Below are 60,948 nucleotides of genomic sequence, written 5' to 3'. Positions count from 1 at the left end.
TTTTCCTCTGCTTCTCTGACCGCTGACGATGTATGTGTCTAGCAGAGTCGTTGCCACTGCCGGACTCTGAGAGGTGGGGTGGGATGGGATCGGGTGGGAAATGGTTTGATTTAAACAGCAGGAGAGGTGCTCTGTGTGTCCACGGGGAGAAGGTAGCATTAAGGGACCACACCGGACTCATCTGCATCTTTCTCTCTGCATTTCTTTCTTCCCAGACTGCCCTTTAGCCTCATCCACTTCCCATCTCTTACCCGTCCCGCCCTCTGCCGCTCCTCTTTTTCGGCGCCTTTCTATCCGTATTTCTCACTCCCTCCCCATTCCCAGACGCCGCCTCCACCGCTCGCGGGGTAGGGCAGGAGTGGGGGGAAAGGGAGAGCGCTGGCGGGGGCGGCGCCCGAGGTGGGGTGGGACTGGGAGGGTTCCCACCCGGAGCCACCCTCCTGGGCATCCCTCTGCGACTCCGGCGGCCTCCACCTGCAGCGGGGCCGAGGGGCGGGGCGAGGGCGGGGCCGGGGCGCCACCCGTGGGAGCGGAGGCGGGAGCCGGAGTGGACCAGGGGTTGCGGCCGCTGCAGTTGTCCTGGCTGGTGCTGGGGCGGCGGAGCGGCGGGAGAGGGGTGGCGAGGCGGAAGATTGGGAGACCCCCTGAAGGACCAGCGAGACTCGGAGACCAGAGACCCGCCCCGGGAGACCTGGGACTCGGGGGGCGAGCGGATTTCCTTGCGCTCTTCCGGAGCGCGCGCGGGGGTCGCCCCATGGCAGGGACTCCGGGCCGCGATCCATGGGGGGCCCCTGGGATTTGTTACCTTCTTGGCTCCCTGCTTGCCGGACTGCTCTTCCCAGGGGCTGTCGCCTTCAATCTGGACGTGATGGGCGCCCTGCGCAAGGAGGGCGAGCCAGGGAGCCTCTTCGGCTTCTCTGTGGCTCTGCATCGCCAGTTGCAGCCCGGACCCCAAAGCTGGTGAGTCACCACACCCGCGCAGAATCCCCGTGCCCCAGCCACAGGTGCCCCCCCGGCCCGCCCCATCTCTCAATCTTCCAACCCCATCAAGACTAAGGCTGCCTACAGATAACCCACACCCCAGCCTGGAGCCTTGCCTGTCTTGGGTCTGAGACCCAGGATCTTGCTTTGGGGATAAGTTGGAGAACAAGGTTCTTGTCTTGGCTGGGAGCGATCTCCTTTCAACTTTCACCCCAGCTTGCATTCTTGTTCCAGTCCCAGTGCTTGTGGCTCCCCTCCTTCTGGGAGCTGAACTCCCTCAGGAAGGGAGACTGAGCATTTGGCCTCTGCTTAGGTCAGGAGGAGAGGGAAAGGACAGAGAGGCTGAAGGTGCCATGGAAGGGATGGAGGGTAGACTCCAGAAATAACTTTCTGCCCGGGCATTGCCATGGGATGGAAAGAGAGCATCGGGACGCTGGGCTGCCGCTTCTGTGGCTCAGGACCACAGGAAGGCTGGGAGAGGACCTGGGAGGGTCTGGCAGTCTGCACTAGGTGGCTTGGTGATAGAGGGTGGCAGAAAACAGAGCCTCCAAAGTTGTAGCAGCAGCAGCAGTGAGAGAGATCCAGGAAGGATGCTGGCCAGGCTGTTCCCTTTCCTCCTCCTCAGGAAATTTCCAGCTCCAGGAATCTCAGCAGTGGGGAGAGGCAGGGAGAGTGAGGGGCAGAGGACAATTCTGGTTATTTTCTAATCAGTTCGGGACCCGTAGGAGAAAGACACACTTATGGGGCCTGTGACTGTCATGCTTCCTGTACTATTGGCCCCAGCTCCTTATACGATTTTAAAAAGAGAGGCAGGAAGGGGAAGAAAGTGGCCCACCCCTTCCTGCCAGGGGACTTTTCTCTCCTAGGCCAGTGCCTAAGCCACACTAAGTGTCCATTACTGAGATCAGTGCTGTCCACTGGGACTGTCTTCTCCCCACTGCTATTGGCCTGGGGGCAGAGAGTAGGGACAAGAGCTCATTTCTCTTCCCTGCTCAGGCAGGAGGGGCTAGCTCTGATTCTTCTTCTTCCATTATCCCTGTCATCAGGGAGCGGGGTCAAGCGGTCCCCCAAACTTTGGGAGCAATGGAAAGCTACTGACTTCATCTCTTCTTCAGCCTTCTGTCTACTTCCTCCCTCATCTCTGTCTCCCTCCCTCCCCCCTCCCGCCATGTGCTAGAGTTCTAGGACTGGAGGCCTTTTTAGGACATGCTGAGCTCTCTGAGCTATTTCCAGGCAAATTCTAGGTTATTTTTAATAGCTTGGTCTCTTGTCATTTCCCCCTCGTCTCTGATGGTGGCCCCTAAGCCAAATTGGGGGCCTTCCCAGAGGGGCCTGACCCCCTCACCCTGCTCTTGTTCCAGCAGGGGGTGCTCTGCTGTCTCGTGGCCTGTGAGAGGCCAGATACCTGGCTAAGTCCCTGGCTTTGGGGTTGCAGGTCACCTTCCCCAGCACTCGCTGATCGAAAGACCTCACCAATTTTGATGTCTTTCAATCTGGCCCCAGATGAGACTTTGAAGTGTAACCTTCTTTGCTCTGTGGTTTCAGCCTCTTTTATTTCCATCAGCTGTAATACCATCAACTATACTACCATATAGAGTTGTTGTGAGCATTGAAAGAGTTGTTAACACATGTAAAATGCTGAGAATAGTGCAAGGCCCACAGTGGGTGCTATGAAAGTGTTGGTACCTTTTTTCTTGTATGGTGATCCACAGAGCTGGAGCGTAGCTTTAGTGCCTTACAGGGAGCCTGGATCCAAAGGCTTGGCTGGAGCACCCCCCGGGCTGAGCCAACCTTCCAGGCCAAGCACCCTCCCCACAGGGCCACCCAGATTGAGAGAGTCAGAGTGGGCCGGACTTGGATTGGAGCCTGGAGTGAATGGGGAATTGAGAAGTGCAGAGGTACTGGGCTACTCCTTCACCTCCACTTAGCCAGGCTCCCAGGGAGTCCTTTGCTCCTAGCTGCCTTTCTCTCTGCAGTGGCTGCATCTGTGGATACTGTTCTGTCCAGAGGTCTGGGGTGGCTGGGGATCATGGGATGAAGCCAGGAGGGAGTGTGTGGCTGGGGCAGAGGTGGAGGGACTGGAGAGGCTGTGTGTGGGAACTCTTGTTCCAGGTGGGATGGTCTGGTCTGTTCTCCACCAAGTGTGGGGCTGGGCATAGCTATGCACTCAGCTTCTTTCCTCCATATGGACCCCTCCCCTCCTTTCTACTCCCTGCTCATGACCTCCAGGGGAGATGTGAGCATTAAACACGACTGTTAGCTTCTCCTGGTGCTTAGTTATGCGCTGACCAGCTGAGACACTGTGTGTCTCTGTGAGTCTGCATAATGTGTGGGTCCAGCAAACACATATGGACACCTCCTAGGGGGCAAATGCAAAGATGAATGAGGCAGCCCCAGTCCTCCAAGGGCTCCCCATCTCTGTGTTTGGAGGTGGGAGCACCATGGACTTGTCTGAAGGTTGGCCATGCCACCTAGTTTCTTTTTCTGCTTGGGTACCCTCCTCTCCTCATCCCTGTCTTCCTTTTCTGAAGGTGGCCAGTCATTGGGTGGAAAAGGCACAGATATTGGAATTAGGCAGATGTGGGTTTGAATTCCAGCATCCAACTAATGTCTCTGAGTGAGTTTCCTCATCTGAAAGAGAAGCAAAGAATCCTCACATAGGATTGTTGTGCAGGTTAAATGAGATAATGCAGGTAACATGCCTAGCCCGGTGCCCGGCACCTAGTAGAGAGTCATAAACGTTAGTTCCTCATATCCCTGGCATCTAGCCTAGGGCCTGACCCATATTAGGTGCTGAATAAATATTACTTCCTTGTCTCACCAGTGCCTGACACAGGGCTTGGCAGATGATAGGTTCTCAATAAATAGTTGTTAACGAATGCCCAGTGTATGCTCTCTTCCCTTCCACTCCCCACCCCCCTCTCTCGTGACATTGGCTCTGACATGGGGTGACAGCTGCTAAGAGACGAGGAGGAGTTGTGGGAAGGGAGACTGGCTCTGTGCCCCATCAGAACTGGCACAGTGCCCCACAGATGCCTGTCTGCAATATTGCCCCACACAGTTTTGGGCCTCGCGCCCCAGCGAGGGCGATGGAGGAAAAGAGTGGGGGAGAGAGGCCTTGAGGTTTGTCTTGCTGACGCTTTTGAGTCTCCCTCTGCGAAAAGAAGATCCTTGTAGCCAGCTGGGTGCCAATCACCTCACCTCTCTCTCTCCTTCACTCCTGGCCTGGGGGTCCTCCCCAGGGGACCCAGGCAGCCTCCATTCCCAGCACAGTCCTCCCCTGGGGAAGAAGCCTTGGCTGTGATCATGGAAAATTGTCCTGCCAAGAAAGTTGTAGCTGGGAAAGCGTCTGAGGGGGAGGTAGGAGAGAAGGCTGGGTGGGGGTGGGGCGGGGGGCAGAATGGGGAAAATCATGGACGGGGGAGCAGAAGGAAGGATGGGGAAGGGGATTCAGGATGTATGGGGAGAACGGGGCTAGGATTGGAGACAGAAAGAGAAACTTGCCCCTACCTCCATGCCAGCCGGCGTGACTGATAGAATCCTGGGCTGGCACGGTTACTGGGCGGTGGGTCTTTGATGGATCCCCGATGAGAGGGTGAGGGAAGTGGACCCATATCTAGTCTCTTGCTTGGCCCCGCAAAGCTGGTCCCTGGACCACCTCATGGTGCTGTTACTTTTGCTCCCAGCATTTTTGGCATTTCTTGGAAGGTTTCGACTGAACTGGGGTTGGGGAGGAGGGCAGAGCTTGGGGATGGGGCCAGGGAGTGGGGGGTAGGAAGGGCTGGTCAGGAACAGGTGCTGGGAACAGGCGGTTCTTTCAAACCAGCAGTGCTGGCCAGGCTGCTTGGGTGGCGTGAGCGTGTGTGTGTGTGTGTGTGTGTGTGTATCTACTATGTATGTGGTTCTTCATCCAGATAGTATGTGCATGCATAATGTGATGATTGCACGGCCAAGTGTGTTAATTTGCCCGTATCAGGACATGGGAAAACTGGGTTTTGGCCCTTTGCCTTAGTCCTTCAGCACTCTGCCTGGTACCGAGGAGTTGGGCCTGGGCAGCTCTGGGGAGGTGGAGCACTCTGGCCACCAACTCCTGCCCTTGCCCCATCATGCAGGCTGCTGGTGGGCGCTCCCCAGGCTCTGGCCCTGCCTGGGCAGCAGGCGAATCGCACTGGAGGCCTCTTCGCTTGCCCACTGAGCCTGGAAGAGACTGACTGCTACAGAGTGGACATCGACCGGGGAGGTGAGGGCCCTGTGGGGGTGGGGTGGGGGGCACAGGAGGAGGGGAGGGGAGGACTTGGCTTCCTCTTTCCTCCCCTAATTCCCAGTGTCCCGCCTCCAGCTGACGTGCAGAAGGAGAGTAAGGAGAACCAGTGGTTGGGAGTCAGTGTTCGGAGCCAGGGACCTGGGGGCAAGATTGTTGTGAGTACCATATCTTTTTTTTTTTTTTTTGACTTTTAATATTTACTATTTTTATTGAAAAAGGTCATGAAAATTAATTTTTAAAAAGAAGGAAAAACAGTTTGACTCTGTAACAGTAATATAATTGCAATGAGTACCACTTCTTGTCACTTATGCAAGGGTGGTGTGTGTATGTGTGTGTGTGTGTATGGTGTGTGCATATGCACAGATGTGCTTACAGAACTCAGGTTGGCAATATGGTATGATGGTCCGCTTCTGAGGACCTCAGAGAGATACAAAAAGGTATAAGACATGGTCCCTGTCCTTATAAATTTAAAAATGCCTAACCGTTCATCCATCCACTGATTTGTCAAACTCACTGAGAACCTTTTAAACATCAGGCATTGTGCTAGTTACTGAGAGAGGACGTGTAAACTCAGGGAAAAGCCTGGTTCTCAGCTAGCCTCCTGCATAGTTCCAGAGATTCTCATTCTCTCTCTCTGTGTCATCACTAACATGCACAAACAATAATATAAGTCCCTATGGGGCAGAATATGGTTAATGCTAAGTGAGTGGTATGGTCCCCAGTCCATACAAGTTCAAGGGAGGAGTGGAGAGCAAAGACTCCTGCAGGTGGGGTGATTTGAGCCAGGATTTCCAGAATAAGCAACACTTGGAGTGTGGAGAAGGGAGGGAGTTCTTTGCAGACGAGGTGGCAGTGCTTAGAAAGGTTCAGAGGCAGTACCAAGCTGGGCATGTTGGGGATAGTCCCATCTGGTGGGATCGAGGAGACGTGAGTTCTGGGTGCTGGCTTAGTTGTGCTGTGGGTGAAGAAGTGGGTGCAGAGAGGATAGGGCAGGGGATTATATTATATACCTGCCTTACACTGGGCTGGGGGGCGGTGCCCCAGTGATGCTGGCAGATGTGTCTGTGTGTGTGTGCGTGCCTGTACGCACTCGCGCGCGTGCACCCGTGTGCAAGTGAACCAGTGTCTGCCAAATGTCTGCACATGGGCAGCGTGGCTCAAGCAGGGTCCTGGCCCTCACAGTGGAATGAGCCCCTCTCCTTTGCTCCCACAGACTTGTGCGCACCGATACGAGGCGCGGCAGCGTGTGGACCAGATCCTGGAGACGAGGGACGTGATTGGTCGCTGCTTTGTGCTAAGCCAGGACCTGGCCATCCGCGATGAGCTGGATGGCGGGGAGTGGAAGTTCTGTGAGGGACGCCCCCAGGGCCACGAACAATTTGGGTTCTGCCAGCAGGGCACGGCCGCCGCCTTCTCCCCCGACAGCCACTACCTCCTCTTTGGGGCCCCGGGAACCTATAACTGGAAGGGTGAGTGACTCCCTGGGGAGGGGAGAAGGGAACCAAAATGTCCAGTACCTCAGAGAGGGGGTTGGGGGCAGCATGTGGCCAAGCACGCCCACATGTTCACTGCCGTGGAGCCCTGGGGCCCTGCCACGCTTCTCACCACAGCCATGCCAGCACGCACACGAACGGGGCCATCGCCTCTCCTCCGCATGGCTGAGAGTTCCGCAGCATGCTGGCATGAGCTCCCACATGCCCAGCCGGGGCCCGCATGCTCCAACACACCAGCCCACACCTCATCACTCCCATTCCCATCTCCGCACGCTGCCACTGGCCGGGCTGACACTCGGTGAGTGTGATGCCAAGTCTGGGGGACCCCAGGCAGCTTGGGCCGGGAGGGGGTGGAGATAGGGCTGGAAAGGAGAGGAGGGGCTTCCCTGGGTGCCTGTCTAACTAGCGCCCGGCCTGCGGGTGCTCCTTGCTCCCTGCCCTGGGCACTAACAGGTCTGTCCTTGCAGGCACGGCCAGGGTGGAGCTCTGTGTGCAGGGCTCAGCGGACCTGGCACATCTGGACGACGGGCCCTACGAGGCGGGGGGTGAGAAGGAGCAGGACCCCCGCCTCATCCCGGTCCCTGCCAACAGCTACTTTGGTAGGGACCCCTCCCTGGCCCGGAGCTGCTCTAACCCTCTGCTCCTCTCTTTTCCTCTCTCTCCATGCTCCCGTCCTTCCGTCTCTGTCTCTGTCCCTCACTCTGTCTCTGTCTCTGATTCTTATCTCTCTGGTCTGTTTGTCTCTCTCGTATTCTTTCTCCACGCCTTCCTCTTTCTGTCTGCCTCTGTCTCCCCACTCTGTGGCCCCTCCTCTGGATGTCCCTTCCCTGGTGTCTCCCCCGCCCCGCCCCCCGCAGGGTTGCTCTTTGTGACCAACATTGATAGCTCAGACCCTGACCAGCTGGTGTATAAAACTTTGGACCCTGCTGACCGGCTCCCAGGACCAGCCGGAGACTTGGCCCTGAATAGCTACTTAGGTTTGTAAGCTCCCCTCCACGTCCTCCTGGGCCCTGGGGGCTTGGTCTGGCCTCCCCACCTCTCCTGCCCTGCCCCCCAACACGTACCCAGAGAAACACCCACTGGGCCCAGATTACAGACAAGAGCTGAGCCCAGTAACCAGGCCCAAGGAGAAGAGGCCCAGGGGTGAAGCCTCGGGGCTGTGAACGGGGGTCTCCATGGAGGACGATCCAGGTGGGCTGAGGCTGTACTGGGAAGGAAGGAGGCTAGACCTCTGGGGGACTTTCTCTGAGGGATGGATGGTGGGCATGTGCGGAGAAAGGTCCAGCTGTGTTGGTAAGTCCCTCTCCTTTCTCATCCGCATCCTTCCGCAGAAGAGGAGGAAACGAGGCCTGGGAGAAGCTTGCGTGAATCAAGCTCTTCCCCATTTCCCCCGTTTCCTCCTCTCCCGTCCATGTGAAGTCTTCCTCTTCCTGCCAGGATGGTGGGAGTAGGGGGCAAAGAAGGTGCATTGGATGGGATGGGGGCCTCCTGGGTGTGCAGAGAGGAGAGCAGTTCCAGGGAATCATATGGGGGTGCCCTGGCCCAGCTCCTGCCGGCGCCTCGGCCCCCAGCCCAGCGGCCTGGCCTTCTCAGCCATTGCCTTTCTCCTTCCTCCCCAGTCCCTGAGGCCGACCTCATCGCACTTCTTGTGCCAGACCTTAGTCTCTGGGTGGGGAGGGCTTCCGGGCCTCTGGAGGGGAGGAGGAGTGGTCCAGCTGTGGTGGTGATACCTCAGAGGGCACCTCTAACTTTTAGGGAGGGGCAGGGTGGGAGGAGCTGTGACCTACCCTGGCTGGGAGTCTGGTGGGGAGAGCTCACTGGTGAGTTGCCCCCATCCAGGTTTCTCCATCGACTCGGGGAAGAGTCTGGTGCGAGCAGAGGAGCTGAGCTTTGTGGCAGGGGCCCCCCGTGCCAACCACAAGGGTGCTGTGGTCATTCTGCGTAAAGACAGCGCCAGTCGCCTGGTGCCTGAAGTTATGCTGTCCGGGGAGCGCCTGACCTCTGGCTTTGGCTACTCGCTGGCGGTGGCTGATCTTAACAATGATGGGTGAGAGTGGGCCGAGGCGGGTGGAGCCTGGGGGAGGCTGGGTCTAGGAGGGGTAAGGGGCCTCTGGCCTTTCCTCCTGACTCCACTGGCTGTCTCCCTCTCTCCATAGCTGGACAGATCTGGTAGTGGGTGCCCCCTACTACTTTGAGCGCCAAGAAGAACTGGGGGGTGCCGTGTATGTGTACATGAACCAGGGGGGTCACTGGGCTGGGGTCTCCCCTCTCCGGCTCTGCGGCTCTCCTGACTCCATGTTCGGGATCAGTCTGGCTGTCCTGGGAGACCTCAACCAAGATGGCTTCCCAGGTATGAATGGGGACAGGGAAGGCTGGGGAAGGGGGGGAGGGAGGGGGGAGGGGCAGGGGTGCGGAAGTGCCTCTGAGGTCAAGGGGAAGGTCTTCTGAGGGCTCAGGGAGAGGAGCAACCTGGGCTCCTGTCTGAGCTTTACCATTTACCAGCTTTGTGACCTTGGGCAGGTCCCCTTTCTGAGCCAGTGATACCTGCGGAGAGTAGCTGAAAGGATTAAAAATGACATGTGTAAGGTGCCCAGGACTTAGTAGCCTCTCAATAAAATAGAAAACACAGGGTATGGAACTGAGTGACTGAGGGAAAGTAGGGGCCTGGACCTCATGCCTCCCACCCGCAGCCCCCAGGTCTGATTGCCTTTCTCCCACTCCTGCAGACCTTGCCGTAGGGGCTCCCTTCGATGGGGATGGGAAAGTCTTTATCTACCACGGGAGCAGCCTGGGGGTTGTCGTCAAACCTTCCCAGGTGAGGGGAGTGGTGGGGATGAGGGAATGGGTGTCTGGGGGACCTGGGGGCAAAGCAGCAGAGGGCGGGGGAGGCAGAGGCTGGGGGGTGATGGGTGGGGAGGCTGATGGTCTGGTCCCGCAGGTGCTGGAGGGCGAGGCTGTGGGCATTAAGAGCTTTGGCTATTCTCTGTCGGGCGGCCTGGATGTGGATGGGAACCGCTACCCGGACCTGCTGGTGGGCTCCCTGGCCGACACTGCCGTGCTCTTCAGGTGAGCCCTCCCTCTCTGCTGGCCTCCCCCTCCCCAAGGCCGGAGCCGCTCTGCAGTGCCAGATCTGTCGCCTCCCCTCTTTCCCAGCCTCATGTTCTCATGTTTCCTGTGCCCTGGACTCCCCCTTCCCCAGGGCCAGGCCCGTCCTCCACGTCTCCCACGAGGTCTCTATTCTTCCAAGAAACATCGACCTAGAACAGCCCAACTGCGCCAGTGGCCACTCGGTCTGGTGAGGCGGGGTCCGAGGGGAGGGTGGAGGGGAGCCTCCAGGGTCCAGTTCTCCCCTGTCTGCCCAGTTTGGGGCTGGGGCAGGAGTGGGCAGGGTTGGGGTGTGGCCCGGGCCTGTCAGCCTTGCCTTTGTCCCCGCAGCATGGACCTCAGGGTCTGTTTCAGCTACATTGCATCGCCCAGCAGCTACAGCCCCGTTGTGGGTGAGTGAGGCCCCTCCACGCCCGCCCCGTTGGGTGTCAGGGTGGGTCACTCTGGGGTGCAGAGAAGGGCCCATTGGAGCTGCTCTGCAGCTCACCGGCCCCTCCTCTCCCACCTGCCACAGCCCTGGATTACACGTTAGATGGGGACACAGACCGGAGGCTCCGGGGCCAGGTGCCCCGTGTGACCTTCCTGAGCCGTGGCCCGGATGACCCCAAGCACCAGGCCTCAGGCACCGTGTGGCTGAAACACCAGCATGACCGAGTCTGTGGAGACACTATGCTTCAGCTTCAGGTGGACGCTGACCCCTTGGCCTCTGAGGGTCATTGTCATCGCATCTTCTCTTTTCCTGGATTCCGCTCATCTTCTTCCCAAACACACTCACACCTCAGTCTAAGATCTCGACTTTTGGGAAGGCTCCCTTTTGGGCCTCTCTTTTACCTGCTGTTTTCTTGCATCTCCTGTCAAGTTCTATACGCCCTGGAGATGGCCATGGCAGGTTCCATCTTCTCGTCTGGTCCCCGAAGCCCTAAATCCTGGCCGTCCTCCCTTCTCCACCCCAGTTGCTCTCCCCCCGCTAGCCCAGTTCTCCACCTCTCTCCTTCGTCTCCCTGAGCCTCCTTCCGGGTTTCAGGACCTGTCCTAGGTCTGGCTGGGGGCTTTGGGCAGGGCTGGGGTCTGGGGGTTGTTCTTGTATCCACGTCTATCTTTTCCCTTCCCCAGGAGAATGTCAAAGACAAGCTTCGGGCCATCGTGGTGACTCTGTCCTATAGTCTCCAGAACCCTCGGCTCCGGCGACAGGCTCCTGGCCAGGGGCTGCCCCCCGTGGCCCCCATCCTCAATGCCCACCAGCCCAGCACCCAGCGGACAGAGGTGAGCATGCGTTCTGGTTTAGCCCAGGAGAAGAAGCTGGGAGGAACAGGGATCATGACTCCCTCGCCAGTGACATTCACAGCTTGCAAAATTCTTTCATGTTACCCCAGTGGTTCCTCATATCTCTAGATGCTGTAACAGGTGGACCGCAGATGTAAAATGGCCCAAATTATCATGTGTTCCTAGTCAGAGGGGACAGGCAGGCATTCAGGGGCCCAGGGTGGTGGGGGTCTGCCATGTTCAAATGTGGCCTCCAAGGTCCTCAGGTCACCTCTATCCCCATCAGTTGGAGGGGGGCGGGGAGTTCCTTGTGTGGTTCTTATGGCCAGTCCGGAAGTGATGCCCTTTACTTCTCTTCACGTTCTAAGTCTGGGACTTAGTTACATGCAAGAAAGGCCGAGGAAATGCGGCCTCGCTGTGGACTAGCCTGCTGGTGTCTACCACGGCATCGTAATACTCCCATCATTTTACTGATGAGGACACAGCTCAGAGTGGTTAGGTGACCAGCTGGGTATCACACAGCTAGGAAGCAGCAGATCTGCGGGTTGAACTCAGGTTGTTTACTCCCGTGATCCTCTACCCCGCCATATGCCTTGGCGATACATTCACCCCCTGGGAATGACCCCCTCTTCAAATCTCTCCCCAGATCCACTTTCTGAAGCAAGGCTGTGGTGAAGACAAGGTGTGTCAGAGCAATCTGCAGCTGGTCCACGCCCGGTTCTGCGCCCGTGTCAGCGACACGGAGTTTCAGCCTCTGCCCATGTGAGGGGGAGCGAGGGAGCAGGTGGGGTGGGAAGGCAAGAGATCAAGGGACGGAAGGAAGTCCCCTTGGAAGGGCCAGCAGGAGCGGGGGCTGAGCCTGCAGGGAGAGGGTGGAAGGTGGAAGGTGGGGAGGACCTGCTGAGAGCTCAGAAGTTTGCAGGATGAGGGCAGTGAGGGGCCCACAGGGGCTCCTCTGGCAGAGAGTGACAATCCTTCACCATATAAAAAAAATTATACAGTTCACATACATCTCACTGTTAAGTCTTCACAACCCCATGAAGCAGGAAATATTACTAGTCCCACTTTAGAGATGGAGAACGGAGGCCTAGAGAGGTTAAATTACTTGCCCAGGGTCAGTAAGTGCTGGAGCTGGGGCCAGAAACAAAGGTCCCCTGACTCCCAGTCTTGACTCTCTTGAGTCTGAGGCTTGGACCGGTGTGTGCGGAGATTTGGGAGAGCCAGGGTGGGAGGAGAGGTTCAGGGAGTGGGGGCAGGCAGCGTGCACTGGCGGGGGGAGGAGGAAGGGAGGGAGAGGCGGGGGCAGGTGTTCAGGTCTTAGAGTGAGTGGGATCTGACCCCCCAGGGATGCGGATGGGACGACAGCCCTGTTTGCACTGAGTGGGCAGCCAGTCATCGGCCTGGAGCTGAAGGTCACCAATCTGCCTTCGGACCCAGCCCAGCCCCAGGCTGATGGGGATGACGCCCATGAAGCCCAGCTCCTGGTCACCCTCCCTGCCTCTCTGCACTATTCAGGAGTCCGGGCCCTGGACCCTGCGGTGAGGACCCGGGGCAGGGCAGGGATGGGGTCTTGGGGGCTCCAGTAACCCAAGCTGATCTCTCCTTCTGTCCCCAATCCAGGAGAAGCCGCTGTGCCTGTCCAATGAGAACGCCTCCCATGTCGAGTGTGAGCTGGGGAACCCCATGAAGAGAGGTGCCCAGGTCGGCATACCTGCCCTTCTCCCTATCCGAGCGGCTCTCTCACCCCTGACCCCTCCTCAAGCCCCTCGCCCTCCCGGACTCTAACCTTGCTCACGCTTTGCCTAGGTCACCTTCTACCTCATCCTTAGCACCTCAGGGATCACCATTGAGACCACAGAGCTGGAGGTGGAGCTGCTGTTGGCCACGTAAGGCTGGCGGGGCAGGGTGGGTGAGGGTGGGGGCAGTGGCTTGAAGTCCACCTGGAAAGGGCTCTGCTGTCCTCACCTGGTCCCTTGGGGCGGGGCCTGTGCCCGCCGCCCACACCTGCCCCTGCCACACGCCAGGATCAGCGAGCAGGAGCTGCAGCCGGTCTCTGCCCGAGCCCGTGTCTTCATCGAGCTACCACTGTCCATCACAGGGTAAGCCCTGTCCAGGTGGGCACCTCCGCCAGAGGGGTGGGCATCGTTAACCCCAAACCCAGGCCTGGGCTCTGCCTCACCTGGCCTGGCCCTCCATCAGGCCCCAGGCCTCCTCAGCCCCTGTTTTGACCCCTCCTCACCAGGGTGGCCATTCCCCAGCAGCTCTTCTTCTCCGGCGTGGTGCGGGGCGAGAGTGCCATGCAATCTGAGCGAGATGTGGGCAGCAAGGTCAAGTATGAGGTTACGGTAAGTGGCCTGGTGAGGTCCCTCCCTTCTTGGCACAGAGGGGAAGCTGAGACATGTTCCAAGGGCTGTGGCTTTTCTCCCATCTGGCGCCTGGTGGTCCGGCGAGTTCGAGGCCTCTCCCAGTTCCTGGGCCTTGGCTGTGTGCAGGTGTTTGTGTTGAGGCCTCAGTTGACCATTTCCTGCTCATACCTGACTGGACATCCCACCTGCTGGTCTGGGGAGGCCATGAGGGCCCAGGGGCCTCCGCTGGGGGATGGGGACATGGGGGGAGGGCTGATGTCTCTCCCCAGAGCCCTGCCCTTGCTTGGCTGGGGCCTCCCCGCATTTCCCGGTGACATCTCCGGGTTTTCCTGGGTTTGGGGTGGGCAGAGAATGGTGCCTGGATCTCGGATCCTGAGTCTTTGTTGAAGCTATGCTTCCCCGCAGCCCTGTCCCCTCCATCTCTGGGGATTTAGAACCTGTCCTTCGCACTCTCTTGTGCCCACAGGTCTCCAACCAAGGCCAGTCACTCAATACCCTGGGCTCGGCCTTCCTCAACATCATGTGGCCCCACGAGATTGCCAACGGGAAGTGGCTGCTGTACCCTATGCGGGTGGAGCTGGAGGGCGGGCAGGGGCCGGGGCAGAGGGGACTCTGTTCCCCCAGGCCCAACATCCTCCACCTGGTGAGGCTTAGGCGGGGTGGGTGGGGCGGCGGAAGCAGGGTGGGGCGTGGTCAGACTTTGGGAAGGATGCCATGGGGCTGGGGGTCTGTGGCTGGTCGGGGGGCCAGGAGGAGGGTGCTGCGGAGGAGGAGCCACCTGTCCTTGCTGCGTTTGGAGGGACCCTCACTGGGCCCCCTCCCCACCTCAGGATGTGGACAGCAGGGACAGGAGGCGGCGGGAGCTGGGGCAGCCGGAGCTGCAGGAGCCTCATGAGCAGCCGGAGCCCAGCACGTCCTGGTGGCCAGTGTCCTCTGCTGAGAAGAAGAAAAACGTCACCCTGGTGAGGGCGGGGCAGACGTGGCCCAGGCAGGATGGGGTGGGGCACGGGGTATGACAGAGGATGGCGGGGAGAGGGGAGGGCAGGGAGCTTCAGGGTGCTGGGTGGCCTGTCAACAACTGTGATGGTCACGGACACCGGGGGCAAGGTGACAGGGCACTTCACATCACACCTGTGCAGCAGCTGCCGCCGCCGCAGCTCCCCCGTGCCCACCAGGTGTTCACTCCAGAGCAGGGCACTTACCATAGCCCGTTGCCCACGCAGTTGATTCTCCCTGCGTTTGTATGAAAGGTCACATTTTATAGGGGGGTGGTTTTAGCCATCTCTGAGATCTGTTTGTTATCCTTTTGAATTCTTTTAGGACAGAAAGTCAGTTTGCATAAGGAAACCTGCTTGATTTTCACAATGTCAAAAAACACTTGAAGGTTTTAAAAGTTCTAATAATTAAATCGATCGTATATTTATGTGATTCATTAAGCCTATCCTTTTCGAGCCCTTTTGCCTCCCCGTTTCCTCCTTGTTTCACACGGTTTTGTTCCTGAGGGGGCTCACTGAGCAGATTAGCGCAGACTCTGTATACTGGTCCCTTTTAGGATGGCGCTGGCAGTGAGAGTGGGAGGGGGGACACAGATCGGGGGGTGCTTGGCCTGGTGGCAGAAGGTGAATCCCAGGTGTGGAAAGGATGGGCAATAGAGGCAAAAAGAGGCAAAGAGACCTTGGCAGGGGGAGGGCAGCAGTTGGGTCAGCTCTGGTAGCATCTGTCTGGGAGGAAGTTCCGCTGCCACAGCCCATCCTTCCTGGGGGCCCTCGGCTTCCCTGTCCCCCTGAGAGCATGGTGGAAAGCAAATGAAGGCACCTCAGGGGTGGTATGAGCTTGTGTAACTGCTGTTTCCCTGTTACATGGATAGTCCTGCTTTCTCCAGGTGACTGATTTCTTCTGAAAGGCCACCCTTTTTGATAAGAACTTTGAAATGGATTCTTTTACTTAAAATGACTTTTAGACAAATTGACCAAGGATTCTTGAATTGCTCGAAAGTGGCCATTCTTCTGTATAGGCAGCGTGATGAATAGAACATTAATTTTTAGGCAAATGGGCCATTAGGTAGGATTGGGCCAAATGGATTTAGGGCAGGCTTGGAAGGAGAAGGGCCTAAGTCCCCTGTCCCCCCAGCAGCTCCTGGGGCATCCTCCTCCTTCAGTGAGTTTGGGTTTCGCAAAGGAGGGCAGCTTTGCCCACCCTGGACCTGGGTTCAAGTATCTGCTCCACCTCTTTCCAGCTTTGCTAGCTGTGTGACCTGAGGCAGGTCACCTGGCCTCTTTGAACTTTAATTTCCTAGTTTGAAAAATGGGGATGATAATAATATGCACCTTGCAGGACAGTTGTGAATTTAAGTGAGATAAGTACCTTGCAGATAGATGCTCAATATATGGGACTGTCATTAGGTAACATAAGCATCTACTGGGGAAGATACTCTGCCTGCCGCTGTCAAGAGACCTCCTCCCTGCTCCCCATGCATTTCAAAGCCAAATAGCCCAGATTTGGGCTAGGCTGCTATTTTGGACCACAGGGTTAGTTTGGGAAGACTTCTTGGAGGAGGGGAGTTTGAAGCCAGGTAAGGAAAATGGGAGAGATATTGAACGAAGAGCCAGGGGAAAATGGGGGCTCATGGAGGGATGGAGGGAAGGCTCTGGGTAGACGGTGTCTGTGTGACCACGTTTGTGAGGGTGCTGGGCCCTGGGCAGCTCAGTGGGCTGGGGCCAAGCAGCTCAGAGCCCTGCCTGTCCTGGTCCCCAGGACTGCACCCGGGGCACGGCCAGCTGTGTGGTGTTCAGCTGCCCTCTCTACAGCTTTGACCGTGCAGCTGTGCTGCATGTCTGGGGCCGCCTCTGGAACAGCACCTTCCTGGAGGTGAGAGTCAGGCTGGGGCGCTGGGCTGGGCATCCTCTTCCCCAACACCTGCCCTGGGGCTCAGTTCTCCTTCTTCCTCCTTCCTGTCCAAATGCAGCACACTCTCAACCCAAGACAGGCAGAAACACCCTCCGTGTTGGGCACCATTCCGTTTACAAACTTCAGGAGCTGGGGGGAGGTGGGGGCGTGGGGGCATTTAGGAGGAGGGTCTCCTTCCTTGCTCCCTTAGGAGTACTCGGCTGTGAAGTCCCTGGAAGTGATTGTCCAAGCCAACATCACCGTGAAGTCCTCCATCAAGAACTTGCTGCTCAGAGATGCCTCCACAGTGGTGAGCTGCCGGGCTGGGGAGGTGGAGCAGGGGAAGCTCTTCTGTCCTGTTGCTCCAGCCCTTGTTCCCTTAACCCCTTGCTCCCCAGATCCCAGTGATGGTATACCTGGACCCCGTGGCTGTGGTGGCAGAAGGAGTCCCCTGGTGGGTCATCCTTCTGGCTGTACTGGCCGGGCTGCTGGTGCTGGCGCTGCTGGTGCTGCTCATGTGGAAGGTGAGCCTTGGGGAGGGTGACGCCAGTGGGCGCAGGGCTCCCTTGTCAGGCAGGTGGCCTTTCATGATGTGGTTCTCTCACCCAGTCTCCCATTTATTCAGCAAATCTGCATTGAGCACTTACCCTGCGTGTACCAGGGTCTCTATCAGGCCCTGGATGTTTCAGAGATAAGTCAGATGTAGATCTTGTTCTCAGGGATTTTATAGTCTAGTTGGGGAGGGGAGTAGTCAAGGACGAGGCAGTGGACTAAGTCAAGAAAGTGCAGTGGGAATTCAGGCGAGGGCAAGCTTGAGAGCTGGTGGCCCTGGAGCTGCGCCTTAGAAGGTGGAGTGGTAGGATCTGGATGTGGGGAGAGGGATGGGTGGGTCTGGGCCTTTCAGAAGGACTATGAGAGGCAAAGTCATGGAGGCAGGGAAGTGGGGTCTGAATTAACTAGAGCATGGCGGGTAAGGCTGGGAAGGAAACTGTGGCCAAGAAAGCCAACCAGTGTGGAGAACTGCCTGCAGGGAACTGTTGCCAGGACTGAACTCGGAACCTCCACATACCAGGCTCTACATGGAACCTTTCTCATACACACAGAGTGTAGCCAGAATCACGTGTGCGTCTGGGGCTCCACATTAAAAGCCCGTTCATGCGCGTGTCAGTACAGAGAATCACATCCATCACCAGCGGTCATCCCCTGAACCACATGCCACATCTGGGCTATGTGGAGCCATGCATGCCCTTGGGGCCCTATGGAGAACTGCCCCCCCTCCCCAGGACCAAGCACACCCTCTGGCAAATGTGAGCCATCAGTGGACCAGGCCTCTGGGCATCCAGACTGTTGGGAACCTTGCCATTCTTAGTGGAGATTGGTGCCTCCGAGAAACTGGCTCCAGAATCTCTGCTTCCTGCTCCCATGGAAGGGGGACAAGGCAGAGGTAGAGGCCCCCATCCCTCCTCAGTCTTCCCATCCTCCACCTCTTCTGCTCCCTTCCTCCCTTCCGTCCCAGTGTGGCTTCTTCCATCGGAACAGCCAGAGCTCATCTTTCCCCACCAACTATCACCGGGCCCGGCTGGCCGTGCAGCCCTCAGCTGCGGAAGCTGGGGGTCCAGGGACCGTGGGGTAATTGTTGTGTGTGAGCATGTGTGTGCGCGCGTGTGCGCGCGTGTGTGGGTATGTATGTGAGCGTAGGTCGAGCTCCCAGCATTCAGGGGACCAGGAATGTGCAGGGTGTAGAAAGGAGATTTCATGAGGGTGGTGTGAGTTCCAGGAACTGAGGGGAGGTGGTTGTCAGGGTGAGGTCATAAGGATGAGTGTGCACAGCCTGGGGCATGCACAAGGGTTGGGTGGGCTCCTGGAGTTGTGAGCATGTGGGGAGTGCAGGGAGGTGCCGTGCATGTCTTTTCTGTGGGCATGAGTGTGCAGAGACATATGTGCAAGGAGGTGCCGTGCAGTCCAGCATGTAGGAGTCCTGCGAAGTCCTGAGTGTGAGTGTGCAAGGGGCACATTTCTGTCTTGGTAGGTAAGGGCCAGCATGTTCATGACTTAGGGAGGGGCCAGGCTACCATATTCACAGAGGAGAGGGCCCGCCCTAAGGGCCACGCTGCTCAGTACACAGGGGTTGTGCGTAGGAGGCTTGAGAGGAATCATTCTGGAGTTTGCAGGGCTCTAGGAAGCCATGTTTTTCCTCTGCTCTTGTTTGTGTTCTAGGGGATGCTACTGGGTCTCTTAAAAATCTTGGGGGTGTGGAAAACTTTGGGGTCAGCAGTCCTGATGTTCTACCTTCAACCCCCTCTTTCAGGCACCAAGGGAGATGTCCTTGGTCCTGCACCTCAGGCCCCTCCTGGTCTTTCTCTTGCTGCCCATGAGAACCTGGGGACCCAGCACTGACGGTGGCACCTGTGAGGGCTGCTTACTGCACGAGCTGCTGCCCAGCCAGCCCCTTTCTGCTGCTGTTGGTTCTTTCTGTCCCAGGGACGGTGGAGGCAAGAGGCTGGGCTGTGCTGGGCATCTGCTCCAGGGACCTCAGCCCCGCAGCCTCCTCGTGTCTGGCCTGCTGTTCTTCCAGATGGGATTCTTCAAGCGAGCGCGGTACCCCGAAGCCACTGTGCCCCAGTACCACGCGGTGAAGATCCCACGGGAAGACCGGCAGCAGTTCAAGGAGGAGAAGACGGGCACCATCCTGAGGAACAACTGGGGCAGCCCCCGGCGGGAGGGCCCCGATGCACACCCCATCCTGGCTGGGGATGGGCACCCGGAGCTGGGCTCCGATGGGCACCCTGTGCCAGGCACTGCCTAGCCTCCTCCTTCCCAGCCTGGCCCATGGGTCCCCTGCACCCCTTCCCCAGAGATGGCTCCTGGGGATGAAGAGGGCAGGCTGGGTTGCTGGTGTCCCATCAGGATTTGGCAGGATCTGTTTCCTCAGGGGCGCAGACCTCTCTCCCCGTGAGGACCACACCCCCCCACCCCCAAACCTCCCCTTAGGATGCTGTGAGATGAGAGGGGGTAAATCAGGGATGGGTCGTGGGGGAGGGTGAGGAGGGCAGTGGTGTCCTGGTGCAAAAGTGGGGAGAAGGGACCCTAATCCCTCCCTCTCCCATTCACCCTGTATAATGAGACCCCAAGGACCTATCTCCCTGAAAGTGCCTTAAGCCCAGAGGGTGGGGAGGAGGTTATGTCGCTGACTCAGGGGCTCTTCCCTCCCTAGCTTCCCCTCGCCTCTGACCTTAGTTTGCCGCATCAATCGGTGGATTCTATTTATTAAAAACTATTTGAGGACAAAACCTCTGGCTTCTTTGCTGAGTCCTGCTCCCTCGTGCCCAGGGTCTCCAGAGAGGACTGGTTCTCTCTGCATCCCCACAGCCCAGGACAAAGGTGGTGGCTGGAGGGAGCCCGGGGGGCCTGGCAGGGATACTGGTGACTTTTGTGACCAGGTCCTGGGGGCACGTGGGTGTGGTCTCAGAAGTGGGGGGAACACGGGGAAGGGACGGGGAGCTGTCCTAGGGGTAGTGGGCAAAAATTGGGAGACCCAGTCCAGGAATTTGCAGTTAAGGATATGACAGGGTATAACTGTTTTCTCCCCGTAGTCAGGATGGGAATAGAGCTTTTTCACTGCACAAGGAAGGGTTGAAGTTAGAGGTTCCCCCCGCAGAGGTGGGAGAAGGAGGGGTTTATTTCACCGCCTTTCCCATGATATGGGGCCCAACAGGTAACCACTTGATGGGAGGGGGTTGTTGTTCCATCTGGAGTTCAGAGAACTGGGCATTCTCCAGATCTTTCCAGGTCTCTCTGGTGAGGCAGCAGCCGTCCCCAATGTGTTTCCAGGTGGGCTCTAAAACCTGCTGCCACAGGAAGGCCCAGCTTCCACGCGGCTCAGCCACGTGCTCCCAGAAAAAAAACATTCCTCCCTGGGAGAGAAGAGAGAGCGTCACTTACCTGCTCCATTCCGCAACCTTCCTCTACTCTCACCTCCATCCCGCTGACCAAGCCTGGTCAAAACCTCTTGGTGGAGTGGGAGGTGCTGGCCTGCGAGTTTAGGGCGATCATCCTGCTCTGTGACTTTCTCTGCATGCCCTGGCTCTTACCCCCCCAACTCAAAGCGAGTGTGAAGAGCCTCCTGTGACCTAGGGGCGATGACTGGTGAGACATTTTTAAACAATGACCTGAAGGACAGCGTAGCCGAGGGCAGACAGATGGGGAGGTGGAGAACCAGGAGCAGAGATCTCATTGGATACAGAGATGCTCACTTTGAGCCCTCTCCCGAGACCAAGACGCATGCGTCCCGGACTTCTCAGCCAGCATCCCAGGGAAAGCTTGCACTGGGCTCCTGAGTAAGCTGGGTTTCCTCCAGCTCTCCCCTCCTCACTGTACCCTCCCTAGGTGATCTCATGCACCCCTGTGCTTGGAATTTACCAGCTACAAGCTGGTGACTTCCAAATCTAAATCTCCAGGCTACATCTTTTTCTGACCTCCAGATCTGGACTTCCAAGTGCCCCTGGGTTTTCTGCCTGGCCGTCTCCATGGCACCACAGACCTAACAAGTCCAAAACAGGTTTCTCCTATCTTGCAAATGGCACTTCTCTCTACCCTCCCTCACTCGCTCCACCTGTCGCTCACGCCAGAAACCTGGAAATCCTCCTAAACTCCTTTCTGTCCACACCCAGTTCCAAACTTTATGGATTCTACTACCCCTAATACCTCTACTTAGAACACTCTTTTGTTTCCGCCACTCCCTCCACCCCCTGCTTAATCCCTCAGATCTCAATTTAAACACCACATCCCTAGGTGTCCTTCACCTCTCTTTCCCCCTTTGTTAGGTGGATCACCTGTGTGCTTCCACAGCGCCCTATTCTGCCCCATCCAGGCCCTGGTCATATCTCCTGTTCACCAGCAGGTGGGGGTGGGCAGGTGTCTAATGCACTAGTGCCTGAGATTCTCCATCCTGGGTGCCCTGGATGCCGGGGTGCCTGATGCTATGTTTGTTGCCCCGTCCCATACACTTCCCATTCTGCTCACCGGCCTCAGTACTCTCCGAACTTCCTGCAGGACCCTCTTTGGGCTCTGCACCGAGCACAGCACCAAGGTGCTGACCACCACGTCCATGGAGCCATTGGCCAGCTGTCTCATGTCCTCTCCGAAAGCCACCACAAACCGTTCGTATTCAAGATGCCTATTATTGGCCATACTCTTTGTCAGGAACTTCTCAAAGTGGGGGTTCGGGTCCAGGCAGGTGATCCTGCAGCCGGATGGGTAGAACTGGAAGTTGGCGCCAGTGCCACAGCCCAGCTCCAGCAGGGCCACCTTCCCCGAGGCTCCTGCCAGCCCCTTTATCTGGCTGAAGAGCTCCTGTTTCTTGCCGTCCATCTTGCGGTTGCACTTGACTGTCAGCATGGCCATCAGGTAGGGGAAATAGGTCTTGCACAGGGGCTCCCAGAAGCCCAGCAGAGCCATGAGGTGCAGGGGCAGGGTCAGGAGCAGCACCAGCAGCTGCAGGAGTCGGACCAGGGTGTCCATGGTAGCCTGGCTCTGAGCGGAGCTTCCCCTGGGTGACTGGCCTGTCTCTCTGCTCCGCCGCTGCAGACTCGAGTCTCCTTTCGCCCCGTGATAGGACTTTGTTCCCTGTCTCCCACTTGGCAGTTTCCTCTTTGCCGGGGTGGAGTTGATGTATGAAATCTCTCCAGAGGGCACTGGTCCCAAAAATCCCGTAGGCTCTTCAACCAATTTTATTACGTGGGGGCGAAGAAACAGGTGGTGCCAGTGTGTCCTGAGTTCTGGGGCGCTGTGCCCAGTTGAAGAGGCTGGTGTGTGCTGATCGTCTCAGAGAGACGCGGGAAGGGGGAGGGGAGCTACGTCTCAGATCACAGCTTCATGGGGGCCAAATGCCCGGGCAGAGCGGACTCCTGCGGCATGTCCCGGCCTCATTCTGGGCTCAGGTTCTGCTCAGTTTATGCAAACTGGAAATTCTGGTTGGGTGCCCCTGGAACACCCCCAGGGCTTTGTAAACTGTAACATGCCTCTGCCCCAGATAGAAGCCAAACACAGAGAAGAATGTGTCAACCCTGGGGTGGTGGGGGGGGAGGTCACAAAACTTCTCTGCTGGGCAGCAGCACAGGGGCTGCCCCGGCTCCAGCAGCGCCGTGTGGGAGACACTTTCCTGAGATAGTTCATCCCTGCCTGACTCAGGAATTGTCCCCAGACCTTATCCCTCAGCCCCGCGCTGGCCGGGGCACAGTGGGTTTGACTGGCAGGACAGAGGCAGTGGACTTGGACAGAGCACCCGCCCCAACCAGGAACTTTGTTTAAAGTCATCCTCCCCCAGAGGCCACCAATGGCCCTGGAAAATGCTCCTCGTGAGACCTGAGGCTATTGGACTTTCCCTCTTGTAGAGTGCCCATGCATAGTGGCTGAAGGAAGTTTTGTTTAGAGAAAAGAAAATCAACATTCATTTTATTGTTGAGTGGTATTCCATTTTATGGAGTTACCATAAATTATTTATCCATCCAGCTGTTGACGGACATTTGGATTGTGTCCAGTTTTTGTCTATTACAAATAGAACTGCTATGAACTTTTATGTCCATGTCTTTGTGTGGATATATGCTTGTATTTCCTGTGTGTAAATACCTGCATGTGGAATGGCTATTTATTCATTTATTTAAAATGTGTAATTATTCTTTTGTTTTGGCGGTATCATTTAATTTTTTTCTTTCTTCTTTTTTGTTTTTTCGGTTGTAGTAAAATACACATAACAAAACTTCACCATTTTAAGTGTACAATTCAGTGGTATTAAATATATTCACACTGTTGTGGACCCATCACCGCCATCCACCCCCATAATTCTTTTTATCTTGTAAAATTGAAACTCTGTATCCATTAAACAGTAACTTTCCATTCTCTCCTCCCCCCACAAGCCCCTGGCAACCACCATTATACTTTCTGTCTTTGTGATTCTATGTGACTGCTCTAAGTACCTCATGTAAGTGAAGTCGTACGGTATTTATCTTCCTGTGACTCGCTTATTTCACTTAGCATAATGTCCTCAAGCTTATCCATGTTGTAGCATATTGAAGAACTTCTTCCTTTTTAAGGCTGAATAATATTTTGTTATATGTATACACCACATTTGCTTATCCATTCATCTATCAATGGACACTTGGGTTTCTTCCATGTTTTAGCTACTGTCAATAATGCTGCTATGGGGGACTTCCCTGGTGGTCCAGTGGTTAAGACTCCGTGCTTCCAATGCAGGGGTTGGGGGTTTGATCCCTGGTTGGGGAACTAAGATCCCACATATGGTGCAGCCAGAAGACAAAAAAAGCGGGTGTACAAATATCCCTTTGGGACCCTCCCTGCTTTCAATTCTTTTAAAGGGTATATACCCAGAAGTGGAATTGCTGATCGTATGATAGTCTATCTTTGATTTTTTGAGGAACCACCATGCTGTTTTCCACAGCAGCTGTACCATTTTATATTCCCACCAACAGTGTTCTGTTTACTCCACATCTTCGCCAACAATTGTTGTTTGCTGGGTTTTGTTTTGTTTTGTTTTTGATGGTAGCCGTCTTAATGGGTTTGAGGGACTATCTCATTGTAGTTTTGATTTGCATTTCCCTAGTGATTAGTGATGTTGAGCATCTTTTCATGTGCTTATTGGCCATTCATATATCTTCTCTGGAGAAATGTCTATTCAGGTCTTTTGCCTATTTTTGAATTGGGTTGTTTGTTTTTGTTGTTGTTGAGTTTTAGGAGTTTTCTATTCTGAATAATAATCTGGTATCATATATGATTTGCAAATGTTTTCCCCCATTCGGTGGGTTGCCTTTTTACTTTGGGGATAGTGTCGTTTGATGTACAAAATTAAAAACATTTCACAAAGTCCAATTTGTCTATTTTTTCTTTGTTACCTGTGCCTTTGCTGTCTTACCCAAGAAATCATTGCCAAATCCAATGCTGTGAGGTTTTCCCTGTTTTCTTCTAAGAGGTTTTTTGATTTAGGTTTTACATTTAGGTCCTTAATCCATTTTGAGTTAATCTGTGTGTGTGTGTGTGTGTATGTGTGTGTGTGTAGTGTTCGATAAGGGCTTAACTTCATTCTTTTGCATGTGGATATCCAATTTCCCCAGCACCATTTGTTGAAAAGACTTCCATTTCCCCCATTGAGTGGTCTTGGCACCCTTGTCAAAAATCATTTAACCATGTAACCGAGGGTTTATTTTTGGACTCTATTCTATTCTATTGCTCTATATGTCTGTCTTTACTCCAATACCATACTGTTTTTTGTTTTTGGCCACGCAGCATGCGGGATCTTAGTTCCCCGACCAGGGATTGAACCCATGGCCCTTGCAGTGGAAGTGCAGTGTCTTAACCACTGGACCACCAGGGAATTCCCTATCTAATACCATACTGTTTTTTTTTTTTTTTAATGTAGATTTATTTATTTATTTGGTTGCACCGGGTCTTAGTTGTAGCAGGCATGCTCCTTAGTTGTGGCTCATGGGCTCCTTAGTTGTGGATTACTGGCTCCTTAGTTGTGGCATGCAAACTCTTAGTTGGGGCATGCATGTAGGATCTAGTTCCCTGACCAGGGATCAAACCCAGGCCCCCTGCATTGGGAGCATGGAGTCTTTTTTTTTTTTAATGATTTGCTTATTTATTTATTTATTTAATTTTTATGGCTGTGTTGGGTCTTCGTTGCTGCACACGGACTTTCTGTAGTTGTGGCGAGTGGGGGCTACTCTTTGTTGCAGTGTGTGGGCTTCTCATTGCGGTGGCTTCTCTTGTGGAGCACGGGCTCTAGGCACGTGGGCTTCAGTAGTTGGGGCACACAGGCTCAGTAGTTGGGGCTCACGGGCTCTAGAGCACAGGCTCAGTAGTTGTGGTACACGGGCTTAGTTGCTCTGTGGCATGTGGGATCTTCCCGGACCAGGGCTTGAACCCGTGTCCCCTGCATTGGCAGGCGGATTCTTAACCACTGTGCCACCAGGGAAGTCCCACCAATGTGGATACTTTTAAATTAATATTTCTTGCCTAATTGCTCTGGCTAGAACTTCTAATGCTATGTTGAATAGAAGTGGTGAAAGCGGTCATCCTTTTTTTGTTCCTTATCTTCAAGGAGATTTCAGTCTTTTACTATTGAGTATGATGTTTGCTGTGGGCATTTTATTAGGATTGTATTAAAGATATTTTAGAGAGAACTGACATGTCTTTTTATCCAAGAGTATGCTATGTCTTCTCAATTATTCACATCTTCTTTTGTCCCCTCAGCAGTATTTCAAAGATATTGAACATTTCTATTGTCTAGTTATTTTACTTTTTTGGTTAATATAAGAGGGAGTCTGTTCTTCATTGTATCTTCTAATTGGTTGCCATTTGCATATATATATCATCTTTTTTGATTTATGTTTGTTCATTTTCCACCTAGTCATCTTACTAAATTCTCTCATTGTTTATAATAATTGTTTCTATTTAATTATTTGGACTTATTGGGTATAAAATGATCTGTGTAAATAATAATAATTTTACTTCTTTCTTTCCATCCTTCCCAATTTTTATACCTTTTCTTTCTCTTGCTTACTTGTTTTCACTAATGCCTTCAGAACAATGTTAAATAGTAGTATGTACACTAAATTCCTTTCCTTGTTCTTGAAATTAATGGGAATACATCTAATGCTTTCCCACAGGTTATACCTATTTTCTCTCAGGCTTTCACCCACCCTTTTATACTATGCTCTATATTGCTGGGATGAAGAGTCTGCAGACTACAGTTACCTGGCTCCCGTGCTTGTGGGTTCTGCCAATAGTAAGCATTCGAGGGAGGTCAGACTGTGGGAGGAAGGGAGCATCCTCCTGCTTTCAGCTGGACAGGATGGCTGTTGTGGGCAGAGGTGGTTGTGTAGCAGCAGTGGAGATGGGTGATTCAAGGCTCCATCAGCCTGAGCCAAAGGCTGCACTTTTTCAGCAATTCCAGTTCTGCCTTCTTTGGCAAATGGAGAACATGTTGTGACAATGTCCACAGCAGACACAGCAGGGGTTTGTGGGATCCAGCCCAAGGGTGCTCTCAGCTTATGATCTCTGGGTATCACCCCTTCTTCCTTCCACTCGTCCAACCTTTCTAACTTCTCCCTTTAAACCAGTTCTCCACCTTACACTGCTTCTGTTGGAAACTGCTAGAGTGAAACTGCCTGACTGTACCTTGGCTAAGGTACCCATTAAGAATGATGTGGGGCACTTCCCTGGTGGCTCAGTGGTTAAGAATCCGCCTGCCAATGCAGGGGACACGGGTTCGAGCCCTGGTCTGGGAAGATCCTACATGCTGTGGAGCAACTAAGCCCGTGCACCACAACTACTGAGCCTGCGCTCTAGAGCCCGCAAGCCACAACTACTGAGCTTGCATGCCACAACTGCTGAAGCCCACGCGCTTAGAGCCTGTGCTCTACAACAAGAGAAGCCACTACAGTGAGAAGCCTGTGCACTGCAATGAAGAGTAGCCCCTGCTCGGTGCAACTAGAGAAAGCCTGCACGCAGCAACGAAGACCCAATGCAGCCAAAAATAAATAAATTAATTAATTAAAATTAAAAAAAAAATAGAATGATGTGGACTTTGGGGTTGAGATAAAAATACTTAATTGTGTTAAATAAGTATTGAGATGAATGTTTCATACCAAATCCTCTGTCCTCAAACCTATTATAACCTCTTTTCTACCCTTACTCTTAATTGATTAATTTATCTCATCTTTTATGATAGAAACTATCAGATGTAAACTTCTTTCTTTTCTATCACAAGACCTACAGATTATCTGAATCTTCTCCCATCCTTCCTGCTTTATTATAATGGAGGCTGTGTTGTTACTCCTGTCCAGGGTTAATCTCTCTATTTAGGTCTCTATTTTTTTTTAATTAATTAATTAATTAATTAATTAATTAATTAATTTATGGCTGTGTTGGGTCTTCGTTTCTGTGCGAGGGCTTTCTCCAGTTGCGGCAAGTGGGGGCCACTCTTCATGGCGGTGCGCGGGCCTCTCATTATCGCAGCCTCTCTTGTTGCGGAGCGCAGGCTCCAGACGCGCAGGCTCAGTAATTGTGGCTCACGGGCCCAGCCACTCTGCGGCATGTGGGATCTTCCCAGACCAGGGCTCAAACCCGTGTCCCCTGCATTCACAGGCAGATTCTCAACCACTGCGCCACCAGGGAAGCCCTATTTAGGTCTCTATTATAGCCCAACCTTTTTTATTACTCATATAACATAACAACTTTATTGAGCTATTGAGATAATTCACAATTCACATTCTATAAAATTTGTCCGTTTAAATTATGCAATTCAGTGGTTTTAGTATATTTAGAGTTGGGCAACCATCACAACAGTCAATTTTAGAATATTTTCATCACCCCCAAAAGAAACTCTGTGCTTATTAGCAGTCACTCTCTGTTTCTTCCAACTTTCCCATTACCACCAATCTGCCTTCTGTCTCTATGGATTTACCTATTCTGGACATTTCATATAAATGGAGTCATTCTATATGTGGCCTTCCGTGACGGGCTTCTTTCACTTAGCATCATGTTTTCAAGGTTCACCCATGTTGTAGCATGTATCAATGCTTCATCCTTTTTATGTCCAAATAACATTCCATTGTATGATATACTATAGTTTGTTTATGCATTCATCAGTTGATGTTCGTTTGGGTTGTTTCCACTTTATTGGGTATTATGAACAATGCTGCTATGGATTCTAATCTTAGTTTTATCTCCTCTTTCTCCTGAATCATTTATCTCTACCCCTTCTTGCATCTTTCAACATACTAATGTACTCTAATACGTGTCAGGTTAATAAAACTCAGCTCTCTCTTGACTCCACATCTCCCTTTAGCTAACCTCATTTTATAGATCGACTTCACAGTCATGCTTCTTGAGTCACCTGCTCGTGTTATCTAAATTTCCTCACCTTTCATTAGCTCTTCCACCCCTTCCAACCCATTGCTCTAATAAAAACTGTTCTTATCAAGGCTGTCAATGACCTCCACATTGCCAGATCCAGTGGCTAGTCTCTGCTGTTACCCTTTTATTTTTTTTAACATCTTTATTGGAGTATAATTGCTTTACAATGGTGTGTTAGTTTCTGCTGTATAACAAAGTGAATCAGCTATGTGTATACATATATCCCCATATCCCCTCCCTCTTGCCTCTCCCTCCCACCCTTCCCTCTAGGCGGACACAAAGCACCGAGCTGATCTCCCTGTGCTATGAGGCTGCTTCCCACTAGCTATCTATTTTACATTTGGTAGTGTATGTATGTCCATGCCACTCTCTCACTTCGTCCCAGCTTCCACTTCCCCCTCCCCGTGTCCTTAAGTCCATTCTCTACATCTGCGTCTTATTCCTGTCCTGCTCCTAGGTTCTTCAGAATCATTTTTTTTTCTTTTTTTTTAAGATTCCATATATATGTGTTAGCATATGGTATTTGCTTTTCTCTTTCTGACCCTGTTCTTACCTTATCTGACCCCTTAACAGCTTCAGTTGGCTACTACTTCCTCCTTGAAATATTATCTCCTTTAGGCTGTCCCAACAACAGTCTTCCTTTTTCCATACCATTCCCCGGGTGTTACTTCTCAGACTCCTTTCTCATTTACTCAACCCTCTAAATTTTGTTTCTTTGGATTTGGTCTTGGATCTCCCTTTGTCTACATTCTCTCATTAAGTAATTCCATCCATTTTCATGGTTTTAAACACCATGTATATGCTAATTATTCACATATTTATCTCTTTTGTGCAGATTTTTCCTCTGAGTTTCATTCAGATTTGCATATCCAGTTGTCTACATGACATCTTCCTCAGCATGCCTCCTGGATGTGTCCAACTTAAAGTGTCCAAAATGGGACTTACGATACTCCTTAAATCTCGTGTTCCACTCTGCCCATTCTCTTCATCAGCTCAGTAAATGGCACCATCAGCTGCTCAAGCGAAAACCTAGGACTTAATTTATTCTCCTTCTCCCTTTCAATCTCCCCTCCCCCTCTCCTCTTCTTCCTCCTCCTTCTTCCATCTTATCGTTCTCTCTGAAAACTTTGTATAATGGAAAATTTTGAATACATACAAAAGTTAACAGAATAGTACAATGCACCCATGTATACGTCATCCACCTCAACAACTTTTTTTTTCTTTTTGAAACCTTCTGGAATTTTTTCCTAAATTTTAAAAATATTAATTAATTAATTAATTTGGCTGCGCTGGGTCTTAGTTGCGGCGTGTGGGATCGAACCTGGGCCCCCTGCAATGGGAGGGTGGATGGTCCTGGACCACCAGTGCGGTCCCCAGCCCTAACAAACGTTGACCCTTGGTTAGTCCTGCTCTGCCCACGTCTTCATCCACTTTCCCCTCCCACCCCCGAGTATTGTTTTGAAGCAAATCTTTTCAGTTCATCTCTAAATATTTTAGTCTACACCTTTAAAAGATACAAAACAAAAAAATATAACTACAATATTATCACACCTGAAAAAGTATAACGTAATTTTCAGACTCATTTCTTTTTTTTAAAAGGTTTTCAAATTTATTTTAAATAAATAGGTTACAAAGAATAGTAATTATATTTAGAGAACATTTTATAAACAAACACAGACACAAACAAACAACCAGTCATGATACACAGTTACAACACCAGCCAAAAGTTCTTCATCAAACATGTTTAAAAGCTGGACTCATTTTTGATTTTTCTTTTTCCCTCATTCCCACATCTAAGCCATCTCCAAATCCTTTCAGCTCTACGTCTCGATTCATCTCAATCTCATGTGCTTCCATCATCTTGACTGGCACAACCCCAGAGCAGGCCACAGCCCTCCTCTGCCTGCCGCACTGCAACAGCCTCGTAATTGGTCTCCCCACTTCCACCCTCTGCTTAAAATCCTTCAGTGAATTCCCATTATCTTTAACATGAAATTCAAACTCCTTAGTGTGGCCCAGAGGCCCTGCCTGCTCTGGCCTCTGCCCACCTCTCTACTCTCCCTGCCCCCAGGCTTCAGCCATACCGTCTTCTTCACACAGTTCCTCCTGTGCTCACTCCTTTTTGCTTCAGGGCCTTTGAGCTGGTCATTTCCTTTGCCTCTTTTTTTTTTTTTTTTAAATTATTTATTTATTTATTTATTTTTGGCTGTGTTGGGTCTTCGTCTCTGTGCAAGGGCTCTCTCCAGTTGCGGCAAGCGGGGGCCACTCTTCATCGCGGTGCGCGGGCCTCTCACTATCGCGGCCTCTCCTGTTGCGGAGAACAGGCTCCAGACGCGCAGGCTCAGTAGTTGTGGCTCACGGGCCCAGCCGCTCTGCGGCATGTGGAATCCTCCCAGATCGGGGCTCGAACCCGTGTCCCCTGCATCGGCAGGCAGACTCTCAACCACTGCGCCACCAGGGAAGCCCTCCTTTGCCTCTTATGCTTTCTCTTCAGCAGTCCCCTCCTCCCTCCAGCCTAGTTACCTTTTACTCACCTTTGAGATCTTAGATCAAGCATCGCTTTCTTTCCCCCATCTAGGGCAACAGTCCTTAGCTTAGCTTGTAATTAGTGTTTATTGCTGTTGCTATCTAATTAGTGTCTGTTAATACATTCCATAAGAGCAAGGATTGTGTCTTTTTTCCTTATCACCACATGTCCAGTACCTAGCACGGTACCTGGCAAGTAGTAAACACTGAAAACGTGTGTGTCAAAAAAACGACCAGTAGGGAATTCCCTGGTGGTCCAGTGGTTAGGACTCTGTGCTTCCACTGCAGGGGGCACAGGGGGCACGGGTTCCATCCCTGGTCGGCTGGTCAGGGAACTAAGATCCCACATGCCGAGCCCAAAACAACAACAGCAACGACAAACAAAACTCATGACCAATAGATTCATCACAATTTGTAATTTAAAAAATTGGTCTATATTTTAAAAACTGCTGTTTTCTCTAGTAAGTTAGCTCTACAGTGCCAGACAGCATATTTTCCTCTTCACTGCCATGCCCTAGGGGTCATTTCCAGGGCATGTCTCAGGGACCATTCAACACGTATCTATTGGATGGATGAATAAAAGGTCCAGATCATTGAGAAAAGGGTCCACATCATTGAGGGCCTTCTATGCCAACCTAAGGGGTTTGGATCTTATCCTACAGGGAATGGGAAGCAGTCATATGGTTTGATTGGCTTGTTGGAAGCATCTCTCTGATGATTGATTTGAGGAAAAAAGACTGGAGGCTGGGAGACCAGTTGAGAGAAGATTTGCAGTGGTCAAAGGGATAATGACATTTGGAACAACCAAGGTGGGGACAGAGAGGAGGAGATTTATGCAGGAAATTTATAAGAAGGTAGCACTAATAATCCCTTTTTTTCATTAAAAATTTTTTGGTAAAATATGCATAACACAAAAGTAACTGTTTAAACCATTAAAAAAAAGTATTTCATTTATTTATTTATTTATTTTTGGCTGCGCTGGGTCTTCGGCGCTGCACGCGGGCCCTCTCTAGCTGCGGTGAGCGGGGGCCACTACTCGTCGCGGTGCGAGGGCCTCTCATAGCGGCAGCCTCCCCCGTTGCAGAGCACAGGCTCCAGGCGCGCGGGCCCCAGCCGTCGTGGCACACGGGCTCAGCAGCTGTGGTTCGTGGGCTCTTGAGCACAGGTTCAGTAGTTGTGGCGCATGGACTTAGTTGCTCCGCGGCATGTGGGATCTTCCCGGACCAGGGCTCGAACCCGTGCCCCCTGCACTGGCAGACGGACTCTCAACCACTGCACCACCAGGGAAGCCCTACACCATTTTTAAGTGTATAGTTCAGTGGCATTAAGTTCATCCCATTATTTATTTATTTATTTTTATTTTAAATTTAATTTTAAATTTAAAAATTTTAAAAATATTTATTTATTTATTTATTTTATTGGCGTATAGTTGCTTTACAATATTGTGTTAGTTTATACTGTACAGCAAAGTGAATCACCTATACGTATACATATAGCCCCTCTTTTTTGGATTTCCTTCTCATTTAGGTTACCACAGAGCACTGAGTAGAGTTCCCTGTGCTATACAGTAGGTTCTCATTAGTTATCTATTTTATACATAGTATCGATAGTGTATATATGTCAGTTCCAATCTCCCAATTCATCCCACCCTCCCCTTTCCCCCTTGGTATCCATACGTTTGTTCTCTACATCTGTGTCTCTATTTCTGCTTCGCAAATAAGATCTTCTATACCAATTTTTTCAGATTCCACATATATGCGTTAATATACGATATGTGTTTTTCTCTTTCTGACTTACTTCACTCTGTATGACAGTCTCTAGGTCTATTTATTTATTTATTAAAAAAATTTTATTTATTTATTCATTGGGCTGCGCTGGGTCTTAGTTGCGGGATATGGGATCTAGTTCCCTGACCAGGGATGGAACCCGGACCCCCTGCATTGGGAGCACAGAGTCTTAACCGCTGGACCACCAGGGAAGTCCCTCATTCCCATTATTGTACAACTATCACCGTCATCCATCTCCAGAACTTTCCGATCTTCCTAACTAAAATTCTGTACCCATTAAACATTAACTCCCCTAGAGCTCTTGGCAGCCGCTAAGCATTTATAATTCTTAGCAGGTTACTTTGATGCTTCTGATTCTGGTCATTAGATTAAATTTACCAGAATAAGGAGATTTCTTCTTTTGAAAGATGGTGAATTTGGTTTTAGCATGCTGATTTTGAGGTGATACGTTCAGGGAACAGTTAAATGGTGAATCTAGAGCTCTGAAGAACATTTTAGGCTGGAGATAAATATTTGAGACCTATTAGCATAGAGCTTGGATCTGGTCCTGAACTCCAGACAAGCAAGCCTTCTTGTCCTCTCTGATTTGGTTGGCTACATCGAAATTGACCCAAGCCAAGCACTGGGAGCCGTTCTTCACCCTCCAGTTCTCTGTCTCCATCCCCATTCAATAAATCACTAAATCTTGCCATGTAGCTCCAAATACCTTCTAAACATATCTTGAATCTGTCTCCTCTTTCTTATCCAAACCACCAGTGCTTTAGTTCAGGCACAAATCATTGGTTTCTGGACCATGAAAACGGTTTCCTAATGGGTACCCCCTGTTTTTAGTTTGGTACCTTCAAATCCATTCTCCACACAGTCACCAAATATGCTTTACCAAAAACACAAACATGACCATGTCACACGCTTATTTAAAAATCTGACTTGTTTCCTCATTGTCTGCAGGAAAAAGTCCAAGCCCCTTGATGTGGTAGGCAAGGCCCTCTGTGATCGACCCCTGATGGAAAGAAACCCCAGCCTCTTTTCTGAGGCTTCATCCCTTGCCAACTGTGGTCCCACAAGCTGGAGTGTGTGCATGTGCAGCCCCTCCTCCCCGGCTGTTTTTTTTTTTTTTTTTTTTAAATAATTATTTATTTATTTATTTATTTATGGCTGTGTTGGGTCTTAGTTTCTGTGCGAGGGTTTTCTCCAGTTGCGGCAAGCGGGGGCCACTCTTCATCGCGGTGCGCGGGCCTCTCACTATCGCGGCCTCTCTTGTTGCGGAGCACAGGCTCCAGACGCACAGGCTCAGTAGTTGTGGCTCATGGGCCTAGTTGCTCCACGGCATGTGGGATCTTCCCAGACCAGGGCTCGAACCCGTGTCCCCTGCACTGGCAGGCAGATTCTCAACCACTGAGCCACCAGGGGAGCCCTCCCTGGCTGTTTCGTGCTCTGCCTGGCAGGTCCCCTGCACCTAGCTCGGCTCACTCCTCTCTATTAGATTCACTTCAGGCTCTTCGTTGCCCAGAATGGCTTTCCTGATGAGTCCCTGACGTGATGGGGTTCTAGGCCTCTTTTCCCTCACATTATTTACAGATACTATTATTGTGCTCATCACATTGTGCCGAAGATACCGGTTTACAGATCTGTCTCCCTGTTGAGCCTGTTGAGCACAGGGACGGTCTGATAACTTCCGCTATAGCACCAACACAGTAAAGATCAATAAGGTTTGCAGAATGGATGAGTGCTGTAAAGGAACCAATGCACGAGTAGTAAACAAAACACACCTATAACAAACTGTTAAGTGAAATGCAAAGCAGTGCTGCATGTGATTAGTGCAAAATATGCAGCAACAGACTCTAGATTCTGTGGGCTGGAGCATTCTGTGAGGGAGTAACTTCTCTTCCCTTGGTGGAGATTAGGGCCATTGTTACTGGAACTGTGTGTGTGTTTTTTTTTTTTTTTAAATTTTGCAGAACCACAGTAATTAGTATTCTAGAACCCTGGTCCTCAAAGTGTGTTCCCTGGACCAACGATATTGGCTTCACCGGGGCATTTGTTAGAAATGCAGAGTCTTGGGTTCCACCCCAGACCTGCTGAATCTGAATCTGCATTTTGAACAAGGTCCCCCAGGTCATTCATATGAATATCTACGTTTTTTTTTTTTGGAATTTTTGAATTTTATTTTATTTATTTTTTTATACAGCGGGTTCTTATACATCTACGTTTGAGAAGCTCTGTCTTAAGAAACCACTTTATTGGCTGAAAAGGGGGATGGAGCTTGTGATTTCAGGGTCCTTGGTCCCTCTGGTTCCTCCAAGAGGCAGTGCTCTGTGGGGCTGCCTGGGCATTCCAGAGCTTGACTTCAGGAACGGGTGGTGGCAAAGGCCTCAGTCTAAGCTGTGCCCACATGGGCAGATCTACAGACTCAGTGCCTCACAGGCAGGGTCAGACAGGAGCTGCCTGGGGCCTGGGACTGGGCTTGGCTAAGCAAGCCCAAATGGAGTCCAGCCAGGATCAGGCCGGGGCGGGGTGAGGCAGGAGGTAGACTTGGATGGAACTGGTAGGGGAGACAGGCAGAGGCTTAGTCAGTGAGCATTGGTCAAGGCCAGAGGATCAGATGAGACAGTTCCTGGGATTGGGGCAGGGACCGGGGCTGAGTCCTCAGCTTCGGGAATGAGGAGAGGCTCAGGGTTGGAGTAGGGGTCAGAATGTCTAGTGTAAACATTATTCTCGGCAATCCTAAGCAATATTTTCACCTTCTGAAGGGGTGGCTGTGCTAGAATGCCCTGCTTTATAGTGCAGTTGGCAGACTTTCATCTTAGATATCCTCTGTTCACAAGGACAGTTCACAAGGAGCACGAGCAGAGTGGCAAGAAGAGTGTGTGCCCTCCAGCAACCCAGGGTGCTCTTCTTGTTACATATATTTGTTGTGTAACTTCTGCATGCAGCCTCTTATGTTCCCATATAATGCTTTGGTATTTCACAGCAAAAATAATGGAAGCCATCGGATATGAGTTAACATGCCAACTATGATGTTTGTTAAGAAGTACTGAGCTCTCCTTTTTTTCTGTTGTTGTTGTCCTCATCTTGAAATAATATCATTTATTGGATTTTTTACAACTTGCATAAGAAGATGAAGGTACATATCCAAAAGACATGACAATATTAAAGAAGTTAACACTCTATAAACAATGATATGCTATATAAAAAGCCCTGAACTGTGAGTCAGAAATTTTGCACTTAGTTCCCATTCTACCATTTGCACGAATGGAAATTCTGCACTTAGTTCCCGTTCTAGCCTGTCATTTATCTGAGCCTTAGTTTCTTCCTTTGTTCCATGGGAAAAATATGTTGTGCCTACCTCTCAGATGAGGCTCAAATGAAATAATGCAAGTGAGAGTGCTTTGTAAACCACTTGCATCATCCAGAGATAAGATATCACTGTATGGTTATTATTATTTTGCCTAGTAAACATCAAGATGTGGAAGATCAGAGCAAAGCTTCAATCAAAGCCAGATAGCTGCTTTTACTGAGCTCTCCTTTTTTCTTCTCTCAGGGGAGAGTGTTGTGGATGGGAACTTGAAGTTTGCACCTGACCTGGGAGGGGATGTGTGACCTAGCAGAGCTAATGCAGGCTTGGGAAGAAGTCACGTGTTCCCTAGCATAGGTTGTCATTTTGTAAGGAATAGAATCCAAATCTTAACATGAGGGGCAATATATTCTTTTTTTTTTTGGCAATATATTCTTAATGTGAAACCAGATTTTCCTGGCTAGAGAAAAATTAATCCTTGCTATGGTGAGGTGTGCTTGCTTTTTAGATAACTTGTGAGGAAATTGGCTACCGCACACAAACCTACTCCATTCATGGAATCAGAGAGTTCCTCCCCACTTTGGATCTGGTAAAATCTGGACAGAGGAAAACTTCTATCAGCATTTGGCTAAAATCTGAAGCTTGAACATGGGTTGAGAAAGAGGAAGAAGAAACCTTTTTCTTCTTAAGTCCTGGGTCTTTAAGGACTCCTTTGCTGTGTGATACAGGGATGAGTTAAATAAAGCAGCAGTCTCGTCCTTTTATTCTGGACTGCTCTGTCCAGAGTTCCCTGGCCAGACAGGAAAGAAATGGTGTAAATCTCCATTATAGCACTGGGAGTGATTTTTTTTCACTTGGGGAAGCCTGGAGAGGCAGGAGGATGCTGCCAGAGGCTGCGGTATGGCCATGGATGGGGGAGGATGAACTTCTCCCCACCTCCTTGGGTTTGCTGGGAGGAGGCATCACTTTGACCTACTGAGCTACAGGTGCTCTCCTGGTAAGAGAGAACTTGAGGTTGACTTATCTGAATTCTCACTCCCTTCCTCCGATGGGGAGCAGAGAAATTCCCATTAGGACAGAAAGGAAGGCTCTTGTTATCACGCAGGGAACCAGGAGAGCTTTTTGGCCTGGGCCTTGTATTCATGAAGGCCCTCAAGTATAGATTTTGCTATTATTGCCAATAAGGTCACATTGTCTTTGCATTTATTGATTGTATTTGAAGTTTTGGTTGGTTAAAAATAAACATAAAAAATATACCAATGTTTTATATATACACTACCAAATGTAAAGTAGATAGCTAGTGGGAAGCAGCCCCAAAGCACAGGGAGATCAGCTCAGTGCTTTGTGTCCACCTAGAGGGGTGGGATAGGGAGGGTGGGAGGGAGATGCAAGAGGGAAGAGATATGGGGATATATGTATATGTATAGCTGATTCACTTTGCTATACAGCAGGAACTAACACAACATTGTAAAGCAATTATACTCCAATAAAGATGTTAAAAAAAAAACCCCGATGTTTTAGTAACTCTGTTCTGGCACTTATTCATTTTCTAATATACCCACAGTCTGAAAAATGGAAGAAGACTAGCCCTCTCTCATTCTTTGGGTGGCCTTGCCTGCCACATGCAGTTTGTAGATAGAATGTGAAATCAGTTATGACAGTTGTAGAAAGTTAACTCATGGTTTCGTATGTTCTGAAACAGTGTGAAAACTGCATTTCCCCTTTCAAGAAAGGCACTAAAAACAATGGAAAACCGTGAGTGCCAGTCTTATGGACCAACTTATTAATATCACAGAAAGCTGTGACCTCACTCCACACCCAAGCAACTCCAGCCCTGCCGGGCTCCTGAAGCACTCCCCAAAGAGCAGAACCCCAGAGGATTGTCACTGTTTGACCTTTCTGGAAGATCCCTGGAAAAGCCCCACTCACAGGCCTTGTCTTTATCTGGTCAGTGAGGAAAGCCCTATCATCAGGGCATTGGTCAAATAATCAGTGACAATATTTTAAGATTGAAGCTGCCCAGCGTGGATGGACCTAGAGACTATCATACTAAGTGAAGTCAGACAGAGAAAGGCAAATATCATATGATATCACCTGTGTGTGGAATCTAAAACATGAGTATAAATAAATACATCTTTCTTTTATTTTATTTTATTTTTTAAAAATTTTATTTATTTATTTATTTATTTATTTATTTATTTATTTATTTATTTATTTATTTATGGCTGTGTTGGGTCTTCGTTTCTGTGCCAGGGCTTTCTCTAGTTGCGGCAAGTGGGGGCCACTCTTCATCGCGGTGCGCGGGCTTCTCATTATCGTGGCCTCTCTTGTTGCGGAGCACAGGCTCCAGACGCGCAGGCTCAGTAATTGTGGCTCATGGGCCTAGTTGCTCTGCAGCATGTGGGATCTTCCCAGACCAGGGCTCGAACCCGTGTCCCCTGCATTGGCAGGCAGATTCTCAACCACTGCGCCACCAGGGAAGCCCCATCTTCCTTTTAAAACTACAGCAACAACACAACATAGAGCTCATACCAACAATTCCATTCCTAGGTATATACCAAAGAGAACTGAAAACATATTCACTCAAAAATTTGTACGTGGGCTTCCCTGCTGGCGCAGTGGTTAAGAATCCGCCTGCCAATGCAGGGGACATGGGTTCGAGCCCTGGTCCGAGAAGATCCCACATGCTGTGGAGTAACTAAGCCTGCGAGCCACAACTACTGAGCCTGAGCGCCACAACTACTGAAGCCCACGTGCCTAGAGCCCATGCTCTGCAACAAGAGAAGCCACCACAATGAGAAGCCCATGCAAGGAAGAGTAGGCCCTGCTTGCTGCAGCTAGAGAAAGCCCACGCACAGCGACAAAGACCCAACGCAGACAAAAATAAATTAAAAAAAAAAAATTTGTACGTGTGGGAACTATACTCATTATTTTGTAATAACCTATAAGGGAAAAGAATCTGAAAAAAAAGATATATATGCATGTTTAACTGAATCACTTTGCTGTACGCCTGAAACTAACACAACGTAAATCAACTATAATTCAAAAAAAAATTGTGAGAGTTTGTTGCAGAGTTATTCATAGTAGCCCCAAAGTGTAAACAACCGAAGTGCCCTTAAACTGATGCGTGGATAAATAAAATATGATATATCCATATAATAGAATATTATTTGGCAAAAAAAGGATATAAACTGATACATGCTACAACATGGACGAACCTTGGAAATGTTACGCAAAGAGAAAGAGGCCTGATACGAAACTCCACATGTTGCATGATTCTATTTATATGAAATATCCAGAAGAAGCAAATCCATTTGAGAGACACTGGGGGGAGGGATGAATGGGAAGTGACCGCTAAGGGGTACAGAGTAACTTTTTGAAGTGATGAAAATGTTCTAAAATTAGGTAGTGGTGGTGGTTACACAACCCTGTGAACATACTAAAACCCACTGAACTGTGCACTTATTTTTTTTTAAACTATATATTTTAAAATTATTTATTTATTTGGCTGTGCCACGCGGCATGCAGGATCTTAGTTCCCTGACTAGGCATCGAACCCGGGCCCCAGCAGTGAAAGCGCCGAGTCCTAACCACTGGACCACCAGGGAATTCCCAAGAATTGCGTACTTTAAATGAGTGGATTTTGTATTATGTAAATTAGACCTCAATAAAGCTGTCAAAAATAATAAAAATAAAACCAGATTCCTTTTGTCTCTCCACATTAAAAAGAAAATAGAAGCAATGATTTCTACCCTTGGGTCAGTAGTTCTCAACCGGGGGCGGTCTTGTCCCGGAAGGGATATTTGACTAGGTCTGGAGACACTTTGTCACAACTGGGGAAAAGGGTGTTACTGGCATCTAGTGGACAGAGGCCAAGGGTGCTGCTACCCGTCCTACAAGGCAAGAACAGTCAGTCCCTCACAACCAAGAACGACCTGGCCGCAAATGTCAATCATACCAAGATTGAGAAATCCTGCCCTAGATCAAGGTCCATGAGGACAGAGCTGGGTACATGGTGCACCCGGTCCCTCCCACAGCTGCCAAGGTCCTTTGGTGCAACGGCATCGCCTGTGTTGAGGGCAGATGTTAGAATCCATCCCAAGAAACTCCCTTTTAAAGCAATGGTAAGGACGTGAACCACAGTCATCTCTCTAGGGGTGTCCTTGGGAGAGACTTCTGTCTGGTCTTAGTTCCAAGAACAGTTATACTGCCCTGAGTAGTCTATCTCTGTTTTATCTCATGGACACTGTGAACTCTGGAACTGACTGCACTTTCCTTTCTGGGTTGGCTGCTAAACAGTTTTGAGCCAAACTTGTGGCCCAACCTTAGGAAGGGCATAGGTCTTATATTTTGTATTTTAAAGTTTCATTCTTGGCTCTATTTTATATCCCTAACTTTCTTTTTCTTTTTTAAACATTTATTTTCTTTCTCTTTATTTCCTTTGCTCCTACTTTCCCCCTTTTTTTGGTGTGTTTGTTATGTCTTTGTAAGCTATTTATGCTGGGCAACAAGAAACGAAACACCAAATTAACAAATATAAACAGCGAGTCTCCCCTTAGCTCTGGGATGGAAGTTCATAGGGCAGAGTGGTGGGTAGGTTACAGAAGCATCATGAGGACTGTGGGCAGGGGCCAATGACCTCCCCAAAGGATGCCCTCTTCCTTGCTCCAGAAGCCTGGCTGGATGGTGAGGGGGCAGGATGTGAGAAAGTAGGGGGATTCTTAGAGGAGGTCAGCTGTTCCTGGGTTGCCGTATAAGACATTGTGGCCTCTTGATGTTGGAAGGAGCTGGGCTTTCAGAGGACAAGTCACAGATGTGGGGACAGAGCTGGTAAGGGAGGGATTCCCAGCTGGGCAGGACTGGGTGGTGTATTAGGGTGTCTTGGACCAGGAGCCAGAGATCTGGCTTCTAGGTTTCAAGTCCCAGCTCCACCCTCGTTGGCCAAGTGACTTTGCAGTCACGTCGTAGCTCCTTAGTTTTCCGTTTTTACTAAAACATGGTAGTAATACCTGCTAGGCCTGTCTCTACGGTTGATGCGAGGACCAAATGAGATCATGAAATTGCTGAAGTGCTCTATTCATTGCTAGGTTGCAAACTTTTTCTTTTTATTTATTTATTTACTTATAAAAATTGAAGTATAGTTGATTTACAGTATCATGTTAGTTTCAGGTGTACAGCACAGTCATTCAGTTACATACACACACACATATATAACTGAGTATATATATATATATATTCTTTTTCAGATTCTCTTCCCTTATAGGTTATTACAAAATATTGGGTATAGTTCCCTGTGTTCTTTTTTCTTTCTGTCTTCTTTTTTTTTTAATGTTGAGGGACAAAATCAATTGTTCAGTTATTGTGGCTGTGATTACCATTGTACTTGTGGAGATGTTCTCATTTGAGGTCATTACTGTTGCCAAGGCTCTGGGGTCTGCGGGGCTGGGGGGCAGACCTGAGGGAGACTTGGCTGACCCCGAGGAATTAGTTAAAACTTTCACAGCAACCCAGGGAGAAAGTATTTGTTAATCATTAAGTTGCACGTGGATGTACGTAAAACACTCCTTAGACTTTCAGAGCTAAAAGGATCTCAGGGGGTTGGAAAGCCAGTCTCCTGCCCCAAGCTCACTCTCTCAGGAGCTCTTAGCACCTGTGAGATCTTTGCTTATCCATTTTCCCCACGAAGTGAAAGCTCAGCCCAGGAGAGTCAGGAAGGTCTGGGGTTCAGGATACATGGATTTCCTAGACTTACGTGTGTCTTCATCATCTCTAGGGTGGAGGCCACTATAGTTCTAGTTCCCTGGGTCTAACCTGATGTTTTCAGCTGCAACTTGAGACCCGTTTCATCTTCTAATCTTTGTGGGCTTGGCTGACAGCCAAAGATCCCATTTCTCTTTTTATTATTCTTCAGTTCTTTTTCCCTCTCCTTGTCTCCCCTCATGTCCACCCATCAACCCACACCCCAGATACTGCAGCCAACCAATTTCTATTTTCATCTGAATAAAAATGTTGTTATGAGAAAGGTCACAGGATATGATGAAGAAAGCCCTCTCCTTGCCCTAGAGGCTGGGAGCGGAGGGCCTCCTAAAGCTCCTCTCTACTCAAAGTAGTAACTTTCAAGGTACTTTTCCTTCAATCCCATACTTTCTTCAACCTTGGTATCCTTTGGGTAGCTTTTTTTCTGGTTTTGAAATTTTATTGCCTTCCCAGACCAGGGTGGAAATGGACATGGTGAACTCACCTCCTCCCTCTCCCCTGATTCATGTGACAGAATGTTGATTTTTATTATATACCAGACACTGTGCTAAGTGCTTTTCATACATTATGTTATTTAATTCCTACAACAACCCTATGAGGTAGGAATTATCTTTGCTTTACAGATGAGAAAACCGAGTCTCTGAGAGGTCAGAGTCACACAGCTTGGTGGTGCAACCAGGAGTCTAACCTGGAGAGTGACCAGTGGCAAGCAGCTGAGGTAGAAAGGGCATTGGACTTGGGGTCAGAGGCTTGGGTTTGGATCCTGGCTCGATTACTGACTAATGGGACTTGGGCAAGCCACACCTATCACATGTCCCGGCCTCAGCCTTCTCATCTGCAAAGAGATAATAATAACGCCTGGTTCACTAGGCAGATGATGGGATTTAACTAAAGTGATTATTCAACTAGGGCTAGACTCAGCAGAGTGGCTCGGGCAATGTCCACTGTAGCAGAGCTGCACACGTGTGGCAGGCAGCCCCGCAGCTGGCCCCCAGCCACTCCACCTCCTGGCGCTCAGGCCCTCATGTAATCCCCTGCCCTTGAGTAAACGGACACACCAGGTCCTTGCCACGTTGGGGCTCACAACGTGGCAGATGCCTTTCCTCTGAGCGAGTGAGGGAGCGTGAGAGAGAGTGAGCAAGATCACAGGCACGGTCTTTTGTAACCTGGACCTTTTGGGGCTAAAATTAGGGAGTTACTTCTAACTGATTGTGCACAGCAAAAGTAATGGGCTGTTGGGCTTCCCTGGTGGTCCAGTGGTTAAGACTCCACGCTTCCACTGCAGGAGGCTCGGGTTCGATCCCTGGGTGGGGAAGTTCCACCTGTTGCAAGGTGCGGCCAAAAAGAAAAAAAAAAAAAAGTAATGGGCTGTCACTTTTGAGATTGGGTTCCAAAAAGCCTCTGACTTCCACCTTGTTGGCTCACGCTCTCACTCTCTCCCTCACTCACTCACTCGGAGAGAAGGTAGCTGTGCCGCGGTATGAGCTGGAACTGATGGCAAGGAATGGGTGTCCCCAGCCAGGGAGCGCCTGAGACCTGCCAGCAGCCCCGGGGGGTGAGCCTTGGAAGCAGCCCCTCTCCCAGGGGAGCCTTGGGATAAGGGCAGCCTGGTTGCCATCTTGACCGCAGTCTTATGAGAGCCACAGGCACCCAGCTAAGTCACACTCGGATTTTTCTTTTTTTTAAATGTTTTTACTTTGCAGTTGTCAACCTTCAGATATATATTTTTTTAAATTTATTTTATTTATTTATTTATCTGGCTGCCGTTGGGTCTTCATCTTTGCGTGCGGGCTTTCTCTAGTTGCAGCAAGCAGGGGCTACTCTTTGTTGCAGTGCTCAGGCTTCTCATTGCAGTGGTTTCTCTTGCTGTGGAGCACGGGATCTAGGCGCGCAGGCTTCATTAGTTGCAGCACGCAGGCTCAGTAGTTGTGGCACGTGGGCTCTAGAGCACAGGCTCAGTAGTTGTGGCGCACGGGCTTAGTTGCTCCATGGCATGTGGGATCTTCCCAGACCAGGGCTCGAACCCATGTCCCCTGCATTGGCAGGCGGATTCTTAACCACTGTGCCACCAGGGAAGCCCCCCACACTCGGATTTTTGACTCAGAAACATTGAGTTTATAAATGCTTGTTGTTCTAAGTTACTAAGTTTTGAAATGATACAGCATGGAAGGCTGTGGAGGGGATGTGGTTTTTCTGGGAGAAGCAGAGGAGACTTCTTAGAGGGGGTGTGTCCGTGCTTGGCCTGGAAAGGTGGGCAGGACGCAAACTTGAGGAGAAGAGGAGAAAGGTGCTCAGGCAGGGGAACGGCAAGCAGGTGTATTCCAGGAATGTGAAATCTGGTTTGGCGGAAATCACCTCACCTACCTATGGACCTGATGGAAACATCATACCTGAGGCGAGAGTGGGCTCTTCCCTGTCAGGCGTGCTTGGCTCCGCCCTTAATTCACTGAATGATCCAGGATGAACCAGATGAGCTTTTCCAGATCTCAGTTTCCTCCTCTGTAGACTGGAGTCTGGACAAGTAGATCCTTAAAGTCCCCTTCCTTTTACCATCTCTTCACCCACAGCTCAGAGAGAGGGGATGACCTGGAACGTGGCTACTCAGAGATTCACCACACGGGGGCGATGTGATACCATTTTGAATACCTCCAGATTTACACTGCTCTTACGGAAAAAAAGTCTGCCTTTTTGGGTCCATTACCCGGATTCTCTACCACCTCCTTCCTGTTTTTTATTTATAACTATTTTATTTTATTCAAATACTATCTTTTATTTCACTTAAAAATTTTAAAGTGGTAGAGCAAAAATACCTAAGGCAGCCAGGACTTTGGTGTTAAATGAGATTTTTAAAGAAGTTCTTAATCTACCTAAAATCTAGTTTCTGAGAATGAAGCAATGCATTCCGTGGTTAAGACTGATTGCAGAAATTTTGCTTCAATCAAGAGAACTTAAAATTTTACAGAACTTTACAGGAACTTGCAGAAATGCTCAACATCGTAAATCTGGAAACAACCTAAGTGTTCTTCTCAGAGCCTTTCTATGACGCATATGTCTGAAAAATGTGCACTGACAATCGGAAACATTCACTATTCACCAAATTGCAAAATTAAACTATTGATAAAAACATTTCCAAAGGCACAAGTAGGCATAATTGGTTGAAAGTAAATCAGATATTTAAAAATACCAAAATATGTTAAAACAAATTCCATCTTTTTCTTTTAATGTTTCATTATGATTTTTTCTTATTGTGTGATCAACGGATCAAAAACACACTTAAAAAACCCACAAAGCAAAGATATCATAGTAGACACTCCAAGTGCATTCCATCCAGAGCGTATTATTGTTAATACTTCGGTGTATATCTGTCTTAACTACCTATGCATCTGTTTATTCATCTAAATATATATTTTATATTGAGAATTTACTGTTTTCTACCTTGCTTTTTATCACTTAATAATACATTGTGAACATCTTTCCATGTAAATAAATTCACTTTTAAAAATAAACATTTTCTTTTAGAGAAAGCCCTCGCACGGAAACGAAGACCCAACACAGCTAAAAATAAATAAATAAATTAAAAAAAAATAGAATAGTTTTAGATTGACAGAAAAATTGCAAAGATAATACACATAGCTCTCATATACCCCACCTCTGGTTTCCTTTATTAGTAACATCTTGAATTAGTATGATACATTTGTCACAATTAGTGAACCAATACTGATACATTATTATTACCTAAGATCCATACTTTATTCAGATTTCTTTAGTTTTTGCCTAATGTCCTTTTTCTCTTCCAGGATACCGGTACATTTAGTTGTTATGTCTCCTTAGTTTCTGAGATGTTCCTTGTTTTGGATGACCTTGAAAGTCTGAGGAGTACTGGTCAGATATTTTGTAGCCTGTTCCTGTACTGGAATTTTCTGATGTTTTTCTTATGATGAGACTGGAATTAGGGGTTTTAGGAGGGAAGCCACAGAGGTGATGTTCTGTTCTCATCACATCAGATCAAAGGTAATACACTATCACCTGATTTGACACTGCTGACATTGACCTTGATCACCTGGTTGAAGTGGTATTTGTCAGGTTACTCCTCTGTAAAGTTACTCTTTTTTCCCCCTTCTTTCCAGAAAGTTCTATGTATAGCCCACACTTAAGGAGTGGGGAATTATGCTTCCCTCCATGAGGGTAGACTATCTACATAAGTTGTTTGAAACTTTTAATAAATAAATATATAACAACCTAAAATAGAAAATGACCCAAATAAACAAGAGACTGCCTTGAATTAGGAGGATCTCATAGAACTCCAAACAGTAGGTGAACCTGTGGCAAAGAAGGCTTCTTTCCTGGCTAAGTGGTACGCATCTTTCTAAGGACTAGAATTTCTCTCTGGTTCTTATACTTTGAGCCACTGGGACTTGAGGCGTCCTCTCTGGTCACCTCTGTCACCCCCTGCTGTCGGGGACGTCATTTACCCCAGCTGAGATCTGTTTCCTATTTCTAACATCTCCCTCAGCAGCTGGGGAGTGGGTTGAACCCCCGGGCTGGGTTGGGAAGTTCTAACGGAAGTCAGAAGTTGCTGTCTCAGCAATTTCTTTTCTCTGAGTATTAGCACTGTTTTACGAAAGGATTTTGAAAAAGTGCTTCCCTTGCTTTCGAGGCGCTGAAAGGAGAAGCCTAGGGACTAATTCTGGGAGCGGGCCACCGGCAGAGGGCAGCCCCTGGGGCAGTGGGCTGAACAGTTCAGCAGGTAGATGTTGGCCAGGGAGCAGGAACACTTGGTTTCTGGGCCCAGCTTACTCAGGCCTTGCTGAGGGACCCTGGATACACCCCAGACTCATCTACATTGTGGTCTCTTGTTGTCCTCGGGGTGCGGACTCCAGACCCCAGGCCTGACAGCAGTGAGTTAGAGAGGCTTAGGTGCTGCTTCCTTCTGCCCCATCACCAGGCAGAACTCTCTTCCTCTGACTACTTCAGCTTCCCCGCCTCTGCTCTGGGAATCAGGCTCTGGGGGGAGTGAGCTTCCCTCATGTGCTGCCAGGAGGGCCATCCTGGGGGCCATGGGGACCTACATGCAGGTAGAAGCCCCACCTGCCTTCTCTCCGAAGCCTTTGATCCCGTGTGTTCTCTTTCTCCCGCGCTTGCTCTCACTCCAGCTCTGCCCCTGCCTCATGCTGGATCCATTTTTCTTCCAGTCTCCTTCTGCCAGCTTTATTTATTCTGACTGCACAACCCACCTTTCTGCCCATATCCTCCACCACTTTCTCAAAGGGGAGCTATTCTATCTGTCCCAGCGCTTTGCTCCCAGAACCCAGAACTCTGGTGAGTGAAGCCAACCATCCCCGTGTCTTTCAAGTTCCAGCCTCAAGGAGGGCCTGCTGTCCCGCTCTGCTCCCCTGGTTTCCCTTCTTTCTGTCCTGAGGCGTTTTCTGGGAGGGAAGTGCCAGCAGCCCGGGTGCTGACCCATCTCACTCCTGATCCCTGGGATGTTCTTGTGGACCGTTTCATGCCTTTCCTGTTGCTGCTGGAGCCTCTGTTTTTGCCCAGCTGCCTTCAGTGCTGCCTGAGCTCCCTCCTGGCTCCTTCTTCCAGTCTGGCCTTGGGGACATGGCAGGTGGCAATGTCACAGCAGTAACTGAGTTTGTTTTGCTGGGGCTCTCAGGTTCTGGTTCCCTCCGGGCCCTCTGTTCTGGGGGGTGCTTCTGGTCTACCGGGTCACCTTGCTGGGCAACTCGCTGATCACCCTCCTCACACGGGCAGACGCTGCCCTGCACTTGCCCATGCACTTCTTCCTGCGCCACTTCTCTGCGGCGGAGCGCCTCTACACCAAGACCATCGTGCCCAGGATGCTGGCCGACCTCCTCTCCTCCGGCCCCACCATCCCACCCACCGGCTGCTTCACCCAGCTGTACTTCTCGCTCTCTGTCATCGCTGAATGAGGGCTGCTCACGGCCGTGGCCAATGACCGCTGTGCCGCCATCTGCCGGCAGCTGTGTCACTCCACCCTGATGAACCAGGGAGCGTGTGTGCGCATGGTGGGCACCTCCTACCACGTGGGCATCATCACCGGCACCACTCACTCCATCTTCATCTTCACTTTGCCTTTCCCTGGTGCCAACACCAACCATCACTTCCTGTGTGACTTCCCGCCTGTGCTGAGGCTGGCCAGCGTGAGCACCTTCTGGGGTGAAGTGGGCAATCCTGCCCTCATGAGAGCCTTTATCCTGACCCCCTTCTCCCTGACTGTAGCCTCCTATGCCCGTATCCTTGCCATCATCCTTGGGGTCGCGACATCCCAGGGACGTCGAAAAATCTTCTCTACCTGTTCCTCCCACCTACTTGTGGTCATGCTCCTTTTTGGGATGGGGACTGTTGCCTACATGAGGCCATGGGCAGGCTCCTCCCAGGACGGGGGCCAGGTCCTTGCCCTCTTCTACACAGCTGTCACTCCCATGTTCAACCCTTTGGTCTACACTCTGAGAAACAAGGAGGTCACAGGGGCAATGAGGCGGCTCGTGAAGAGATACGTCTGGAGCCCTTGACCCCCTCAAGTTCTTGGAGATAAGGGCCTGATCCTTGGAGATTTTCAAGGAGGAGGGTGCAGCTGGAGTCCCTGGGTGGTGTGGGTGCCAGCTCGAGGGCCCAGGGCTCCGACCTGCTGCTCAGAGCTCGGCTTCTGGGGCCTGTTCTTATGGCCTTGACCTGACTTGTTTGTAGGTACAAAGCTGGAGAGACATGCACTTGGGGGAGGTTGAGGAGGTGCCCGTTTTGTGCGATGATTGAACAATTCTGGTCTTTCGTGAGGCTCAGGGCGCCTTCCTGGGGCTACGATTCCTGTAGACAGTGCTTCTCCCCCTTCTCCCAGACTCCTCACTGCAAGCCTTTCTCTTTCCCATCAGTCACCTCCGCTACCACATGAGCTCCTTTACTTCAGGTGTGAGGTCTGACCTGGGGTAGGAACAGGGCAGGGAATAGTTGACCTGGCTTTGGCGGTTCAGGTGCCGAGTCTTACCTGGTGCTGCTTTAGGTCTGGAAGCGTCTGTCTAGTTACTTTGTTGTGACTTACAGGTTCTCTCCCGGGATCCCTGAGATGTTGATATTCTCTACTTAGCTTCTTTCTCATCCATGGACTGACTTCCTCTTCATCTCCTCTGATCCTAGGGTAGAAATGCACATACATCTCTAGACTCTGACTCTAATCAGAAGGTCTGGTCTGGCTCCTGGACTCCCACGATGATGCTTTTGTTTCTTGTAAACTGTCCACTATTTCTGCTTGAAGCCACCTTAATTTGCCTGCCAGGAGGATCTAGCACCATTTTACTTTTCTTGGGCAGCCCATTCTTGCTTGTTTATAAACTCTCCTTTATCAGTAAACTGCAAGAGGGACAGTGTAATATAAGCAGGAAAATCACTCTCAAGGCACAGTACATGAGGGCCTTTAAAATAGCATTGATTTTCATTTCCAATTTACAAAAGTAACACTGTTAATTGCAGGGAATTTTGCATCCAGAAGAAAAGACAGTAACTATTAATACTTTGGTGTTAATAAAGCCCTTGGGAAATTATTGTGGTCTGGTTTCCCTCTGTATATGTATATATACATATTATTAAGAATTAAAAAAATGGGATTATATTGTGTGAATTGCTCACAACTTTTGTTTTCCACTTTATCAAACTATATTGTAACGTTTTACCATATAAGTAGGCTTCTAAAGCATTATTTTAATACCTATATAGTTGGATACTAAAATTTAAAGCAATCTTCTATTATTGGAATTAAATATTTTTGTTATTGCTTTTGTTGAGATAGATACCATTGCAGTTATACCTTTGTATACTTATGCTTTTCAGAGCACAAACTTCTAGAAATGGAATTGCTGAGTCAAAACATATGCACAATTTTAGAGCTTTTGAAACATATTGCCAAATTGCCCTCCAAAAGAATTTTTGTTGTTTTACAGTCCAACTGAGGGCAGTCCAATTTTCAGGGCAAGGAAATGGACTAAGAGTCAGGAAGGGTTAGATAGCCCGGGGAAGAACAGGGTGGGGAAGGAATGGATGTCTAGGATCTTGCAATGCAGAAAAGAGCTGATGAGAAGGGCATGAACTCACTTTCCCTCAGTCTATCAAGGACTGGCTGAGACATACTTGGACTGAGAGTGCAACATGAGGCATCAAAGTTAGACTCAAGGAATGACTTCCTGATAGAGTTGGTATCTGAACAAGACAAGGGGAGAGACTTTTTCCTCATGTTCTGAGCTAAGGGTGGAGGCAAGAGGAGGAGGATGTGTTGAAATTGGACTGGCTCAGCCCTAAGTGGCTTCATGCTTCTTTCACCTGAGGTGGTGACCATCAGCTCTGGAGGCTGAGGTCCCCCTATTTTCAGGGACCCCAGACAGAGTTGCCAAAAAAATACTGGATGTTCAGTTAAATTTGAATTTCGGATGAACAACAAGTAATTTTTTGGAATAAGTGTGTCCTGTGAAATATTTGGCCAGAAGGATTTAGCACCATTTTATCTTTCTCGAGAAAGCAATATTTGGGACATGCGTACGTTAAAAAATTATTCTTTGTTCATCAGAAAATCAAATTTGATTAGATGTCTTATATTTTTATTTGCTACATCTGGCAACTCTATCCCCAGGTGCTATTCAAGCAGGGCTGGAACTGCAGTTGGAGGTGAGGATCTAAGTAGAAAGCTCTGATCATCTCCATTTAGGAAGAAGGAAGCCACTTGGGAAATAGAGTAATTTCCTCTGACGTGAGTCCTTTGTTTGAGCAGAAACTCACTCTTAGTACTTGTGTGAATGCTGGTCTTCCTGTAAGTGCAAAAGAGGATATGGAAGGCTGGGGATGGAGGAATCCGTGTCTGTCCTTGGGAATAAGGGGCATTAAAGAGTGGAATAGGGTTCCTTAATATATTAGAAAGTCTAGGAGTGGAGAATATGGAGCTGGCTAAGGAAGGTTTACCAGAAGGCTGGTTATAGATAGCACTATGGCACAATGGTTTAGAGCTTGGCTTTGGTGCTAGAAAGCTCCAAGATCCAATCCTGACTGCCATTTACTATCTGTGAGATCTTGGGAGGTTTCTTAACATTTTTATGCCTTAATTTTTCCTAATGTGTAAAACAATGATTTCCATCGTTTCTGTGCTTCTCAGGATGGTCGTGAGGATAAAATGTAGCCTTCCCCGTCATTCTTTGCTATATGGTCACTTAGCATCATCTGAAATCAACTTATTAGTTTATGGTTTCTCTCCTTTCACTCAAATACTTGTCCTATAAAGGCAGGGATGCTGCCTGTCTTGTTCACTAGTGTATTCCTAGTGCCTAGAATAGTGCCTGGCACATGGTAGATGTTCAAGAAATGTTTGTTGAATAGATAAATAAATATTAAAAAAACTGCTCAGCACAGTGCATGGCAAATAGTAAAGTGTTAAATAGTTTATTTTGATTACTAGTATGATTGGTACTGCTATCATTTGCGTTTCTGTGAACTTCAGTGAAAACTTTCATTGAGGTTTTTAGACATCTTAAAAATTTGGGAACTTTCTTCATTAAGAGAATTTCACTAAAGTTGCTGGAAAATCTAAAATGTATGTTGAAGAGAGGTAAGGGAGAAGCTGTCTGTGGGATTTTGAAGAGAGGGGATTTGGAAATGAGGAAATCCTCATACAAGCTGTGAGTGGGGATAACTCAGAAGGGATCAGATGAGCCATTCCCTATGGGCCTTAGGAGAGAAGGAAAGTGGTAGCAAGTGAACAGTTCTGGGGCGGAGAAAAACTGCCTCTGGTGGCTCACAGTGTTGGTAGGAATCCTGGAGAACCAGGCTTAGAAAATCATCAAGAACCAAGAGAAACTCAGAGATCAGAACCACGGTCAAGGTTATACCACAGGGGTGGTCTGGCTAGGATGCTGTTGGCACTGCCACCATTGGTTATTGGTGACTTCTCTGGCACCGTGTGATGCGGCTGCCTCTGGGTCCTGGATGCCACCATTGCCATCACCAAAATGAATTGTAAACTTTACTCTGCATCACTTGCACCTGATTTAAAGTCTTAGGCAGGGGACTTCCCTGGTGGCGTAGTGGTTAAGAATATTCCTGCCAATGCAGGGGACACAGGTTCGAGCTCTGGTCCGGGAAGATCTCACATACCACGGAGCACTAAGCCCGTGAGCCACAACTACTGAGCCTGAATTCTAGAGCCTGCGTGCCACAACTACTGAAGCCCGCGTGCCACAACTACTGAGTCTGTGCGCCTAGAGCCCGTGCTCCACAACAAGAGAAGCCACTGCAATGAGAAGCCCGTGCACCGCAACGAAGAGTAGCCCCCACTCGCTGCAACTAGAGAAAGCCCGTGCACAGCAACAAAGACCCAATGCAGCCAAAAATAAATTAAAAAAAAAAAGAAGTCTTAGGCAGATACATCCACCGGGACTAGCTAAGGTCACAGACCTGTGTCTTGGCTGCCAAGAGTTTAGGGAAAGCCAGTATTTTGGCCTTATTGGCTTCTGTAGAGGAGGGTGGAGTTCTGTTTCCCACAAAGCTCTTAACCACCAAATCAAAGTAAATGGCAAGTGAATTCTCAGCAGTGGGGATAAGTGGGTCGGCTGGTAAAGAGAAGCCCCTTTTGTTGAGTTCATACATGGCCTCCTTTCCTGCCATTATGGCTATTCTATTCACAGCCCCATTAAGAATGAACTGGGTGTGATTTGCTGAGGAAAGGGGTAGATGCAAGGTGTCTTCAGGGTGTGCTTGGGCCCCATCTAAATTTAGCACTTCTGCTTGTTGATGAAGTGCTACTAGAAATATCTAATTTTCGGCTGATGGATCAGTTACATCCAATCTATGGTGAGCAGTACAGTTCAATAGTCACCTGGTGTTCAGTGGTCAGGTGTTCAGTATATACTGTTGCCTACAAGGAACCCGAGAACAGTTTCACAATAAGATATAATTGTTTGCCCCAAAGGGAAGGCCTTGGCTCTCAAAACCTGGGTTTGGTTCCCAAACCTGGGCTTGCCTCTTGGACTTAACACAGATTTCAGTGCCACTGGCACTGAACATCTTAGGGTCTTCTGGGTGGTTCAGAAGGCCCAGATGGCAGAACTGTAGCCTGAACCAGCTAGAGAGCCTTTTCTTGCTCTGGCTTGTAAGACACCTGCTAAGTAGTTTGAAGCAGTACATCCATATGGGCTATGTGTTGTTTCCCAAATCCAGAGACCCATAGGAGGTCTTTTTCTTACCGTAGAGAGAAAAAGGTGAGGCAACTTGTCCTTAACATTTGAGGAGATGTCTTGACATCCCCAGAAAATCTTCACTGAGGTGACAGGTCCCTAAATTTGGTGGGACTTATCTCCTACTCTCTGGTATGAACGTGCATCTAGAGTGCCTGCCATTTGCTTCTCTCCAGGTGCTGTCAGCATAGTCTCATCAATATAATGGGCCATGAGGTGTCCTACAGGATGGTGAGATGATCAAGATGCCTGTGGATTAGATGATGCCATAGAGCTAGAGCTGGTGTAACTCTGAGGCAAGTCGAGAAAGGTGAACTTCTGTCCCTTCCAGGAGAAAGCATACTGATTCTGGACTGTTTTCCACGTAATAAGACAGGGGAAAATGCATTTTCTTATTCAATATTTGCATACCTAGCCCAGGTGAGAAGAAGTGGCTTTCTGGCGGTCCAGGCTGTCCCGCTTCTCCTCATCTGTGCCACTAACCTTTTTCCACCTTTCGCTCTGTTTATTTTCCTTAGCTCCTTGTCTGCGCTCATCTTCCCACTTTCTCTAAACTCACATTATCAGAGGGAGAATTAATGGTGTAGAGAGTTAAAGTGTGGGCTCTAGGGTTGGAAACTCAAGTCTGTTATTTCCTAGCTGTGTTACCTAGGGAAAGTTGTTCAACGTCTCTGAGCCTTGGTTTCCTCATCTTGTTGCAACTGATATAATAAGAGTCTACTTAGAGGTAGATTTACTGTGAAGCTTAAACTTTTGGGGCTCTTCACTTGCATGGGCTCCTTAAAAGGGCCAGGAAGTTCTAGCAATTGTGGTCCTATGTTCATATATTTTTATAAAAATTGCAAAGTGATATATTTTAACTGCAGTCTGTTGTAACTTCTGTCTCTCTCCTTTATGACTTCCTCTGCCCAATTTCCCCTTGTGATGGGTGCTGTTGAAGTGGCCATGGCAGTTTTTGGATCTAAGGCAAAGTTGAGTTGGGGATAAATAAAGTTTGAGTTTGGTGGGATGGTACCATCTGGGTTTATGTGGTTCACAGTTATTTATTTATTTATTTATTTATTATTAATTAATTAATTAATTAAATTTATGGCTGTGTTGGGTCTTCGTTTCTGTGTGAGGGCTTTCTCCAGTTGTGGCAAGCGGGGGCCACTCTTCATCGCGGTGCGCTGGCCTCTCACTCTTGCGGCCTCTCTTGTTGCGGAGCACGGGCTCCAGACGTGCAGGCTCAGTAGTTGTGGCTCACGGGCCCAGCTGCTCCGCGGCATATGGGATCTTCCCAGACCAGGGCTCGAACCCGTGTTCTCTGCATTGGCAGGCAGACTCTCAACCACTGCACCACCAGGGAAGCCCCCACAGTTAATTTTGAATACTGTTAAGTTATTGCTAGTTGTCCTGATGCAGGAATGACTTCCAGGAATGTGCCGTTTACCCACTGTGCCATAACACTCAGCATTACAACACAGAGTACAGCACCAGATGTATTATGGTAAAAATGTGTCTGATGGTGCCAGGCACTGAAAAAATATGGGAAGTGGAGGAGAAACAAGGTTGGAAATGTATGGATCGAGAAGTTAGTATACGGCAAAAAAACCTTCCAATCATCACATGTGTAATGTTGTAAGCAGGATTTGGTTTTCATCCTCTAAGTAAAAAAATTTCTCTCCTATCAGAAAGGTACTTGATAATGCAGGAACACATATAATTATAAACACACCATTAATTTTCTTCTTTTTTTTAAAAAATGGGAATGGAGTATTTGATTAAATTCAAATGCTTCATTTTAACTGAAATTTGAAAAGATGTTTTGAGTGTTTCAATTAAAAAATGAGAAATCAAAAACACCTTTAATTGACTTGGATGTATATGAAGTTACCTGCCTTTGTCATCTTCAGATTTATTTATAAAGGAACTGAGAGAAAACCTAGATGAAAATGATGAAATATGAAACAAAAGCAATAAAGACAAATGATGAAGGTATTCTTATACTGAGAAGTGAATTATAATAGAAATTTCAAATTATATTAAAAACAGTAATCCATTAAGAGGAATAGATAGATTTTGCATGAAGTATAGGCTCTTGGATTACTTGATAATCTATCTCTGACAGATAATATTTTCCAAAGATTGCAGCAGCATTATCTCCCATCCCACATGCACTTTTTCTTTTTCTTTTTCTTTTGGCCATGCTGTGCAGCATGTGGAATCTTAGTTCCCTGACCAGGGATCGAACCTGTGCCCCCTGCAGTGGCAGTGTGGAGTCTTAACCACTGGACCACCACGGAAGTCCCCCACATGCACTTCTGCAATGTGACCTTGTCACTCTCCTATATCAAGAGGTGGACTCTAAACCTCCTACTCTTAAATCTGGGCTTGCCTTAGTGACTCACTTATAACCAATGGTGGAAACGATGCTGTGTGACTTCCAGGGTTAGGTCAAAAACCTTGCAGCTTTTGTGTTGGCTCTTGGAATGCTTACTTTGGATGTTTTCTCTTGGAACACTCCTTCTTGGAAACCAGCTGCTATGCTGTGAGGAGCCCAAGCCCCATGGAGAGATCAAGTGTAGGTCAATAAACTCAGTCATTACAGGTTCCCGACATGTGAATGGAGAAACCATTAGATGATTCTGCTCCCAGCTGTTCAAGTCACTTCTAGCTACTGAGTCTTTTCCAGCTGATGACAGAGACATTGTGCAGCAGAGATGAGACATCCTTGGTGTGCTCTGTCTAAATTCTTGACCTACAGAAATTACGAGCACAATAAACTGTCTATTGCTTTATGCCACTCGATTTGGGGTGGTTTGTTATGCGACAATAGTCAACCTGAACACCAGTCAGTTAATGAAGAGGAGTGACTCACATAAACACACTGGGAAAAGATTTAGATGTCCTGCTGATTAGACATAAAATACTGACATCAAAGAAGAAAACAAATTTAATATGGTACTGCAATGGAAACCTTGAGGGCAAACTGGCTAATGAGTGAGGTTCAAAGACTATTTAAGATAATTCATTGCACAAGACAACTTGAAACTTTGGGAAAATTTACAGCTAATATATGAAAGAAACTTGATAGAGGTTTGACTAAATTTGACAATCCTAAAAACTTACACAAAATTACCAAAAGTGAGTGGTGAAGTTAAAAATATATATTTTTTTCTAAACTACCAATAAAAGAACGACAAATTTCAATCAACCATGCTAGGGGGAAGACAAATTTTCTTCCTAATCGCTTTGCAGAAAGTGTATTACAAAATCATTGTTCATATGAATATGAAGGCAATCAAAGAGTACACAGCAAAAAACAAGGGAAAAAGAATCATAGAGGTGATCAGGGAGTTAAGTAACAAAAATATATTATTCTTCTGGATCGTATCTCATTTGTGGCATCTGCCAGTTAAAAAAAATATATAATTTTAACCATTTCTTTTTTCATTTAAAATAAACATTGTACTTAATTTTATATTTGTACTTTTGTCTTATTTTATTAAATAGGGCTCTCTCAAAGGATATAAGCTTTAGGTCCCACATAATTGGGATCCATCCCTGTACCTACCACATAGGGTTTTTATGGGAATTACATAAGGTAATAAAGGGGTTAGTATCGTGTTACTACACTGATATAGTATGTATTCAGACAGTCTTAACTATTACTATTACTGTTCATCCTGGCTCCACTCCCTTTTTGTGTTTCCCGTTCAGGCCCTAATCATTTACTTTTTGTCTCAAGTTTCTACCAGCCCACTGCACTGTACTTCTTCTCCCTTCTTTCCAATGGAGAGTGTGTTAGAATCACCTGGATTCCAGTGACAGCAGTGGGATTTGTAGCTGTCTACATTTGTCTTGTTTTCTGTCTTTCCAGCACCTTTTGAACAGCTCTCTAATGTATGGGAAGTTTTCTGTCTTATGAACCCCCTCTCCCAAAGTAGTAGCCAGAAAACTTGCTTTCCCAGCTACGCTTGCAGCTACGGTGCTGGCATGTGGCTATGGTTCCTTCAGTTGGACTCATCTGCAGGATACTTTGGTTTGGGGCTGAGTAAGGATGCAGAATTTACAGTCCACAGAGCATGTGGGAGAGATGATTGGCTCCTGGGGGCAGCTGTGGTAGAGCTGTGATGTCTTGTCCCGAGTGCCGTCAGTGTGCGCTGGGCAGGGTTGTATGAACCGAACTCCTGGTGGCAGTAGTGTGGATACTGAGGCTGCCCCTGTGGGGTGTCGAGTGTCATCCTTGCTGCATCGCTGAGGACCCTGGCTCCCTGCCCCCGCCTCGGAGGCTCCATGCACTGCTCAATCTTTGAATAATTCCTCTCTGCTTAAGATGAGCAGAGTGGAATCTATTGTTTGCCACTAGGCACCATTACTGATAAACTGGTTAGTGGTCTCCATGTCTCTTTATCCTGCCACTATTATCTATTCTTCATACCAGTAGAATGATTTTTTAAAAACTCAAATCTGATCTTGTGACTCAGGATGAGTCCCCAGATTCTAAAGTGACCCCTACATCCTTCATGATTTGTACTGTGTGGAGGTGGGAGCACATCTATTACCCAGCTCCTTGGGTTTTCCACAAGATGGAGGATTTTTTATTCCATTCCCAGAAGAGAACAGGGGTGGAAACAACACCTGCCGTTCCCTCTAGCCCCTCACTTGCTTCTTCAGGGGAGGAGGAGTGAACGTACTGATGATTCTGTAGAAAGCATTTCTGCCCAGCGTGGCCTAAGCCTTCCTTAGCTTTCTTCTTTGGCCTGGCCCGCTTGAGGTTGCACACACTCTTTGCCTTTAGCTGGTGAGCTGGGGGCAGGCCTGCTTGGAGGGATGTGTGATGTGTACAGATCCTCTGCCTGTTACTGGGGGTAAATGTAGGGAGGAGGAAGCTCATTGTGACCTTGGGTTCAAGACATACCCTCCAATTCAGCTTGACTAGTAATAAGGCTGATCTTGGGCTTTCTACCTAATTTCAGTGTATTTTCCTAGTTGGTAGAGAACCCAAAAGGGAGAGACGTGTGGTTAACTGGACCTTTTCATACCCTAACAAATTTGGTCACTGCTTGCACCAGTTTCCTCTCTTGTCACTTCCCTGTTGCTCATCATATATCTATATACTATAATGTCTATTATATATCTATATTTATATAAATTATTACATATTGTAATAATCGCCCTGCAGTTCCTTGAGTGTGCCATGCTCTTTATCACCTCTGGACCTTTGCACATTCTGTTCCCTTTCCTACTTCTTTCCCTTGTTAAGTTATCTTCAGTTAAGATATTTCATCCTCCATGAAGCGGTCTCTCTCCCTCCCAGGCTGGATTTGGGACATTTCCCTTGTGCTCCTTACCATACTATTTTTTTTTTTTTTTTGGCTGCAACACATGGCTTTCGGGATCTTAGTTCCCTGACCAGGGACTGAACCTGCACCTCGGCAGTGAAAGCGCAGAGTCCTAACCACTGGACCGCCAGGGAATTCCCTTTACTGTCCTATCTTCGGTACACACCTCATATAAAATTGTAAGATTGTAGTTGACTGTTAATTGGTCTCTCTCCCCCATTAGGTTGTGTTTTATTCCCTTTTGCCCCACATCTCTGGGACATAGTTTGTCAATTGTATTTTCTGAGTGAGTGTATTAAACTTGAGTTTCCCAACGGGTGTATCATGGCATGCAGGAAGACCACACGGATTGCAGGTGTTCTGTAAGAGAGTGATCCTCTTAGCCCTTGGTTTCTGGATGTGTGGGCTCTTGGAATAGACGGAGACGCCAGGCCCATTGCATCTGGCCATAAGCAGCCTGGCCTGAGACTCTCAGGGGCAAGCCCCAAAGGAGTGGTGTTTGGTGATACACCCTGAGGTTCCCGCAGCTGCTGAGAAGAATGAGCGGTAGCCACTGCTTGGCCTCGGTGGGAGGAAGGCAGCCCATGATGTGCTCTGCAACCTTCATGCCTACTCCCTGCAGCCAGCTCCTGTGCATCCTGCTGCCCAGTGTGGATGAGGAGCCTGTGGAATTGTGGAGGAGGTGGGCTTCTCTGTGCCCAAGGCACACAGTGAACAGCCCAAGGTGTGGCCCTCAGGGGTAGGAGGGTGAAGAGTCCAAGGGGCCTCCTGAGAGTCCAGCTCTCTATTGGTCCTGAATCTTCCTTCAGTTGCTTGTTGATATTCCCTATCATGGTATCTAAGCCGGCCACATGGAGGCTGTGCTAAAAATGCACACACGTTCTGCATGCATGAAAAGTATGATTGGATATGAAATTCTTCTTTATCATCAACAAGAATTTTCAACATTACCCTTGTCAATGAAAGAAAAGGAAGAGCTAGTAAATAAAAAAATATATAATTACCTGTAATTTAAACTATTGAAAAATTTTGAATGATTTTGAAAAAGCATTTTACATTTTTTTATCACTCACTTCTGTGAGTAGTTTTCTTTTGTGATGACGATATTTATTTTAAGAAATTAATACTTGGGACTTCCCTGGTAGCACAGTATTAAGAATCCATCTGCAAATGCAGGGGACACAGGTTTGAGCCCTGGTCTGGGAAGATCCTACATGACGCATAGCAACTAAGCCCGTGCGCCGCAAGTGCTGAGCCTGCGCTCTAGTGCCCGTGGGCCACAACTACTGAGCCTGAGGGCCACAACTACTGATCCCGTGCACCTAGAGCCTGTGCTCTGTAACAAGAGAAGCCACCGAAATGAGAAGCCTGCGCACCGCAATGAAGAGTGGCTCCCGATCGCCGCAACTAGAGAAAGCCCACACGCAGCAACGAAGACCCAGTGCAGCCAAAAATAAAAAAATAAATAAATTTATATAAAAAAAAGAAATTAATACTTAAAAATCTTGATCAGGAAATCAACTATAGTTGAATTAAAAAACAAATAAAAAATTTTGATCGGGAGGTGTTTAGTCATTTTTCAAGTACAAAAGCTAATACAAAATTTATGTTCACAGAAGCAAGCTCAAGTTTCTTATAAAAATTTAAATCTTTTATTTGGAAGTTTTATGTAAAACCAGTATTCAAAAACTTCCATATTGTTGTATATCTTATTTTCCTTATAATTATACCTTAAAAAGAGAGTGCATTGAATTTTTTTCCATCAAGTCCTACCTAGATGCCTCCAAATCCCCTTCAGTTTACTCTGGTGTGCCACTCAAATATTAGCATTTTCTATGTGTGCCATGATGTGAGGAAGGTTAGAAACAATGCATCAAGTCACTTCTTCCAGGGAGCCTTCCAGAAACACCTCTAAACTGTAATCAATAATTAACCAGGGGTAACTCCCAAACGTGAGTTGGTCAGTTGAGGAAACGGTTGGTGCTTCCATGAGGGACCTGATGCCACTTCTACATCAGAATCTTGCTGCTGCAGCTTTCTTTGCTGTTGCCAGAGAGCAAGGGTAGCTCTCTGCCACTTGTGGGCACTTGCTACTCAAAGTCAGGCATGGGTGCATCCGACTGGTGCAACCGGGTCACATGCCTAGGGGGCTAGGACACGTCCTTAGCTCACAGAGGGTGGTGGTTTTTCTCCCTACCCGACTTCTAAAGTGGAGAGTTCTCCAAACACTGAAGGAGGGTCAAATGCTGGGTGGCCACAGTGACTGTTAAGTGTCCACTCTCTAGTTCCCATCCAGGATGGCCTCAGGGCTTCACCCAGTCTCACCCAGAGAAGGAGGTACGGGATCAAGCTGATGACACATGTTGGGATAAGAATAGGGAATCCGGAGAGATGTTCTTGTCCAGTTGGATCTGTTATCACCAGTTAAGGATGATGTCAGAAATCAAGGATGGGGAAAGGCAGGGAAGAATATTCATGTGGAATATTTCAAGGGGGTAACAGTTCCCTCTCTTCTAAAAGGCATCCAGGGAAAATAGATAGCTAGTGGGAAGCAGCCGCATAGCACAGGGAGATCAGCTCAGTGTTTTGCGACCACCTAGAGGGGTGGGATAGGGAGGGTGGGAGGGAGACGCAAGAGGGAGGAGATATGGGGATATATGTATATGTATAGCTGATTCACTTTGTTATAAAGCAGAAACTAACACACCATTGTAAAGCAATTATACTCCAATA

At 49.0% G+C, this 60,948-nt stretch overlaps 3 protein-coding genes across 7 annotated transcripts; 2 read left to right on the top strand and 1 right to left on the bottom strand.

The window, feature by feature from the left end:
• Positions 1-534: 534 nt before the first annotated feature.
• On the top strand, positions 535-19,648 carry ITGA7 (integrin subunit alpha 7). Of its 5 annotated transcripts, XM_068559727.1 has the most exons (26): positions 650-960; positions 5,094-5,221; positions 5,321-5,400; positions 6,459-6,714; positions 7,206-7,337; positions 7,596-7,715; positions 8,578-8,785; positions 8,895-9,088; positions 9,465-9,553; positions 9,677-9,804; positions 9,938-10,033; positions 10,174-10,235; positions 10,358-10,527; positions 10,957-11,106; positions 11,753-11,868; positions 12,452-12,644; positions 12,727-12,807; positions 12,913-12,992; positions 13,131-13,205; positions 13,349-13,451; positions 13,939-14,115; positions 14,303-14,434; positions 16,227-16,340; positions 16,570-16,668; positions 16,757-16,882; positions 18,934-19,648. In XM_068559727.1, the coding sequence occupies exons 1-26, from the start codon at positions 755-757 to the stop codon at positions 19,162-19,164; spliced, it is 3,546 nt and encodes a 1,181-aa protein (XP_068415828.1). In that variant the 5' UTR covers positions 650-754; the 3' UTR covers positions 19,165-19,648. The 5 variants fall into 5 exon arrangements, with proteins under 5 accessions (XP_068415826.1, XP_068415825.1, XP_068415828.1 ...); XM_068559725.1 differs by lacking the exon at positions 7,206-7,337 and having other exon boundaries at positions 535-960; XM_068559724.1 differs by lacking the exon at positions 7,596-7,715 and having other exon boundaries at positions 535-960.
• A 343-nt stretch (positions 19,649-19,991) lies between these two features.
• Positions 19,992-22,069, bottom strand: TMT1B (thiol methyltransferase 1B). The gene is made up of 2 exons (XM_068559733.1): positions 21,381-22,069; positions 19,992-20,272 (listed from the first exon to the last, which is right to left on the bottom strand). The coding sequence occupies exons 1-2, from the start codon at positions 21,876-21,878 to the stop codon at positions 20,036-20,038; spliced, it is 735 nt and encodes a 244-aa protein (XP_068415834.1). The 5' UTR covers positions 21,879-22,069; the 3' UTR covers positions 19,992-20,035.
• Positions 22,070-47,261: 25,192 nt separating this feature from the next.
• LOC137774611 (olfactory receptor 10P22-like) lies at positions 47,262-48,196 on the top strand. Its single transcript, XM_068559656.1, is given in 2 exon segments — positions 47,262-47,328; positions 47,331-48,196. Coding segments are annotated over 2 exon segments (933 nt in total).
• The last annotated feature ends 12,752 nt before the right edge of the window (positions 48,197-60,948 follow it).

The sequence above is a fragment of the Eschrichtius robustus genome, chromosome 13, assembly GCF_028021215.1.
Source record: "Eschrichtius robustus isolate mEscRob2 chromosome 13, mEscRob2.pri, whole genome shotgun sequence".
NCBI lineage: Eukaryota > Metazoa > Chordata > Mammalia > Artiodactyla > Eschrichtiidae > Eschrichtius > Eschrichtius robustus.
This window is presented reverse-complemented; position numbering and strand designations above follow the sequence as displayed.

Excerpts from the sequence above, each read along its gene's own strand:
- ITGA7 (XM_068559727.1), top strand. The coding sequence starts at position 755 with ATGGCAGGGACTCCGGGCCGCGATCCATGGGGGGCCCCTGGGATTTGT. Across the intron at positions 13,206-13,348 it reads CTACCACTGTCCATCACAGG|GGTGGCCATTCCCCAGCAGC; the intron begins GTAAGCCCTGTC and ends CCTCCTCACCAG. Across the intron at positions 16,883-18,933 it reads TGGTGCTGCTCATGTGGAAG|ATGGGATTCTTCAAGCGAGC; the intron begins GTGAGCCTTGGG and ends CTGTTCTTCCAG.
- TMT1B (XM_068559733.1), bottom strand. The coding sequence starts at position 21,878 with ATGGACACCCTGGTCCGACTCCTGCAGCTGCTGGTGCTGCTCCTGACC. Across the intron at positions 20,273-21,380 it reads TTCGGAGAGTACTGAGGCCG|GGAGGAATGTTTTTTTTCTG; the intron begins GTGAGCAGAATG and ends CTTCTCTCCCAG.